The sequence below is a fragment of the Callorhinchus milii genome, unplaced genomic scaffold (assembly GCF_018977255.1).
Source record: "Callorhinchus milii isolate IMCB2004 unplaced genomic scaffold, IMCB_Cmil_1.0 Scaffold3, whole genome shotgun sequence".
In the NCBI taxonomy this organism is placed as follows: Eukaryota; Metazoa; Chordata; class Chondrichthyes; order Chimaeriformes; family Callorhinchidae; genus Callorhinchus; species Callorhinchus milii.
The window spans coordinates 51417163-51489251 of NW_024704744.1; the positions used below are offsets into that span (position 1 = coordinate 51417163).

The 72089-nt window shown below is 40.8% G+C and overlaps 1 protein-coding gene across 3 annotated transcripts; it reads left to right on the forward strand.

Annotated features, from left to right (window-relative positions):
• Positions 1-849: 849 nt before the first annotated feature.
• afg1lb (AFG1 like ATPase b) lies at positions 850-51443 on the forward strand. 3 transcript variants are annotated; one of them, XM_007892891.2, is made up of 13 exons: positions 850-1035; positions 9768-9994; positions 12024-12075; positions 13675-13776; positions 14085-14215; positions 17525-17624; positions 20073-20131; positions 33533-33615; positions 40368-40438; positions 40696-40796; positions 45386-45526; positions 46933-47046; positions 49257-51443. In XM_007892891.2, exons 1-13 carry the CDS (start codon positions 930-932, stop codon positions 49383-49385), a joined length of 1416 nt encoding a protein of 471 aa, XP_007891082.1. In that variant the 5' UTR covers positions 850-929; the 3' UTR covers positions 49386-51443. The 3 variants fall into 3 exon arrangements, with proteins under 3 accessions (XP_007891082.1, XP_007891083.1, XP_007891084.1); XM_007892892.2 differs by lacking the exon at positions 46933-47046; XM_007892893.2 differs by lacking the exons at positions 9768-9994; positions 12024-12075.
• The last annotated feature ends 20646 nt before the right edge of the window (positions 51444-72089 follow it).

A 72089-nucleotide genomic window follows, 5' to 3' on the forward strand; every position in this document is an offset into this window, starting at 1 on the left:
CGGTGTAGTTAGTGTGTGGGAGGGGTGTAGTTAGTGTGTGGGAGCGGGTGTAGTTAGTGTGTGGGAGCGGGCATAGTTAGTGTGTGGGAGCGGGTGTAGTTAGTGTGTGGGAGCGGGTGTAGTTAGTGTGTGGGAGCGGGCGTAGTTAGTGTGTGGGAGCGGGTGTAGTTAGTGTGTGGGAGCGGGCGTAGTTAGTGTGTGGGAGCGGGTGTAGTTAGTGTGTGGGAGCGGGTGTAGTTAGTGTGTGGGAGCGGGCATAGTTAGTGTGTGGGAGCGGGGTAGTTAGTGTGTGGGGGGGCGTAGTTAGTGTGTGGGAGCGGGTGTAGTTAGTGTGTGGGAGCGGGTGTAGTTAGTGTGTGGGAGCGGGTGTAGTTAGTGTGTGGGAGCGGGTGTAGTTAGTGTGTGGGAGCGGGCGTAGTTAGTGTGTGGGAGCGGGTGTAGTTAGTGTGTGGGAGCGGGTGTAGTTAGTGTGTGGGAGCGGGTGTAGTTAGTGTGCGGAGTGTAGTGTGTGGGAACGGGGTGCAGTTAGTGTGTGGGTGAAGTTAGTGTGTGGGAGGGGTGTAGTTAGTGTGTGGGTGTGGGGTGTAGTTAGTGTGTGGGAGTGCGGTGTAGTTAGTGCGTGGATGTAGTTAGTGTGTGGGTGTAGTTAGTGTGTGGGTGTAGTTAGTGTGTAGTTAGTGTGTGGGTGTAGTTAGTGTGTAGTTAGTGTGTGGGTGTAGTTAGTGTGTAGTTAGTGTGTGGGTGTAGTTAGTGTGTAGTTAGTATGTGGGTGTAGTTAGTGTGTAGTTAGTGTGTGGGTGTAGTTAGTGTGTAGTTAGTGTGTGGGTGTAGTTAGTGTGTAGTTAGTGTGTGGGTGTAGTTAGTGTGTAGTTAGTGTGTGAGCGGGGGTGGCAGGTCTGTCAGGCTGTCAATCTCAGGGGTTGGACAAGATGGCGGCTGTCATGTCGCCCCTGGTTACGGTCGGTCGTCTGATTCGGGTTTTAAACATCGAAAACAGCCGGTTATCGCCAGGCCTTTGCCGGGCGCCGTACAGAGGTGAGCGGCAGCGCGGGCAGCGAGGTGTGAGTGTCCCCGGGGCGGGCGGGGGCGGGGGGGGGAGGGGCGGGGGGTGTAATGTTTTAAAGGAGGAGTTTGAAGCCGGCGCCGGGAGCTCCAGGAAGCACAGTGTGTGCTGTTGGTGCGGCCCGGCCCGGCCCGGCCTACTGCATCAGGCTCCAGTGATTTCAGCCCCCGCTGTTTAGACTGAGATTTGCAGCGTGTCTGCGGCTCTTACTGCCCCACAGGGCCTCCCACCTCTCCGGTCTCCAACCACCCCGTCTTCTCCTCGAAGCGACTGGACGTAAACACCTGGAAAGGAGTAACTAACGGGGTGGGGCTGGGGCTGGGCAGGTAACATGGGCTGAGGGAGGGGTCTGCTCTTCAACAGTCACCGTGACTTTCTCCCCCCCCCTACAAACCGTATCACCCCAACTCATTACCTCTCCATCCCTCCATCTCCCCCCCACCTCCATCTCACCCCCCTCCCTCCATCTCACCCCCCCTCCATCTCACCCCCCCTCCATCTCACCCCCCCTCCCCCACCTTTCATCTCAACCCCTCCACCTCGCCCTCCCCTCTCTATCCTCCACCTTGCCCAACACATACCCTCCATCTCGCCCCCTGCCTACCCTCTATCTCGCCACCACCTGCCTACCCTCCATCTCGCCCCCCACTCTCTACACTCCATCTCGGCCCCCCTCTACACTCCATTTTGCCCCACCATCCCTATCCTCATCTCGCACCCCCACCCTACCCTTCATCTCACCCCCGCCCTTCATCTTGCCCCCCCCCCACCCCTGCCCACATCCCTACCCCCACCTTACCCCCGCTCCCTACCCTCCACCTCATCCCCCTCCCTAGGCCTCCATCTCGCCCTCCCCCAAGCCCCCACCTCACCTCCCTCTCTCTGCACTCCTCCACTTCACTCGCCTTCAACTTCTCTCTACCATCCACAAAGCCTTCCGTGCTGTCTTTATATCCCACCTTAAAAGCTTAACTCTTCGGCTGCAAGTATGGTCATCTTCTCCCCGCTCCGCATTCAACACCATCCCTGTGACAATATCCTATGGGTGCTATATAAATGCAAGTTCTTGTTCCTTCACAGCATTAGCAGCTATGGGAAGGCGTAGTGTGCAGTTTTACACCAGGAACATTGTTTGGGTGTTTAAAGTTTGATCTAGTCTCTGTCTGTTAGGTCATTTACTGAGCCTTGAAAATTAACCATCTTGCAGATTTGTGGGAAATTCTTACATTTAGGCTTAATTTGGAAACTGCTTTTCTGCTGTTCTTATTTTTTAAAAAAATGCTTCCAAATTAAGACTCAATATGAAAATTTTCCACAGTTCTACTCGGTCTTAACTTAAAAACAGAATGGTTACTCTTTGGCTCATTAACGTCTAAAATCTCATGGCTCTCACCTCCTCCACCTACCCAACTTCCCCCTAAAACTCTCCGAACCCGTACGCAACCTAAAGCATCAGGTTCGACCCCCACTTATCCTTCCTCCCCCACATCTGGTCCCTCACCAGCACCGCCTTCTACCACCTCTGACGCATCGCCTGCCTCTGCCAATATCTCTCCCCAAAAGCTGCTGAAATCCTGGTCCATGCCTTTGTCACCTCTCGGCTGGACTACTCCAACGCCCTCCTCACCGGTCTCCCATCCACTACCATCCATAAAATCCAAATCGTTCAAAACTCTGCCGCCCGCTTTCTGACCCGCACAAAACTCCTCTCCCCGATCACCCCAGTCCTCGCCAGACTGCACTGACTGCCTATCCCAGAGAGGATCGATTTCAAGATCCTCACCCTTGTATTCAAGTCCCTGCACTCCTCTGCGCCCTTCTACCTCTCTGACCTCTCTCCTCAAAACAGTACCCGTTGCCTTCGTTCCTCTGGGTCTGGCCTCCTCCTCGTCCCCCGCTCTACCCTCGGCGGCCGTGCCTTCAGCCACTATGCCCCGAGGCTCTGGAATTGCCTTCCTCACTCCCTTCGTCTTGCTCCCTCCCTTCCCATTTTCAGGTCTCTGCTGAAGACCTTTCTTTTCGACTGCGCCTTTGGTCATCTTCCTCCCCCTCCCCCCGGCTCGGTCCCAGGATCTGTTACTGTAAAGCGCTCTGAGATGCCGTCCAGCGTGGAGGGTGCTATATAGAACGTCGACGGACCTGGAGTTGGTACTGGAGGACGCAAAGTGGAAGTTTACCCCGTGTCTGTTGATGACATCACCCAGAGGGAGCATGTAGATGAAGAAAAGAAACGGGCGAAGGATGGAGCCCTGGGTGACCGGGTGGGGGCGGGAGGAGAAATCATTGGCTGAGATGAGATGGATGTATTTGATTATGTAGGACTCAAACTATGTGAGTGTGGCCCCCTAAGGTGAATGAGGGAGGAAAGGCGGTGGAGGAGGATGGCGTGGTTGACTGTGTCGAATGCGGCAGGGGGATCCAGGAGGACGAGGAGGCAGAGGGAACCCTGGTCACAGATAGAGAGGACATTGTTTGTGTCTTTGACAAGCGCTGTCTCTGTGCTGTGGGCTGGACGAAAACCAGACTGCAGGGGCTCGAGGAGGGAGTGGAGGGAGAGGTGTGACCGAAGCTGACCTGCAACAATGCGTTCCAGGACTTTGGCAAGTAAGAGAAGGTTGGAAATGGGACTGCAGTGTGAGAAATTAGATTGATCGAGGGTAGATTTTTTAGGCGGGGTGTGATAACAGAGGTCTTGCTCCCCCCTACCTCTCTGACCTCCTAATCCCTACAACCCTGTTCGCTCCCTCCACTTAGCGGGTTCCAGCCTGCTTCACGTCCCCCGCCTTGCTCGCCCCATTAACACCGGGCGGACCTTCCGGCACTCTGCCCCCACCCTCTGGAACTCCATCCCTCAGTCTCGCCCCCTCCCTCGTCACCTTTGAGACCCACCTCAAGACCCTCCTCTTCGACCGTGCTTTCGATTTCCTTGCTTCCCCCCTGCTCTCCCCCCTCCCCCACCCCGACCCTCAGCTCGGGTCCGTAACTCAAATGTAATTTTGTTGTTTTGAGGGGGAGTGGAACAGAGCCTGAGGAGAGAGACTGATTGACTATGTCGGGCAGCTGGGAGAGAGGAGGGGGGGTTGAGTGACCAGCAGCTGGTAGGGGAGGGAGTTGAGGCAGCAGGTGGTGAACTTTTATCCGGGTGATTGTAGTTGAAAGGGAGGAGGGAGGCAAAGGATTGCAAAGAGGGGGGAGTAGCAGGAGCCGTGGTAGAGGGATAAGGCAGTGTGTATAGTCTGGGTGGGGTGGAAGGGGACATGGGGGTGGGGGGGAGGACGATGCAGCCAAACGGATGCTTTCGATCTTTGAGGTGAAGAAGTCTAGGACCTCTTTACAATTGGCGGTAGATGTGAGTATAGAGAGTGCTTAAGGGGTTGCACGGAGGAGTTGATGGACGGTGGAAAACAGTGATTTGGGATTGTTGTTTGCCTCCAGGATAACTTTGGAGTAAAAGTCAGTTTTGGCCTGTGAAAGGGAGAGGCGCTAGGTGCGGAGGTGCTCGAGGCATAGCTGGTGGAGAAATCATGAGGCCGAATTTCTGCCATCTGCACTTGAAGGTCTGGGTTTGTATTTTGAGTCAGCGTAGATGACTGTTGTACTAGGGGGAGCAGGTGGGTTGGGAAACAACCCTGGATTTCGGGGGAGCCAAGGAATTGAAGGTTGTGGAGAGCTGGTCATTCAGCAGCTTGATGGCTGCATCAGGATCGCTGTGGGTGAATCTTGTGTAAGGCACATTGATTTTAAAATCCCATCCAGAACAATTAGCCTGAAGGTGAACAACATCACCTTCCAATTTTTTTTATTGATCCAAGAATTCATGTGGTTGGAAGTTGATGAAGAAGGTTGGAAGTTGGTGAAGAATGTCCTTTCTTAAATATATTTAAAAAACTACCCGTGTTTGTAAAAGTGTAATCAAATACCTGTGGAATGTAGTTGGAAACTATTGTGGGGGTTCTGTGGTTTCATGTGTACTAGAGATTTAAACTGTTTCATCAGATTACAAATGTCTTAAAATATACAATGCTGGTATTCTCCCCCACCTCTTCCCATGTCAAGCCTTCCTAAATCATGTATCTGCCCCGAATAGGCAGAAGGGATGCTCCAAGGCCTCAGCAGCTGCCAGTCATCTTGCAAGAGGATGGGGAAGATATATGAAAACAAACCTGCTTTGGCTATTTCTCTTTATCTTTTTAATTTTTTAAATAAATATGTTCCCCTCTGGCCCTGTGGGGGCTGCTTCTGTCATTGTCCTGCAGTTTAGTGGTTAGAGCACTCGCTCATAAGCGAAAAGTTGGGCATATTTCCTTAGTCCACACGCCTCTGTTTACCTCGCAGTAAGTAAGAACCCGGCTGTTAGTTGATGGGCGGATCCCTTATAAAAAAAAATTATTTGATCACTTAATCCACATTTGGTTGTGGGACATTGCTGAATGCAATTGGCTACCACTTTTCGCCTACAAAACATACGGTCAATTCACTTTACAGTATATTCTGTGTTGAGACATCTAGAAGACGTGATATCAAACGCAAGGATTATTATTGTACATATGTTGCATTGTACCTCAAGTTTAATTTTGCTTTTTAGGGTTATATCAGAGATGTGAAAACTTTGGCCCTAGTGGCTCCTAAATCTTGTATTATGCTTAAGAAAAAAGTACAGTAATTCCCAAGCTTATTAGACTCTGGGTATGGGACGTCTAGAAGACGTAAAAAGCGCTATATCAAATGCAAGGATTATTATTATTATTATCTGGAATTCAGACCTAGCCGGACTGGTCCTGAAAACAAACTCTTAAAAAAAAATCCCTGGGCAAAAAATTTCCACCTTCCCATGTGTAGATTCCTGCCAACCCAACTCTCCCACTGCGCCCACGCCGTGCTGAAAAGCCCACATGATGCCAGTTTCCCACTCACAATCCTTGCTCGCCTACACAATGGTCAGCCTTACACAGTGTCCTCATATAGGCCTGCTTTGGTGAGTGAGCAAAAGATACTAAGTTTAACATACAGTACATTCACGCATTAAAAAAACACAGTGCTGAAAAATTCAGGTATATATATATTATCAATAGTCATTACAGTTAGCTGAAAATTCCGGCTTCCTGGATCCGATCTCCCCCATGAGTCCGCCTACCTGGGTTTTTAGTTTACAGTACCTCACTTTCTATTTCCTTAATGATTTACACACCGATACAGCATCTAATCATGATCTCTGTCATTGAAGACGAAATGTTTAAAGACCCTAGATGGAGATTAAATTAATTAAATTAATTGCAGGATCTTACAAGCAAAATTTCTCTAAAGTTCATATTTTTATGGGATGCATTTACTCACTGAGTCACAAGGAGATATTTAAAGTCACTTCATAACAATTTTAAATATCTTGATATTTATCCTACCAAGGAACAGAAATAGGTTCTTTCAATATTAAGATTTTTCTCAAATGTTTCTGCATCAAAACGAAATGGAATGCTGTTCTCTCCTCTTCACTTTCATTCCAATGCAGAATCAAATGCTGTATCCTAAAGCAACACTTCAGCATAATTATCCATTTAAATTTTTTTGGGTCAGCTGGGTGTCTGACACATGCAGAAACCCGTCATGATACTTAAGAGTATCCAAACCAAGCTGAGATTTATATGCATCCCACCTGCATGTGGAAATCCCAGAGATAGATTGTTGGAATGGAATGCGCACTCTTTTCCTGGAGGGACACATCCTGCTCACCTAATTCCGGAAAGTATTAGGCGCAGGTTGGCAAGAGCCAAGGCTTGGAGACTCCAGAGTGTGCATTGGGGTACTGCAAGAGTCGAACCAGCTAAAACTGCATAGCTTACATTGATATTGCAGTCCAGCAAGCTTTCCCGCTGCTTGTCCAGCTAGGACACCCTAACTGGTAGGGTGTTGGCTTGCATGGTTAACAGGAGCTGATGGGGATGACTCCCTGCCCCCAGTGACAGGGTTGCCCTTGCAGGACCTGTGCTATCATCAGCAGGGCCCTGGAATACATTGAATATGTGTGCTCTTGAAAAAACAGAAATGTACAGTATTTGTGCACGACTAAATAGATATTCACATTTTTCATTTTGCTGTTGATTGCTCACTACAGTAGTTGGAAACATTTACTTTTTCTGAAGACAGACATAGGTTTAGGAATCCTGCATTTCTTCATTTTGCTTCATAGCAATGACCCTTATCCTGTTTCAAGTTATTTAAAATAGTTATGAACCGACTTGAAATATCTCCTGGTGACTCGGTGAATAACTTCATCCCTTAAAGATATGAACTTTAGAGAAATTTTAAGATCCTCAAAAGGCCGAGTAGTAACAATAATGAATTGAGTGGCTTTTCTTGACCTTATTATGCCTTTCAGTGATATGCAGAGTTCAGCCACTGCTTTCAGGTAGCTCACACGTGAAATCCTTGTTGCTGCTCTTTGTTTAGCTTATTCCAATACTTAAGAAATCATAGCTACAAGTTCTACTGAGGTCTTTTCAGTATACTTCTGAATTTATATTGTGCTGTCTGTCTTAGAAAGGAAAGAAAGAGAAAAGAAAGAAAGAGAAAAAAATTGAACCTCCAGTACACAGAGAGGGGGATGGTTGCTGAGTAGTGTGATCTCTTACCCAGCATAGGGAGACCAACTCATTCTGACATATGTTTTACTGAGCTCTCAAGTAAGGCACTTGTTCTCACCACTCTTCATTGCTCACAGAGGGGCCCCTCAAGGATCCTATTTGAATGATTTCTAGGGGAGAGAGAAGCTAGCAGAAGGCACATTATAATAAGAGGCTTCTTAAAATAAATACGAGTAGAAACAACTAAAAAATTGTGTGGAAGTAAACATGTAGACACGTAAATGTACTTTACTGAAATAAATAAAGGAAGAGTGTTGTAGAAATGTTGCAAACTAGGTGAGAAGGGATTAAAGGATTAACGCAAAGGTCAAGACTATTCAGATGCTAATGTATTCATTGGGCTATGGGCTCCAAATAATTTTTGGACTTGATTAACGGTACTGCTGAACCTACTTGAAATCTGATTAGCAGTTGAAGGATTTTGATTAACAATTTTTCAAGGCTGAGGTAGGTTTGGGCCGATTATGTAATCCAGCACATTTATGGGTGACTCTGTTGTCAATTGGCATTATGATGTTGCTTTGCTATACCAGCTACTGCTGCTTTCGTTCCAATGCTTCTTATAGAATCGCAGAATGTTAGTTAAATTTGATACTAAAACCCGTCATACCAAAGGTAGGCGAGAAACTGCTTTGATTGTGCTTTCATAGTTTTTTTATTTAGGTTAGTTGAGGCCAGCTGTATTTTAAAAAAGAAATAAAAAATCTTTAGAAGCAAAGGTGTTTTAATGGTGGAAAAGGCCATTGGGCCCAACAAGCCTTTTTGTTAGTTTTCAACCACGGCTATCTGCCTTCTCACCATATCCCTCAATCCCTTCTTTATCCAGAAACACGTCTAATTGCCTCTTGAATCCATTTATACTATCTGCTTCAATGACTCTCATTGATAACTTGTTCCACATTCTCTTATCCTTTGTGTATTTTAACAAAAATCCGCCTGACTCCCCTCCTTATTCCTCATGTTGTACTTGTGATCCCTGGAATTTGAACCTTTCGCTGCAGTGAACAATTTCTGTGGATCAGCTTTGTTGATTCCCTTCATAATCTTGAAAACTTCAGCTTGCCCACCTCAAAGGCTCCTTGATTATAAGGCGAGCAGGCCCAACATGGGTAACCGTGTGAAGCTGGGCTATTGCAAAATTATGTTTTTTTACACTGTACTGAAAGTAGTTGAGCAAAATTATGTTGTATTTTGCCCCTCTCCTTTCTCCAAATCTTGGCAACCCGACCAAGGCACAGTTTGGACCAGGAAGATACAACAATTTATACTTGCATAGATAGCACCTTTCATGTCAGGAGAACATCTCAGAACACTTTACAAAGGCTTGGAGGGCTCTAGGAGTATTGGTGGGGGTGGTGGCAAAAGCAGTCAAACTGGTAAGTCTTCAATAAGCTAACTGCTGAACAGTGAGTTTAAAAAGAAACATTTGAAATTAGATGCAGAGGAGAAGGTAAGGATACTTTTACCACAAATGTAAGGGTATAGTTCTCAAAAGCTACACAACAGTACGTATTTCATCCTGAATTTTGATGCATTATGGATTCCCTATGTTCTGCAATAACTGTTTTCAGTATTTCAATGTCGATGTTGCAGTATAGATACTCAGTTGATTTTACTGTATTGCAGCAGCTGTGTGTTGATACACACATTAATATGAATTTAATCACTGGCTGAATGATGTAAGTTTAAGCTCAATTGAGCACAGTTAGTTCTGATTGATGATACCCACAGGGGACATTCAAATAACATTGCAGGGTGTCAACGAAACGCCCCTTCATCAGGTTCGTGACAGTGGTGAGGTCTCTGCTGGTGCTTAAACCCAGCAGTGACTTTTGAAAGCTATAAAAGAAGAAAGTCAGAAGAGGTTTAAGCATCAGCAGAAACTGTGATTGAATATTAATAAAGGAAGAGAGCATGTTCTGCTCTAGGCATTAAGATGAACAAGCTAATTTGAAGAGGTGACTTACAGAGGCTATCTATTCATGGTACAGCACATACAGCTCACTATTGTCAGTGTCAAAGCCTTAAAGTTTCAAGTCATTGGTTTTCTTTGTGATTTGTTTCAGCTTACACTCTTTACGCAAAAGATAGCACTGCAACTCAGACTGGGCTTTCTCCACAAGATTCCACTTCTGCACCAAGTACTGGAGGCCCTCTGGGGCATTATGAGACACTGACCGCACAGGGAAAAATAAACAATGATGAGCAACAAAAAAGGGTTCTTCTATGTTTCCAGAAGCTTCACGAAGTAGTTAAAGGATATAACGCCGGTCCGAAAAATTTATTGTCAAAGGTGAGGTTAAAGGCTGAGCTATCAAAAAAACATTTTGATCGACAGTCCTGATAGTGTAGTGGTTAGAATAGAATAGTGGATGTACAATTCTCCTGGAGGGGTGGGGGTAGGTAAGTGAGCTGGCTCCAAGGTGATGTGCATGGCAATGGAATGTTGGAATTGAATCAATACTTTGTAAAGCTGGTAGGGGAGTCTGCAGTACTCCAGGGTACTGCTGATGATAGACCAGCCAGCCTGGCTCTTTGGCAGGACTTGGAGGGGTAGACCAGACAAGACATGGGAGTAGCGATTCTTCCCATTCGGCTCTTGCTCACCCAGCAAGCCAGAGTCCTAATCGGTAAGTGGTCTAACTGGACAAGCAGTGGGAAGTCTGCCAGACAGTACTTTCAATGGTAAGATGGGCAGTTTTAGCTCTAATAGTACCCAAACACACGCTCAGGGTTTGCCGAATCTCAGCTCTTGCCAACCTGCACTGAATACTCTCCAGAATTAGCTAAGCAGGGTATGCCCCTCCAAGGAGAGAATTAGATTCCTTCCAGATACAGAGACATTTCCATGTGTAGTTGCACAGAAATGTGGAACTCTACCTGGTTTGGATACTCAATCATGCTGATGGGTTTCTGTGTGTGTCAGTCACTTGCCAACCCCCCCAAAAATGATAGAGCTGCATAACTCTTGGTCCATGCTGTTTACAGGTCATAGTTGCAATATAGAGGGTAAATGGCACCAGTCCTCCCAGGGTTAGGACGAGGAGCACCAGCTGGGATGCCTGCTCCTGGTCCCTCTACAATACCCACTACCTGTAGTGTGTGAGTGGCTACTGGGCAAGAAGAGCTCGGCTGTGATGTCCACAACACTCACTGGCGAGGCTAACACTCAATGGCAAGGCTAACATTCACTGGAAGACTAACATGAAAAACAGCCACTTGGGCAGGCGATAGGAGGGCAACCAGTGCTTGTGGAACCACATCCCAACATGAAGAGGCTGGGGACTAACAGCAGGGGTATATGCCACTGTAGTGGGGAGAAAATTGAAAAAGTATTGGACATACTATTTGTTTTAAAAAGAGAAAAATTGATCTTGACACACATTATGCTTAGGTACGACCTATATTTTTGTTTTTATTAGCTTTCGTGAGGTTTCTAATCAGTCTCTGGACCATTTTTTTTCTGTTTTCACCCAGCCTGCACCTTATCTGTATTCACACATCTGAAACTCAAAAGGAAACCTGTGGAGATGAAAATTGGTGCCATTCAGTTTTTTTTCTTAAAAAAATGTGATATTCTGAGAATTCTAAATTTGGAAACAGTTAAAATAAAAAAAACCTCTGTGCTGAATTAGCTGACTGTCAGTCAGGGCAGTGGTACAGTGATGGGGCACAGCAGAATGTCTTTAGACAAAGAATGGAAAAGTCCACTGAGTGTTCCCATTCCTTATCACTCCCTTAATCTTGTCTCACTATCTCACCAAGTCTTAAGTGAATTCTTACATCCGTGAACTCCTTACCTCTCTATTTTCCTTACTCCAATCAACGGGTCTTTAAAAGCTAACCTGGGCTTAACATACTTGTACAACTGGATTTCTATCTTCCATTCTTTTGAACCTTAGTGGTGCTTTGCAGAATCTACATTAAGTAGAGTGGAGTCCTGTAGCTCAGTGGTTAGAGCACTCGCTTTGCAAGTGAGATACCTGAGTTCAATCCCCGGCAGGTCAGGGCGAAACCTTGGGCAAGTTTCCTTACTCCACACACCTAATAATATTCCCTCCAAAACCCAAAACAATAATAAATTGGTCATTTTCAATCCCCGACTGTTTGTGGGACATTGCTGTGCGCAATTGGCTGCCGCGTTCGCCCACAAATATACAGTCACTTCACTTTACAGTGTGTTCTGTGAAGCGCTTTGGGACGTCCTCCTGACGTGAAAAGCGCTATATCAAATGCAAGGATTATTATTATTAATAAGTGTAGTATATTTACTGTTGATTTTGCTTATCAACTCTGAAAGCAATATTTGTTTATTTTCGTAGTTATTACCAAGATCACAACCTCCCAAAGGCCTATATGTGTATGGAGGTGTTGGTAAGTTGTTTGAGGTAACTCATTCTATACCTTGGTATATTAAAATGTATCGTTTCACCCACAAAATATAGTCAATTCAATTTACGGTATATTCTGTGAAGCGCTTTGAGACTCTAGAAGACGTGATAAGGCACTATATGAAATGCAAGGATTATCCTTGCATTTGATATTCCCATTGTTACACTCTGTTAACACGGCTGTTAATTATTTTGTTTTCCCATTTCCAAACCGATTTATTATATGCTGTATCCCACCTATTTTTTTTGTGGGGGGTGTGGTGTGAAGGGAGGTAAAGTGCTGATGGCAATCACAAACTGCTAAAACACAATGGAGTGTTTGACATGTGACATAATGGTGATATTATGGATTGAGACTTACCTTTTTAACCACATCCTTCCCCTCTCGGCTCCAACCCCCAGCTCGGGTACACAGCCAAAAGCATCTTGGGACAACTTTATGATACGAAAGGAGCTATATCACTGACAATTTGTGTTTTGTGAGGAACAACAAGAAGTTGAATTTATGTAGCACCCTTCTCGCAGAATAGTATCTCAGAGTGCTTAAGAGTGGTAGACCTTGACATGGAGACAGGGGGAGAAAGGAGGTGACCAAAGTTACGGTCTAAGAGGAAGGTCTTCAGGTGCAATCTGAAGATAGGCAAAGGGGTAAGGCAGAGGGATTGAGGCAGAGAGTTTAGGGGCCGAGTTGTTGAAAGCACACTCGCTGATGGTGGAGCAGAGAGGACAACGGGAGTGCAGAAGCCCAGAGCCAGCTGAGCAAAGGGGATGGGTAGAGGCGTGAGGTGTAAGTCAGAGTGGACTAATCCAGCAATGGTCAACTCATTCCTGAAAGCATTGCTGTGCTACTTACTGCCTGGAAAAGATTGTGAAAAATGACAATGCTTAAAGAAAGCATTATCAACGAGAAAAGGAAATATTTCTTGCTATTTTGCCATATCAACCCATCTGCTCCTTCCGCTCAGCAGGCTCCAGCCTGCCCAACCATCGACAGTCGGGCCTTTAGCACCTCTGCCCCATGCTTTTGGAACTCCATCCCACAGTCCCTTCACCTCGCTCCCTCCCTTGCTTCCTTGAGCTACAGTGGAGACCTGTAGCTCAGTGGTTAGAGCACTCGCTTTGCAAGTGAGAGACCTGAGTTCAATTCCAGGCAGGGCGAAACCTTGGGCAAGTTTCGTTACTCCATACGCCTAATAATAATCCCTCCAAAACCAAAAACAATAATAAATTGGTCATTTTCAATCTACGACTGTTTGTGGGACATTATACAGTCAATTCGCTTTACAGTGTGTTCTGTGAAGCGCTTTGGGACGTCCTCCCAAAGTGAAAAGTGCTATATCAAATGCAAGGATTATTATTGAAGGCACGTCTCAAGACCCTCCTCATCGACTGCACCTTCGGCCATCCTCCTACCCATATCCTCCCTACCCTCCATCCCTCCTGATCCCAAACCCTTGCTCAAGTCCAAATCCCTGACTGTCCAGCGCCTTGGGATGTCTTCCCAGCATGAAAGGTGCTATACAAATATAATTTGTTGTTCTTTTCAATCCATACCAATTCCCTTGTATTTTTGTGATTTTAGGCACAGGAAAGACCATGATGATGGACTTATTTTATTCTCATGCAGAAGTTGAGAGGAAGAGCAGAGTACATTTTCATGGATTTATGCAAGATATACACAAAAGTAAGTTTGTTTTTTAAAGGAATGTTTAATACTTTTTCTCCCCTCCCTCCCCATGTCTTGGAAAGTGCTGCAGTGCAGTTTATAAGCACTCAGTATCTCACTCATGTGGCTATATTTCATTGTGGTGGCAGAGTAAGGGAAACTAATAATTTTATTTCAATGTCGTTTAATTCTCATGGTGAGAAAATAGCTGAAAAGTAAAAAGGAATATATGATATGTTCACCTGTTATCAGATTCCAGGCATCTTTCATAATCATGAGGATAGATTCTCTACATAACATTTTTTTCATAAACTTTCTTTCATTAGGAATTCATCGACTAAAGCAGACCTTACCAAAGAGGAAGCGTGGCCTAATGGCTAAATCCTATGATCCGATAGCCCCTATAGCTGCAGAAATCAGTGAGGAGGTCTGCTTGTTGTGTTTTGATGAGTTTCAGGTAAATAGACTTATTTTAAATTCAATGAACCTGCTTGTTAATCAACTGATATTGACTGATATTTTTGTAAATATTGGTCCTGAGATTATTGTTTCTAAATTTATAATAAAAAAATCCTTGCATTTGATATAGCGTCTTATCACGTCTCCAAGTCGTCTAAAAGAGCTTATCAGAATATACTATAGACTGTATATTTTGTGGGCGAAACATGGCAACCAGTTGCGCACAACAGTGTTCCACAAACAGTTGTGGATTAAAGTAAACGATTTATTATTTTTATTTTTACTGAAGGAATTATTACCTCCGGAAAAGCAATCTGCCAACCGACTAACAACTGGGTTCCTACTTACTGCTCGGTAAACAGAGGCATGTGGAGTAAGGAAACTTGCCCAACGTTTTGCCCTGTCCGGAATCAAATCCAGGTCTCTTGCGAGGCGAGTGCTCCAGCCACTGAGCTACAGGACTCAGCGAGTAAATTTGGTGAAAATTAGTAAAAAATCAGTCGTTGATTTGTGTTTTCTGCCCATATTGAACAATACAGTATAATTTACATTTATATTGGTCTTGGACATTGAGAGGACATCTAAAAGCTCTTAAAACATAATCAGAGAGCACCACAACATTTTCCATAGCAGAACTCCAAACAGATCCTTCATTCTTGCGTCACTAGCAATAAATATGAGCGATTCCGACACCAATAACTTAAGTTCAAAGAATGCATCATGAAACACATCATATTTGTACACTGCTGTGCTGAGGTTATCTGACCACTGTCATGAGGCTCAGAGGTTGCCTGTGACTGCAGGATTTGCACATCAATCAGCGGGATTGCAATGTGCGTATAACTGGAAACTGAAAAAAAAACCTAGAAGATAGAGTTTTTTTTTGTTGAGAAAGTTATATCAAATGCAAGTTCGTTGAAAAATTTTGTTGAAAAATCGATTGGTTAAAAAAAATTCTCAAAGGAAACTTGAGGTGTTCCAGTTTATTCTGTGAAAAGATGTACACTCCTCTTCTATATATTTTTCTCATAATATTGTTGTAACACTGTTGGTTTGGTGCCAGAAATATCTTTGGATGGGAAAGAATAGTTACAGTATGGTGTCGATTTCACAACAACTACAGTCGCTGTAGATAGCGATAATTGGTGTAATAGGTGGGGATCCTCTTAATCCCTGCAACAGTATTTTAGCACCATTTTTAAAAAGGAATTCTTATTTCATTTATTCAAAATCTATGTAAAACAACTATTTAGTTGTCGATTTTTTTACTTTACTTCATAATTAGCATTATATTGGAAAGGCATTCTCATGTATGCCTTTAGCATTATACAGATTATTCACTGTAATTCTGGATGCTGTAGAATGATAACAGTGAATTCAGAAAATACAAAGCAAACACCATTCCTTAATCCAGCTCTGTTTGATGCTTTGAAAGAACATTTACAGTAAACCACACTACTGCAAAGCTTTGCTAATGACTGCATGAGCTTTTGATCTTATTTCACTATCACCAGACCTATTTTTTATATAAAAGAAGGTAATTATTAATTAATGCTTAACAGGCAAAGGTATCTGATATCTGTCAGATAGCAACCAACTTTAAACTCTTTCAAAACTTTCAAGAAGGTTCTTTTTGTAAAGAGTACAGTGCTTTCAAAGTCTCCAGTAAAAGCGAGCCCTTGCTTTCATGCTGATACTAATTACTGAAAACACATGTTCATGTTTAGCATGCATTACAAAGAGCTACACCAATCAAGGATGACTGAGTCTCAAGCACTTACGCATGTAAATTTTAGTATTCGGCTTTTTTCCCCCTCTTTTGCTAAGTGAGTCATAATGGAAGCAACTGTAGGTCATAAAAATCTTTTCTCTTAAATGCTAATGAAATGTCTCTATTCTCCTTATTAGCAGACCAGCATTAACTGTAATTTGTAGTCTTCCTTTTCTGCTTATTTGTAATGAATACTGTGTACTGAAAGAGCTGCAGTTGGGAAAATGCTTCTGGTATTGTCTTTTGCTTGCTTAGACTGTACAATTGCACTTCTCTTCTTGAGCTGTATAAGTAAGGGTACAAGATCAAAGGATTCATAAACTGGCACTCACGTACAATGTGACTCTTGCCTCAGCAATTGGTTGTTATTCAAAAACTGTTTAGTTGTTGATGTTAAACATCAAGACCCACATTCCCAAATGCTGCCAAATAGGCTAGTTTTACAATAAAATGTTAAAGCAATATTTAGTTGTTATAATAATAATAATAATCCTTGCATTTGTTACAGCGCCTTATCCCGGCATTGAGACGTCTAATAAAATGTATGACTAGTCTCTGTTGTGAATTCTGCAGGAAAGTGATAATCAGGGTTTGTTTGCTTGAAAGGCACTTAGTTTTTTTTAATACTTTTTTTCTTAATCAGGCACTTGTGTATTATTAAAAAAAAACAGTCATGACATTAAGATGCATGATCATTGTCAGAAGAAGTAACAACAGACACCATCATTTAGAATTTGTTTAAGCTCTCCGAGAAGCTGGCTGGCGTGAAGGGTGCCTATGTTGCTGTTGGAATTAGAAATCCTGTACAACACAAGTAGATATCAGAAAAGAACTTGCTATGAAGAAACTTTAAAAAAACCTTTCCATAAGGCTTCCTTGTCCAGACAGTGAAATCCTTTAGGAAAGAAGTGCAGTGAATAAGTTATAACAATGGGATTTATTAATCTATACAGTGCTTCCAGGCGATTGATTCTACAGAATTAGTCTTTAGACCAACGTAAATCGTTTGTCTGAGCACTCAGGAGTGGTATAACCCTGTCGTTATTCTTTCACTCTTGTTTTTCATAAATCATTTATGCCCAAATATTTACCCTTCTGTTGTTAAATCACTAAAGTCCAAGTTTGTAAATTTCTAGTATACTGATCACTTTTTTTATTGCGATAACAAGAGTTTTGGTCCATCTTTAGGCACCTGAAAGAATCCCTCCGGTTAAAAAAAAAGGGGTAGAAATGTAAACCTTGTGCTGGTTTCTAGTCTTTCAAATTAATTGCCCCTTCCAAATAGCTATGTACTTTTCCAAACTGAGTCACTTGAGCATCCTTCAGAAAATAACTGGTTCAGTAATGAAGAGGTAGTGTGGATGGAAGACCGTATTGCACTATAATTTGCCCTGATGGGTTATCCCATTTCCTTGTAATGATGATTAGATTGATTTTCTTTGATATCTAGGTTTTTTACTTCAACTACACAAGCTATATTGTTTCTAAATTCAATTTAGGTTGAATTGGGTTTTGATTTTTATTCTGTTTATTAAGGTTACTGATATTGCTGATGCCATGATACTGAAGCAGCTTTTTGAAAATCTATTTCAAAATGGTGTTATAGTCGTGGCTACCTCCAACAGGTCACCTGAAGGTAAGGCGTAACTAATTTTAGAAAAATTGTCATCTTTCACAACACTAACAACTTGGATTCATTTGGCACCCTTGGCATACAAAGTGGATGTTATACTGAAGGCAAACACGGAAAGTAATTTATATCAACGATAGTGTGGTGATACAGTAGGTTGGAGCACTAATGCTCAGTTCAACGACGAAGGGTGTTAGAATTTTAGCAGTCTCCGACAAGCAGAGGACCTCTTCACAGTGAGCAGGGAAAATCAGGAGAGCTGCTCAGGATCAATATTGTTCGGCACCTAAGAATAAAGTACTTGTTTTTCTGCTCAATAAGTATGTGTAGATAAAGGAACTGAACAACAACTGTGTACACAGTATGTGTACTGTGATGAACAAAATTAATTCATGTATTTCTGTTTCACTCACCTCCTCCAACAAAATAATGTTGTCCTGAATCCCAATAAATTGGTGTCTCAGAGAGATTTGTATCTGTTGTCTTGTCCAGCCTGGTTTTAAGACTGAATCAGAGATTTGAGTCAAATTAAGATTTGAATCAGAACTTTTGTTTTTATTGCAATTTACCTAACTGGCTAAATAAGTATAAGATTACTTTTTTCAAGTTTTAAAAAAAACCTTGAGATGGTCCCTTGCTATACCCCATAGCAGCTTCGGGGTCAAAAGAATAAGGGGCTTAAATTCCCCCCCCCCCCCCCAAACCCATGCTAATTTTGCTTTGTACTCCACAAAAAAGGGAACAGGGTTTGGATTTACTCTCCTAATCACAACCTACTTTACTCACCTGGCACCTACCTCTTGGTAGAATGGCTGAGCTAAGGAGCTCTACTTGTAATAACTGCAGGCACAAGCCTGTATTCTTCCACTTTAGGAGACTGCACCAACATGCAACATTACATTTAGCATGACTTTATTGTCCTTGTTGTAAAATGACACTAAATTTATTGCAAAATCATGACATACTTTTCCTATTGTCACTTTTTGTATAGTAATCCTACCAGCGCAATTCGTTGAGTGAGAAACAGTGTCCATATGATATTGTCCAGAATCTAACCTTGATATAGATTTTAGAGATGACAAATGTTCTAAATTGGCAAGCTTGAGCTCTTCAAACAATACCATTAGTTGGGTTCAATTAGATAAACTATTCTATAAAAGACATAAGGAGCAGTTTATTATACTAAGAAACTTCGTTATAAGAACTTATAGACGTCCTTCGGATGAGATGTTAAACTAAGGTCCCGTCTGCCTGTTCAGGTAGACGTTAAAGATCCCATGGCACTATTCAGAAAGAGAAGGGAGTATTCTTCTGGTTTCCAGGTCAACAAACCCCAAAATAAAATTGGTCATTCACTTTATAGCTATCTGTGCCCAAATTGGTTGTTGCATTTGTCCACAAAACACACAGTCACTAAACTTTCTGTATGTATGTCCTGTGAAGTGTTTGGGACGTCCTCCCAGGACGTAATTATAATTCTTACAGCCATTTTATATCATGCTTGTTAGCACAGGTGAAGTCACACAGTTGTTTCATGCCCTGTTCAACAGTTGTTTGGAAATCATATATAATTGAGAATAGAGACAGTTGGATTTAGATTTTACAATCTTGGTCTCTGGTTGTGCAAAGCTTGGCTGTAGTTTCAATGAAAGTTAAATCCTGAGTTCAGTTTGAAGGACTTTTGAATGATGCTGCTCGTTTTCTTAACCTATCCTAAACCTATACTTTGGAGCATCAGATTTATATTGTTGATCATTCAGTCTTAACAACTGGAAAAATTATGATTCATGTCATTAAAATACTAGAAGATTAAATGTTTTAACCAAGTAGGCGGCATTACTATATTCTGAAGTTTTTCCACAAAAATCCACCACGTTTCTGCACCTCTTTGTTTACAGCAGAGTTACCACACTTCATTCAAATAAGATACTGGTCATGTTTGTAGTTGAAAGCCTGGTTGTTAGCAATAAGCTATAAAAGAGATTCTGCACTCAGAAAAGCTGAAGAGGCAGGTGTGCAAACACCATTCATCCATGTTTTGCTTTAGCAGTGCATTAGCTCAAATTGTTTTTTAAAAATATCTTTAATCTGTTTCTTGTTTTTTAAAAAAATATGATTGCATTTAGACCAATGTGTGTATAGTGGCAGTGCTGTTAGTAAAACAATACATTTAAATTTTTATTTTTAAATGATAGTTACATGTTGGCAACCCCCACTGCAGTTCTTTTGCCACAGAAAGTCTCTACAGATCTTTTTTGATGCTGGTCCCAATTTTCCTTCATTAGCATCACCAGCCAATTTAACAAACCCGATGTATTGCAAGAATAGGAATCAATTTTGTGTCTTTGGTGCTTGCTATTATCTGCTATTGTTGGAAGGTGTATTTGCCAGAGGAAAAGAAGAGACACTATTATCAAGCTAAGTAGCAAAGCTGATACCAATTTTCTCTTTCAGACCTCTATAAAAATGGGCTTCAGAGGGCTAACTTTGTGCCATTCATTGCTGTTCTGAAGGTAAGGAAAGTCATGTTTTGATGTTTTCTCACTCTGACTGTAATATTGATAATCTAGGTTTACATAGATTCCTTTGATCTTGCCTTCAAGGAGAATGCTTCTCATAATTACCCCATGGATGCTGCTAATGGAATCGCTGTGTTAGAAAAGGAGAATCTAACAATGGCAGGTCCGTACAATTTCGAGTGGGCACACAGCAAGCAGCTTGGTATTTTTTTCTTACCTCCCAAGCTATGGACAGTTTGTCTTTTCAAAATAGCCAGCAGCGAATATGGTGTCACAGACAAATTGTCGTCTCCAAGTAATATCTCCAAGTGTAGAAATGCATCTGAATGCAATTCTATTTCTGCACTCCTTTTGTGCCAGAGCCAAAGTGCACCAGATCTGTTCTTCCCAAGAGTGTTTGAGGTTTTTTGTCTTTTAAGTGCAAATTGACTGGTGTGATTCATAGAGAAAGGGGGTTAACCCTCACTAGTTCACCGGGTTTATGTAAAAACTGCTCTTACTGCATTTTGTTGTTCAAGTCTCAAATCAATAACTATGAGGAGAAAACGAGTCAGCTAAATTTGTTCTTAGTGTAAAATTTTTTAAAAGGAGGTATAACTCAAGTTTGAAATTTCTTTAAACAAAAACATGGCGACTGGAAGTGTAAAAATACTGATTCTACTTAAAGGAAAAGAGACATTAATTTCAAGCTAAAATAATCTCAAACTAAAAAAATCTTTACCAGAATATAAGAAGTAACTATTCTATGCTTAAATTAATTTATGGGGTAGGTTTCCAGCTAGTGGAATGGTGCTTGGTGTAGAGACATAAATTTGCCATTAAGGAAGGAGACAAAATGTAAGTAGGTATACTGTGCTCTAAATAACACAACACTCTGTAGGTTGAGAGGTCTTATCTTTCTTTGTTACCTGGTTTGAGATTATTTTGTTGAAATAGCCTCTGTAAGGGTTGAGCAATGCAATATTTTGTGTTCTCTGTGCGCACAAAATGCTGATCTAAGTATTGTTAGCTTCATACAGCAACATAATAGCAATATAATATTGGAAGTTAAGGCAATCATTTTACTATATCTATGTCCATAAGATGTAGTCTAATAATAATCCCTCCAAAAATAATAACAAAATTGGTCATTTTCAATCTACGACTGTTTGTGGGACATTGCTGTGCCCAATTGGCTGCCGCGTTCGCCCACAAATATACAGTCAATTCACTTTATAGTGTGTTCTGTGAAGCGCTTTGGGACGCCCTCCCGACGTGAAAAGCGCTATATCAAATTCAAGGATTATTATTATTATTAGTCTAAGGCTGGTTGACACTCCAATCTGACACCTGGTTTTGTAAATTTCAAATTTATTGTGATGTCAACCAGATGGTTAGTGCTGTAAAGCTTTGATAGAACAGCAGGGAAAAAACATGAAATGGATTAACTTGCTACCTTTGACTTCAGTCTTCAGTTTGGCTGATGAGAGAGAGTTGCATTGGTAAAGAAGTCTTGAACAGGGAGGGGGGATAGAAAGCAGCTTCCTCTAGTGGTGGAATACTGCAATTGCATGCTAAAAGATTTTGGGCTTGAATCTGAACCTCGCCTTGTCCTCCTCTTGCCTGAGTTTGAATATACTTAGGTTGAGCACTGAATCGAGGATGTAATAAGCAGAATGTTTTCAATTATAGCAGAAATGGATTAGTGATCATAGGCAGACCTCACAACTGAGGGTGATAGGATGAATACAGAGGTATTAACAATGCAAAATTACATTTGTATAACGCCTTTCATGTCAGGAGACGTCCCAAGGTGCTGGACTGTAATGGATTTGGACCCAAACTGTGGGTTAGGATCAAGGAGGGTGGAGGGCAGAGAGGGTAGGAGGGTGGCCGAAGGCTCGGTTGAAGAGGAAGGTTTTGAGACATGTCTTGAAGGAGTCAAGGGAGGGAGCGAGGAGAAAGGAATGTGGGATGGAGTTCCATAGGGTGGGGGCAGAAAGGCTGAAGGCCCGAATGCCGTTGGTGTGGCGGGCCAGACGGGGGACAAGCCACAGCTTGCTGAGCAGAGGTTGATATGGGGTCAGCAGGTTACAGAGGTAGGGAGGGGCAAGGCTGTGGAGGATCTTGAAGCGAGGATGAGGATTTCAAACTCTATCCTCTGGGGAATGGGGAGCCAGTAGAACCAGGTGAGGATGGGGGTGATGGGGTCATGGAGACTGGTGTGGGAGAGGACCCGAGCTGCAGAGTTCTTGATGATCTGCAGCTTGTGGAGGGAAGAACTGGGAAGGCCGACAAGCAGGGAATTGGCGTAGTTGAGCCTGGATGTGATGAATGCGTGTATGAGGGTTTCGGCGGCCTGAGGGGTGAGGCAGTGGTGGAGCCGGGCGGTGTTGTGGAGGTGGGGGAAGGTAGAGCGCATGTCATGGCAAAATGACTAACCAGTCTTTTGAAGAAGGGAGCCCATAAATCCAACATTGGACAACATTGGTGTGCTTGTTCAGAAGTGAAGTTAAAAGTGAAAGATAGGTTAAACAGTTATATCCTTTACTTAACCATTATTCCATGACTTGTTCACAACGGGATATCTGAATGTGAACAAATAAAAGAAAAGATCACTATTTTAGTGATCAGTACATGATAGAACTCCGAGATGCTCTCCACTGACCACTAGGGTGTGCAAGAGAAGGCTTAGAATGACTTGATATCTAATTTCCTTTCTCTGACCTCCGCTTGACATCTCCTTGCACTAAGATCAGGAACTTGACACATTGAACAGGAATCAAGGTTGGAACAATGTGTGGATTTGTGTATTACTGCTCACTGCACCAATGTTGCGCAATTTTGCATAACTTCATCTATGGTTATGAATATCTCAATATAACAATCTCCTTACAGCTAATTTATTGTTAATTATTTACTTTTTTTAGATTTAGTCTGTTAGTAGTGTCCAACTTCATGCTGTATTTACTTTGAAGAATGTATCCAATACTTTTTTTTGCAAAGTTGTCAGGCCATGGATGAATGCCAACTTTTACTCAACTGCTCTGTCCAATGCCCCGTCTCATCTCTGCTTATCACTGAATGATTTATTTGTATTTATTTGCCCACTGAGAATGTGACTGATCTTAGGTGGTCCCGTGACACACAAATGACCAGGGGTAATGAGGGTATTTTACTCCTGTTTCTCTGTGACTTTTTTGGTCAGTGGGATGTCTGACACATTTGGAAACCTATCACTGTGCTTAAGAGTGTTCAAACCAGACAGAATTCCACATATGCATGCCACTTACACATGGATATTTCAGTATGTCTTAAATGGAATATACAATATTTCCCGAGAGATGCACTCTGCTTACCTAATTCCAAAGAAAGTACGGGTTGATGAGCTTTGGCTTGCGGTCCCCATTGTATTCATTGGGATACTGCTAGAGTTTAATAACCAGTAAAAATGCTCAGCTTGGCATTAAGTCTTATGCTTGTCCAGCTAGGACCCTGCTACCTGTTAGGGCTTTAGCTTGCATGGTTAACAGGAGCCGAGGAGGAAAAATCTGTGTTCTAAGGTAGCGGGTCTGCCCCTCTGAATCCTGTCGATGGCTGGGCTATCAGTACTGTGGTCCTGCCTGACTCAGGAACTGGACTGCCAAGACTGCCAACGAGGATTGACTCAATTGTGACATTCTGTTGCCAAGCACATCACTACCAACTCTACCTTTCCTCCCCAACTCTACCTTTCCTACTCTACCCTCAACTCCACGACCACCGATGTCCTGACAGCCGCCTGTCTGACATCGAGTGCTGGACGAGAGACAACTTTCATCAGCTCAACGTCCGCAAAACTGAGGCCCTCCTGATTGGCTCACGTCAGAGCCTCCGCACCTCAGGCACTGACAGCATCAGCATCCAAGGCTGCACTCTCCACCTCTCAAAGCCGCTCAGGAACCTCGGTGTTTTGTTCGACCCTGAGCTGTCCTTTCTTCCCCACATCTGCGCCACAACTGGCACCGCCTTCCATCACCTCCGGAAGATCGCCAGACTACGCCATTACCTCACCCCTCACGCTGCTGAAACACTGGTCCACGCCTTTATCACCTCAAGGCTGGACGATGGGAACTCTCTCCTCGCCGGCCTTCCCGGCACCTCCCTCCACACGCTGCAGGTCATTCAGAACTCTGCAGCTCGTGTACTGTCCCGCACCAGGCTTCACGACCACATCACTCCCACCCTCGCTCGCCTCCACTGGCTCCCCATCCCCCAGAGGATCGAACTCAAGATCCTCATCCTCACCTACAAGGCCATTCACGGCCTTAGTCCCTCCAACCTACTATCCCCCTACTTACCTGCCGGTACCCTCCGTTCCTTTGGCTCCGGTCTAGAAGGCACTATCCCCCAGTGCCTTCGCCGCCTCCTCCCTTTCCTCCTTCAAGGCGGGTCTCAAGACCTTTCTCTTTGACTGTGCCTTCAGCTCCCCTCTCGACTCTCTACCCCCTCCTCGCTCCCTCCCCTCACCCTGACCATTTCCCCCTTGCTCGGGTCCCGACCCAACTGTCCAGCGCCTTGGGACGTCCTCCCGACGTGAAAGGTGCTCTATAAATGCAATCTTGTTGTTGTATGAAGCCAACTCAGCTCCAAGGAAATCTTGCAAAACTATCCCCAAGGAGGATAATCGGCTGCATTAGGGATATTCTTCAAGCTGGAACACTTTCTCACTTCTCTCACTTAGGTTCAAGCACTACTTTATTTAAATCAAGGTTCTAACCAGTGCCAAATGAAGCTCGGTTTTGTGTTAAGACCTGCATCCAGTAGCAATTGTATCAAGTTGTATTCATTTAACTGGGAGCCAGCATGGAGAAAGATTTTTATGCAACACTCTGAGTTGAATAATAATAATAAAATAATTATTGCATTTGATATAGTGCCTTATCACCTGTTTGAGACTTTTCAAAGCACTTCACAGAATATACTGTAAAGTGAATGACTGTATATTTTGTGGGTGAAACATGGCAGCCAATTGTGCTCAGCAGTGTCCCACAAACATTCGTGGATTGAGTGACCAAATTATTATTTTTAAAAGATTAGTTTTGTTTTGAAGGGATTAACCCAAGCCTGGGTCCTAGAAGGGAAAGGACATTGTTTCAAACATCACCTGAATTTTATGGGATTTTAAATATAACATAAGTTATACATAAAAGAAACACCAACTTAAAAGACCAGAACACCAAGTAAAATCAAAATTATGTAATAAGAGAGGTAACTAACTGAACTATTCACCTTTATTCTTTAAATTGTCAAATTTTGGTGTTTTTAAAAGTATATTTTACCACAGTATAAAATATAATTTCAGAAACTTTAGTCTGGTAGCCTTCTAATAGAAAGAACTCAGAACTATAAAGGTGAGATTTACTATAATGTAATATTGCAAACATAATGGTTTGTATAAAGGGCAGCATTTGGACAGTTCAATTAAAATGTGTAGATAATATTTTAAAATGTTAGTTTTAGATGGACTTGGTCAGGAGTTCAAATCATCTAGTGCTTGATTTCATCACCATATAGATTAGTGCTTTTTTTTTTACTTGGACGTCTCTGTTCTACTAACAAGGATGGTTCTAATAGTGAATAGTAGAGCATCAACAATTAACTATCCTCTTAGAATCATCTGCTAGAAGCTTAAATTGAGTTGTCAGATTGCAGCCTTCTAATACTTTGACACTGCAACAGCCTTTTCTAAGATACAATGACTTAAAGACCAACCTGTGAGGTCAGTTCTGTGACCTCTGTGTGGCTGTCACCTGAGCTGAGTACTGAGGTTAATCTGTTGCTGATGTATTTGCTTATCAATTGACTTTGCATGCATAGTCTGTGCACTGATAGCAAATTAATTCTTAGCAATTCATCATTTTATGACAAACTTCTGAATTACTTTCCATGACAATTTTAGCTCTCTATTTTTAAGATGTACCTTTCCTGTCTTTCTACAAAATGTGGGAGGTTTATTTGGCACTGTGCAATTGGACTCACATAGGTTTATCCATTAGTTTAGATTTTAACAAAAGTCTAATTGTAGCCTCGACCCAACCAACTTCCCGTCTCATTGAAAAGATTAGTGGTTATAATGAAACCAATAAATTTCCTCTTGTTTTTAGCATGCTGATGTAATGCCGAATCAAGTTTTCTGTTTTTAATCCCAGGGCAATTAGTATAGTCATTGGGATTTTTAAGTTCTTTGTGACAGGCCACCTCGGAGGTCTGCAGAGAAGAACCCTAATCCAATAAATGTCTCATTTAGATCATGAAAAGAAAGCATGAGGAGAAGCCCTACAGGAGAGGTCGTTTCCACTGCCTTTAAGCAGCAACACTGTGGGGAACTGTCAAATTAACCAGGGGGTCTCCATATTTAACGTGCATTTCTTGTTGAAACCAATAATAGAATAATAATTTAAACACAGGTAAACCTTTATGAGCAGGTTGAAAAAGAAATAATAATTGTCCTCCAAAGAATTTTCCATTATGTTAGCTGTCTTGCTCAAGGCATGGGGGAGGGTGTGAGAAATGCAACTAATAAATAGCTCTGGCTGAAGTTGGTCACAGAAAAAGGAATTGATAATTAGATGTAATTAGGGTGTATGAATCGTTGTCTTCTGTTTTGGGAATGAATAAATTTGGAAGAAAAAACCCTTGTGGTGAAAATGCTTTGATGTAAGGAGAGTAGTTGTGGCTTGGCAGCATAAAGGCAGTGTTTTATACTTTTTGCATAATAGCTGTAACACAGAAATGGTGAATGGAGTACAACCCCCTATTTGCTTTAGACCAAGTGCTTTGAGGCTGGTTGATTCTTTTCAAACAAAAAGCATCAAAAGTTTTCAGCTGTTGGTAATGAGCAGTAGACCTCAACACGGCTGAAGGAGTTAGTTATCTCTGGTTTCTCCCTCCGGATTGAACAATAAGAGATCAAAAAATTGAACTCCCTTCTTGCAATGTTTCAGATGCAACTTAGTCCATAGGTGGGAAAAGTGTGTTAACTTGACTTTTAGGAGCTCTGCCGCACATGAAGCAAATTGGTCTGGCCTAAATGTGAACTAAATCTGACAAATATCGTGGTAGTCTCCATGAGTACAAAAACCTATTCCTTTTTCTTGGTTCTTGCTGTGTCAATGCTTCTCTTTTTAAAATATGTAAATCAGTTGCTTCGTTGCTGGTTTGGTTTCTTCCTCTGTGTGTATAAATGGAAGGAAAAGAATTAGTATGTAAGGTGGTTTCAGCACATTGATTAGGACTGGTTCAGTAATCCTGTGCAAATCTTGCAACTGGAAACCATTAAATCTAATTTAGCTCTTGTTTTTAATTTAATTTGGAAATAAACATTAACATGCTTTAGTGGCAATGTACCTAAAGGGTGTTTATCGTTTTAAATCCTCCTCCTCCTCCCCCATTTTCTTTAGTGATTCAGGATTAACCTAATCTTCTATGCAAGTTTACTAACCTGTGTTTAACACTATATTTCAAATATCGCAGAGGTTTTATGTCATGGTAAAAAAAANGGAAGCTTGTCCAGAATGCCAAATTAAAGTGACCTATAATTCTGTATTGGATGAACCTGATGGATTGAACACAAAGAAGATGTTTTTATTCTAAAGACAATGATACAATTACTTCTTCGAGTGATCAACATGTGATTAAACCCATATACTTCCCTTAAATTAAAATCTGAAATATTTCCCTTTGTCCCCTTCTAGCATACTGTTCCATGATGTTTTAGTTTTAGCCTCTTTTTACAAAATGGCATTGCCGGAGCTATATCTCAAATGACAACTGACCTGCAGCAAATAGTACCCAACTTGAACTCAAATAGGAAGTCTGAAAGCACCCACAACTTTGCAATGCTGTAAGTACATCACAAAGCAAAGCAGCAAGTTGTTAGAGCTCTACCATGCTGCAATGCCAGTCTTAGTTGTGCCATTCTAGAAATGCACTCAGTGGAGGCCAGATCTTTCACCACAAGGAGGGAGGAACATTTTGACAGTTTATGAGGCAGCAATAAACAACGTACATGAGATGTTGAAGTATATGGTCAAACCAGTGAATTAACAATTGCAGAAGTTAGGTTGAAACTATTCAGTAATTCTCACATAGTATATTTCATGCAGTGCTGGTCATTGTAGCATAAGGAGGATACATGGTTGCAAAACCCTCATGGCCAAATAGCCTGTGTACAAAAATTAAGGTTGAAACGTGTTTTTGTAACCAGAAAACTACAACGTAAATAGCATAAGCATTGGGAAAATCACCTTAGTATGTAATGTGCTTTTTGCGCAGGAATCCCATGATCGTATCCCTGACCAGTAAGAACTCTGCTCTGAAATTATTTTTGGGTCTTAATGATCTCCATGGGGTTCTTTGTACTGATGACATTCAAGGCACTTTTTCCAGTTTGCATCTGCCATTTATGCTGTGGTTTTCCTGTTCAAGCACTTTTCAACCTTAGACTTCTTGCATAAAAAATGGAAACTTTGACATTGTAGCAAAGCGCAATCTTCAACCCTGCAATTGTATCCCAGTAGATTGAGCCCATTCCAAAAGGTTGGGGAGAAAAGGGAGATGGAAAGAAATAATATGCAGCCAGAAGCTATTTGAGATCTTCACTTTAATAAGTGTTACATAGCTGTATTGTGAAGAGACGCCACCCAGAACATTCTTTCTCTATTATAAATTAGTTTAAAAACAGGAGATAAAAAGAAGAAAGCTGCCAAAAATTAGTTTGTTTTAAAAAGAATAGTTCAGCATTTCTCTGTAGATTTTAATATCTTATTTATTAATTGATTTACTTGAGAAACCCTATTACAGTGTGTATCTACCATGTGTATATAATATAATCCCAACAGCCTGCTTTATTAAAGCAATTCACCTCAATGCTCATCATCATATTATAGCTTGCTGAAATGGTGCTTTATGTGTAACCGGGTCAGTGGGGGATTTTCTCATCCCAAAACAAAGAGAAACCTGGGGTGCTGACAAAGCATTGCATTGCCTCAGTTGAATGGGATTATATGTATTCATGTCTCATGCGGGGTTCCAGTAGTTGACTTGGCAATCTTCATTTATTCTGCAGCATTTTAACCACTTCACCTTGCAATTATGAATGATTCAGGAAATCAGTTCTTAGCCTAAATTTTAAAGACTGATTAGGACAAGGGTTGATACTGTTGAAGAATGTAACTTGTTGCATCATTATGTCAGCTAGCATTGCTAATCATTTCTGGTCAGAAGCATTGCTGCTGAATGTCGTTGACTATGATCAGCTGCAAAGTTTAACCCTTAAAGTGTCAGCCATCAGATTTAATGATAAAGTCACATATTGGACACATATCGTCGAGAATGACACTCCAATGCAGTGATGGAGATGTACTACATTATTGGAGATGCCATACTTCAAATGAGATGTTAAACTGAAGTACAGTCTGCCAGTTTGGGTGGACATTAAAGATACAACAATAGCAGTGTGGACATTAACGACACAATGATCAAATAACTTTATTTGAAAAGAAAAGGGAGTTTCTCCTGATGATCTGGCCATCAATTTCCCAGATAAAAATCAGTTATTTACTTCATAGCTGTTTGTGGGCTGTGTGCAAATCGGGTGTCACGTTTGCCTACAAAATAAACAATCACGGCACTTTACAGTATATCCTGTGAAGCACTTGTGAAATGTCTTCCTGACATGAAATGCGCTATTTCAAATGCAAGGATTATTATTATTTGTTGTAGAGCTGGAATTAGCTAAGGACTGAGTGCTACACACAAAATATGGTTGCAAATAAACTTTCAACGTTAGTCAAACGGATTCTTTAGTTGAAGTTGTAATTCCCTGTACTTTTTATACCTTTGTTGCTATACTTTGATATCCTTACCTTTATGCAATCTGTTCACTGTGACAGATCGGATCTTTGTTGAAAACACGGGCATGGCGTTTGAGTAACGGACCCGTATAAGTTGAAGTGAACATGAAATTTCACAGACCTGGTCACCTTTTATGAACTGCTGTGTGTCATACTAGGAAAAAATATTTTTTAGTGTTTTGAAGGAGTACAAGAGTTGCATTTAATAAAAGTACCTGAAAAACTGTAAGTGATTAGCACAGTGCAAAGGTTCCTAGATATGTGCTGGAGGTTTATAGAACCTGCTTTGTATTGCTCATACCATCACCAGAAAGTTCCTCATTCATGTCATGCAAACTTCAGATTAATTCTCTTCATTGCTTTTGCACGTATGCCTAACCTTTTGTCCTTTTCCAGCACAGCGACTTCCATGATCTAAAGTCTCAATAGGTTGCAAAGATACATCGGAGATGAAAGATTGCATCATTGAAAATGACTATAATGCCTGTCAAGAACCCTGACAGGATGAATAAAAGTAATTCAGGACAATTATTTCCAAATTCAGAGAGCGGGAGAGTGAGAGTAAATAAAAGGCAGGCATCAAATCATGGTATCTTTTTATAAGCTGTCATACTGCAGTACACCAAATCCAGATGAGTCCTTAAATATGGTCTGGTCTTGGTCCTTTTGTGTCACTCAAATTTGGGGAATTATTGACCATGTCTGCCCATCCATCATCTATGAACAATTGCTTGTCACATGAATAGCTTTTTAAAGGAAAAAAAATGTAAAATTTAAAATAAGCAATATAAATGACTCTTTTACCAGTCATTGGATTCCTTTTATAAATAGCCATGTTTGGATTTGCATCGTTTACATAGGTTGCCCCATGATCAATGATATACCACCTCAATAATATCAAAAGCATTTTCTAGATGATTTTAAATTAAATTTGGCAAGAAATCTCTCCTTTTTTGAGATGCTATGTTCCTTTTAAAAAATGGACATGGCTTTAGAATATAATTCATATTAACAAAATCATAATCTAATGGAATAGCAAACTTCAAATGCACCCCTTTGAATTTACTATTGGCATTTGATAATGATTATATGACTCCACTTAACAGCAATTCTAATCAAGCTATGTTCTTTATAAGAGTGAATTTGCTTCATGTACTAATTTCCCATCATTCATTTCAATGGCACTAAATTTCTGATTACAGCAAACCATTTCTCTAAGGGTTTCATTTCTCTTCAGTTTCACTGTGATCACAAGTATGGCAGATGAATATAAGTGAAATCTCCAACCTCTCACCACCAAAAGATTTTGCTGAACATTACAAAGTCAGTTTTTTTAAGTTTTCCCATTTTTGCTGAAGATTACAGATTCAGTTTTTTAGGGTTTCAGTGAAAAGCAGATATCACACTGAGAAGTTCGAATGAGGGCTTGGTTTTCTTACCAGATTGAATAAATCCAACAGGAGTCAACTTTGCTTACAATACAGTTTTAGTCACTTGAGCTAATTGTTATGTTTTTGAAAAGTGGGGATAGAAGCTAATACAACTACAAATTTGTTTTATTCATTCCATAATTTTTTTACTTTTTTTAAAAATGAAAACATGAGAGCTTTAATTAAACCCTAGTCCTGTGGTGAGTGCTTACGAAAGCCCCAGAATCCACTTCCCTATCTCACCCCCTCTGCCAACAATCACCTTCACCATTGCAACCTTCAGAAGGCAGTCCAGTACCTTCAGAACATACAAAACTAAACATGCAGTATAGTATATCCCTTGTACTTGAGGATGATAGTGCCAACAGTGAAGGGAGCGTAAGCTCATGGTAGATGGATACGTTGATGATTATGCAGGCCAATATGTGGCATTATCTACCACAAGCTATACATAGCCACATTCCTGGGGGGTTCTCCTGGAGGTTCCTTAGACTTTGTCAATGCTTTCATCTCTCATGTCTTTCCTCCACCCTGATCCTGCGCTGTTCCTCAAAGCCCTTCGCTCTTTTTTTCACTTCAGCATGCTATTGCTGTCTGTCAGGGTTTCCCACAAGTCATCAACCATGTTGCACTGTTTCAGATGTATCTTCAGTGTGTCATTTTAGCGCCTTTTCTGTCTGCCCAGGTTTCTTCTGCCACTCACCAGTTCTCCATAAAGCGCCTGCTTTGGCAACTGGATGTCATCCATCATAACAGGTTGTCCAGCCCAACGGGGTTGAGCATTGATGATCATAGCCTCAATGATGGTTCTGTCAGTATGTTCCAGTAATTTGATGTTAGCGATTTTGTCCTGCTACCTAATAGGAAATAAGATGTGAAGGCGTCTTTGTTTGAACCTTTCCAGCTGTTGAGCGTGCTTTCTATAGAGCATCCAAACTTCATATACATACAGGAGATTGGTAAGGACAACCACCTTAGTCTTCAATTTTGCGGCAACCTTGATACCGTGCTGATTCCAAACATGCTTGAGCAGTCTACTAAAGGCCTCACTTGCTTTCATTAAGGAGCTATCATTTCCTTATCGATCCTTAACTCATCAGATAGTACATTTCCAAGGAAGGTGAACTTCAAATAGCATCAAATCCTGAGAGCATGGCTCTCAGGAGAGCATGGCTCTCAGGAGAGCATGGCTCTCAGGAGAGCATGGCTCTCAGGAGAGCATGGCTCTCAGGAGAGCATGGCTCTCAGGAGAGCATGGCTCTCAGGAGAGCATGGCTCTCAGGAGAGCATGGCTCTCAGGAGAGCATGGCTCTCAGGAGAGCATGGCTCTCAGGAGAGCATGGCTGCAGAGTTCTGGATGATCTGCAGCCCATGGAGGGAGGAGTTGGGGAGGCCGACAAGCGATGAGTTTGCATTGTCGAGCCTCGAAGTTATGAAAACACATATGAGGGTTTCGGCGGCCTGTGGTGTGAGACGGTGGCAGAGCCGGGCGATGTTGTGTAGGTGGAGGAAGGCAGAGCGGGTCATGGTATGGATGTGGGGTAGAAAGGATAGTTGAGGGTCAAACAAGACGCCAAGGTTCTGGACTAACTCAGTGAGGTGCAGTATGGGACTGTGGATGCTGATGCTGTCAGCGCCTGAGGTGTGGAGGCGCTGACTGGAGCCAATCAGGAGAGCCTTGGTCTTGTTGACGTTCAACTGAAGAAAGTTAGCTCTCATCCAGGACATTATGTTTAAAGAGCACAAGGGTTCTTTAAACGACCCTTTGCTCACTCTAGACTAAGTTCTCACAACGTGGCTGACATTCTTGTTCAAGAATATCTGCACTAGCCTAATGCTTTATGGAGTTTTGCTGTGATGCAACACTAACAAGAAATGACTCATACTCCATTTCAAATCTTCATTTTTTTTGTGTTGACTAGTTTACAGGGCTTAAAAACCCCACAAAAGGTCAAAAGTAGAGAATAATATTAAAAATGAGACTTAAACGGAGCACAAAGAGTGAACCTTTTCTCGGGTCATGGATGTCCAGATGCAAATAAATGATTTAAATAACCTTTCACTACTTTGCAATATTTTTTTTTCTGCAGATGTATTGTGACACCGTCAGGCTGGATTCTGGGATTGACTACCGGAAAAGATCCCTTGCTAGAACAGAAAAACTTTATTATCTGTAAGTTTAAAATGTTCAAAAGTTCTTGTTGTGGAAAACTGGCAATCTATATTTTATAATAATATAATAATAATCCTTGCATTTGATATAGCGCTTTTCACGTCTTCTCGACATCTCAAAGCGCTTCACAGAATTTGCTGTAAAGTGAATTGACTGTATATTTGTGGGCGAAACACGGCAGCCAATTGCGCACAGCAGTGTCCCACAAACAGTTGTGGATTGAAAATGAGCAATTTATTATTGTTTTGTCTTGGGAGGGATTATTATTAGGCGTGTGGAGTAAGGAACTTGCCCAAGGTTTCGCCGTGACCTGCCTGGAATTGAACCCAGGTGTCTCGCTTGCCAGGCGAGTGCTGTAACCACTGAGCTATAGAACTCCACATTTTTGATATCAGGTAGTAAAACTATTCATAATTCTCATGGTTGTTATCAGCATAGTAGTGCCAGTTTGCCTCGGTTGGTAGCACTCTAGTCTCTGGGTCAGAAGATTATGTATTCATTGGGGTATCAGCCGAGACAAATGCTTGGAGTATTAAAGAAGTGTTAGAGGTACTGTCCTTTGGATGAGATATTAAATTGAGAGCCTGTCTTCCTGTTCAGGTGGATGTTAAAGTCCCATGACACCATTTCTCTTGGCATCCTGACTAACCATCATCCAATGAATTGGTCATTCACCTTCATAGCTGTTTGAGGTATATTGATGTGCACAAATTGGATTCTATATTCACTTACAAATACACAGCCACTATACAAATTGCTTTGAGACATTTCAGCATTACAGGCACTATATCAAATGCAAGGATTAATAGTATTAGTGACCAAATTTGTAAATCTGCACAAAAACTGACCCATTTTGACACCCACTTCAAAGAGAAATGAGACACAAAGTACTGCATAAAACCAAGTTCCATGACACAAAGATCTTGCTCCAAGAAAATGATCTTAATCCTTAATTGTAATCTGATAACAATCCTTACATTTGATATAAGGTTTCGCCCGCCTGGGAATTGAACCCGGGTGCTCTCACCTGCGAGGCGAGTGCTCTAACCACTGAGCTACAGGACTCTGGGGAAGGGCAGGAAAGGATATAATCCATCACAAATTGATTTTTTTCTCAGCTATTACTTAATCATAAATGAATTGTGATTTTATTACATTTTTTGGATCCCTAGCATCTGATGAACAAAGTGGTTTACAAATCTATGCTCTTCGTTACATTCACCATTATGAGCATTTGTGATGGAAGTAAAATAATTACAAGATCTTTATAACCAGATGAACTCTATTAGACATTTTCTTCTTTTAAGGGTGTAAGACAGACTCTTTCACCTGTTGTGCATGTTTTCTGCATTACAAGGGGAATGCTAAATAATTTTGTCCCCAAATTATTTTACAATTGAAGTTTTTTTCCCCCCCCCCGTCTATCAGTGTAAATGTCCTCTTGTAAGTTACAGTCAATGTGTGACAGAGCCATCTCCATGATCAGAATTGTTAATGATGAATTTGAATTGTTGGTATTGTCTGTTTCTTTAAGAATACTCAGTGGGAGCCCTATAGATCGTCACAGTGATTAAAAAGTAGAAAATGTGAATGATTTTCAAATACAGTAACTGATTTTAAGAGGTTTCTTTATACGTAGCTGATTTCTTTAGTCCTCTGTGTTGGAACCCGCTGTCCAATGGCCAACTCTAAAAGAGGATGGTTGACAAGGTTAAGGCACAACACAGGAGAGCACTGCAGAATGTCGGCACAATGTAGAACAGCACAGCAAACTCCAGCAGCGCAACAATCTTTAAACATAATATATCCAAAGGTGGAAACCGGAAAGTTGGATTTAGTGAATCCAAAAGAACATTTTCTGCATTTAGAGAAATAATCCGAAAGCAAAAATTGCAGCTTTTAACTAAAAATGCTTGTTATTTATATTAAAATTTATATATTAAATAAGCAAAAATTTATTTTGGTACACTGCAGAAAATGGGTATAGTATGTAAGGGTGTACCAAATTTAATAACTCTTCTAATATGTATCAATAGTGTTTCAATTGGAGACATTTTATATCTGACTAAAGTCTATAATTGCTTGGGTTTTGTGAAGATAAAAATTTGATAAAAACCTTCCTACTCAATTGTTATTCTGACTGGCCATAGATTTTTTTAATTTAAAAATTGAAAAGTTGATATCTGCTTTACACTGATTCTTCTTGGATATTTATTACCAATGTCTCCTTGTATGTCCTTCGTACACGATGCAGCTATCAAGATCTTTATAGAATAGAATCATAGAATTTTAGAGAAATAAAGAAGGCCATTTAGTTCAGTGTGTCCCTGTCGGCTATCTGAAAGAGCTATCCATTTAGTTCCACTTCTCTGTCTTTTATATTTTCCTTTTCAATTATTTATCTAATTTGCCTTTAAAAGCTTTTGTGGATTCTACTTCAACCATTGCCTTTGGTAGGGTTTTCCATTTGTGTGTGGTGTATTTGAAAAAAAATCTAACCTCTCCATTTGTATCATTCAATAATGATCTTAAATTTATGTCTTTTTAATTGCCTTACTGACCAGGGAAATAGTGACCATATCAAGAATCCTCACATTTTCAACACCTCTATTAGGTTTCCACTGAACCTTCTGTGTTCTAGTGAAAACAGCCCCAGTTTCTCTAGTTCCTCAATAAAAATAAAGTATTTTATCCCTGGTGTATCTATTGAATCTCTTCCTAGTCCTGTTTGCTTAAGGAAACCTGAGCTAAATTCAGGACCATTACCCGTAACTAAGCATCACAATTTATTTTTCTGGTAAGGCTGGGAATGATCATGCTATAAAAAGATAACGCAGGAGTGTTTAGCATTAGTATGTGTGTTCTTTTTTATTCTGAGACTATTATGTGACATTGAGGTTAATTTTGCATTGTCGTCAGACATGAATTAAATGAATAAACTCTTGTCAAAACAAGAATATATCAGCGCTCAATCTTTTGGACTCTTTGGATGCAAATTCTAATAGTAACTTCTAAATATAATTGATCAGTGCATTCCCAGTTGTATTTAACCATGTTTTTGCAAGATTTTTTTTAGAAAATCATATCACAAACAACTGTAAACTTCTATACCAGAAATCAGGCATGCTTTCTACTGGACACTTTTGCACATCTCCAAGTGGCTGAATGAAGAACAGAATCAGGGAGGGCTAAGAGGGGGGAAGTGACCTACTTGCACCATGACTGTGGAAGGGCACTGAGAGACATTGCTATTGGAGAAGAGAAATGAGTGTAAAAACAGAGGTAGAAGAAGGTGGCACAATGGTGCAACACCTTGTAATAGAATATAGATTTCTGCCAATGATATTCCATACACTAAATTTTGTTTTATTGTCCATGCTGTGTTGGAGAGGGACAAAGAGCAGGCAAAGCACTTTTCATGGGGAAGAAAGAAGCACCAAAGGGATTTAAGATAGGCCTATTCTCATGCATGTCCTATTTGACAATAGATTATTATGATATTTTTAAAAAATAAATTTCATTCTCAACAATAAAATAAATAATACTTGGATTTAGTATGGTGTCTCAAACTGCTTCACATAACGAAGTTATACAGCCACATAAGCCTCAATCTATTATCAAAAGTAATTGGCTCTTTATTCATTAGTAAATCAAAGAATGTTAATAAAGAAAAGTACTGCAGGTACTGGAAATCTGGTATAAACAAAGAAGTCGCTGGAAATACGCAGCAGGTCAGGCAGCATCCATGGAGAGAGAAGCATCCGTTAACGTTTCAGGTCTATGACCTTTTGTTCTGCCAAAAAGTGATAGATCTGAAACGTTAACTAATTTTTCTCTCTCCATGGATGCTGCTTAACCTGCTGGTGTTCCCAGCAACTTCTGTGTTTATACCAAAGATTGTTAATGTTGGAGCAACATCAAAATGTCTGTAACTTTGGTAAGTGCTTAATTTTTACGTAGTAAGCCTGGTTATTTGCCTACAAATACAGTCAATACACTTTACAGTTCATCCTGTGAAGTGCTTTGAGATGTCTTCCCGACATGGATGGCACTTTATCAAGTTCAAAAAATGTTTATTATACTTCTCTAGCCCTGATTCTCCTTCCTCCAGGCATGATGGTATAAGCACTTGCAACTTTGAAGCTTGGAAGCTGAAACAAACTGGATTCATTACAATCCTAAGTTAAATCTGTGTCTGAACCCAACAGCAGCAGAGTTCAACAAGGCAGGTTTGCTTCACAAAGCTGCAAGTGTGCTTTTGTGTCTGGATGACATTGATGATGGGTTGAAAGTAATATTTGTGAAGTGTTTTTTATCTGGACACTGTGCTGGCTGGGAACTCTTGGTTCAAAAGAAAAAAAATCCCTTGTTTTGTTCTGCTGTTACAACTCAAGTTGCACTATTGTTCCCTACTTTTCCTTTTCAAATCCAGGCATGAAATACATGTATTGTGAAAAACCTATTATCTATATTATATATAAAATGTATAGAAAAATACTTGTTTTAAAATGATTTTTTACAGTTACTACTTGCATTATATGGCACTCCTCATTTAGGATAATGTCTTTGAGTACTTTACAATAATGGTATCAGACAGACAGCGCCTTGGGATGTCCTCCCGACATGAAAGGCACTGTATAAATACAATCTGTTGTTGTTTTAGTGGTATATTTACAATAAAGAAAAGCTATCGAGGGTTCTACAAATCCAAAATATGATGCAAAGGTGTACAGTATTCCAGCATATAAACCGTTTGTCATTGTACTGCTGTAGTATATTAAATGGAGTGAAGAGCAATCTCCTCTCATGCAATTCTACTGTCCAATCACTTCCTACTCATCGGTTGACTACTATGCTATTGTGACCTAACCTTATGTATTTTGCATGTCCTATACAACAACAATTACTACTTGCATTATATGGCACTCTTCATGCAGGATAATGTCTTTGAGTGCCCAGCAAAGGAAGGAACAGGGTGCGGTCAAGCTGGGACATGAAGACGGATAGAGAGGAAGGGAGTTTGAGAGGTTAGGGACATAGAATCTGAAAGCTCTCGCTCATGAGAGGGTGGGGACATGCAACAAGCTTGAGTTAACTGTGCGGAGGGGATGACGGGAGTGGATAGAAGGAGATCAGCGAGATGGTGCTAGGGTGTCCAGGGAGTTATAAATGAGGATAAGGACCTTGAAATTGGTCCATGGGGAGTTGGGGAGACAGAGGAGTTTGGCAAGGACTGGGGTGATGGTTGTGTGGAATTTGGTGTGGGTGAGGATAAGTTGGATGTTATCCCTGGTGGAGCTAGCTAGACCAGCGAGAAATGCATTTAGAAGGTCTGGCTGGGAGGTAATGAAGGAGTGGATAAGAGTATCAGCGACATTTGGTGCGGAATTGGGCCAAGGCAGGTTAAGTGGCAGAGGTGAAGAAAAATGAAACTGTTTCAAGATTGTAGTGTATCAAGAATAAATGACTTAAATGATTGAAGTAACAAGTGAGCAGATAATGAATTTGTAACCTCTATGTATTGCTACCTATAGCACATCTCAATATTTGTTGTATACAGGAGAGAATTCCTAATCTTAAAGAGTGCGAAGTGTGAGAACAGTAGCACCTGAAAGAGTTAAATATTCCACCCAGCAGCCCATTTCCCATCATTTGGTTCCAGCATTGTCCTGTTTAAGTTATCTCAAGTGCAGGTTCCCCCCCACCCCACCCACCCTCATCTGCGTATAAACAACACTGAAGCATTCAAGATAATGTGGAGTTGAACTTTGAGAAGGAATTTTGTTCCACAATTGATTTCCTGAGAGTAGACTATTGTTGTCCAATGAATATGAAGAGTAATGATTCATTACAGAAAAAAAATCCCCTCTGTATCTTTTTTTAATAATGTAGCTTGTTGGAGGTTCTCACTTCTGTTTTGGCAATGTATTCTCGAGACTTCCTCTTGTGCTATAAAACTGAGACATTAGCCAAGTTGTAATGTGCTGTGGAGGGAATTGAAAGATGACAAAATGTATCAATTAAAAAAAAGAACTTTTGTCCACTTAAAATTCTTTGTTTCTGTTTTGTTCATTTTACATGATCTAATCAAATTTGCACTCACTGAGAATGAAGTACTGCATGTTCAGTTCAAGAAATGTTTCAGCATTAATTTTTGAAAATTATTTTGTTTTGCACTGTTTTGTAAATACAGTAATGTGACTCTGGAGAACTCTCGTATTCGTACTTGATTTCTTATCTGAAATTCTGTATGCATCAACTCATAATAATATTTTATAAGCTTAATAGTATCATGCTCTCTCAACACACTGCTTTAATTTGACTTTTATAACAAGCTACTTAGCCATATTTAGTTTGAATAATGTACTATTGCAGTATGTTTTTCAAAAGATGTTTCTTCAGAAGAGCGACTGATCTGTTCTCTTGCTCTTGTTTTGCATTCAAGGGAAAGCCATAGTCCTTTCTTCTCATTGTATACACATAGCATTAATGGATTTGGTTCGCCTGTATTGCCTCATTACTGGCTTAGGTTTCAATCACAGAAGTCTTTCAGTGTATGCAAATAAGGTAGAATCATCTACCTGAGAGTTAATATTCTCTGCTTTAAAGTGTACTATAAATGTAATGTTTGTATTTAGAGCATAACATCCTGTTCTTTTTTGATGGGCAAAAAGCTAAGCGAGCCTGGGCAGCTGTTTGATGTTGGCTTCAAGTGTTATTAATTTTATATTCCATTATTCTTTTCACTGTAGCACAAGTGAAGCTGATGTGGAGGCTGTCCTGGATAAGCTATTTGATGAGCTGGCTCAGAAACAAAATGATAGTACGTAAGTTAATTTCTCTTGAAAGAGAATACATTTAGAACACAATGGCCAATCTCCACTGACCAATTAGTAAGTTCCATTGCTGTATATGGATTGATGCCACACACAAGTGGTTGTCATTGTATCAGTATTTTGTCTAATTTTCTATGTTGAATCATGTGCTATTATTCATCAAGCCATGCATTTCCCAGCTATAAGAGATGAATTTTATAGTAATTATCCAGACAAGACTGAGTCTTTGTTCATGTTTCCATAGTAACAAGACCAAGGATTTTGAAAGTGCATGGCAGAGAGCTGAGACTGAGTAAAGCCTGTGGAACCATAGCAGACTGCACATTTGAAGAGCTGTTTGAAAAAGTGAGTACAGTCAAGTCTTGAACATCGACAGGATATGCTAGCCTTGCTTTCCTACATGTTTATCATATGTCTCACTTCCCATCCATAAGGTAAAATAATCCCAGCATCTCAAGTGGAAACTACTTAGTTGTCATAACTCTTTCATTGTTTCTATTTTAAAGCAGCAGGGTGAGAGAAAGAGAGTTGTACCATATTTACTAAGGATGAAAAGAAATAGAACTGACTCTGTATAAATGGACTAACACATGGTGAAGACTATGAAATTTAGCAACAATGGAAAATTAAATAAATGTTAAATATTTTTCCTTTCATCCCTATGCAGCCTTTAGTTCGAGACAACCAGTAACACGGTCTACGCTATTTTCATAATTTGCCTTTGCTGATTTGTTCATCAGGCGAGTTTCTTCCACCATCAATTTACAATCTACTCTATCCTGGACTCTCTGCTTGCTGGACTACCCGCCTCTTCCCTTCACAGGTTATAGACTATTTAGAACTCTGCAGCTTGTGTCCTTTCCCATACTAGGCTCTGCAAGCCTATCACTCCTATCCTTGCCTAATTCCACTGGCTCCTTAACCCCCTCATCTTCACCTTGAAATCCCTCCATGGTCTTGTTTAACAGTACCCCTGTGGCCTTCTCAAATCATACAAACCAACCGCTCTCTCTGCTCTGCGGGCACCAGCCTCCTTCACGTACTTCGCACCCCCCAACCCACCATTAGCAGTTTGGAGTTTCAGCGTATCTGCTTCGATCCTCTGAAACACCATCCCAGAGTCCCTTTGACTCACTTGCCCCTCACTTCCTTCAAGATCTGCTTTAAGACCTTCCTCTTTCACCACAATTTGGGCATTCTCCTCCCCTCCCAGTTCCATTCCCCACCTCCCCCCCACCCCAGTTCCAATCCCCAGCTCAGATGCAAACCTCCCTATGCAAAAAACGCAATATAAATGTAAATTTGTATTGTAACTACTAATTTTGTATGGAAAGATTCTGCAAAGTATCTCTTTGCTGCAACCTATTTTCTCACAGTTTTTCCATGCTCTGCAGTTACTAAGGATATTTGGATAGTTAGTGACAATCTGCTAAATGATACCAAACTTTTAGATCTAGATTACAGTTGTAGTTTGTCTCTCAGACACAGAGACCCAAGTTTTAAATTAATCCAATGTTCACACTCATCATGGCAAGCTGGATGATGGCTTAATTAAACTTTACAGGCATTGGTGGCAAGGGGTGATGATGCTCCAATAATGTTAAACTTGGCTCAGTTACTAATATTCTTGCCTCTTAATCAGAAGGTTGACGTTTCAAATCGGGATTTAAGCTTGTGGTCTCGGCTGACACTCCGCTGCAGTTCTGGAGGAGCACTTGCATTATCGGAGTACCATCATTCAGATGAGATGGTAAACTGAGGTCCCATTTGTCTTCTTCAAGTGGACCTTAAAGATCACATGGCCCAATTGAAAGAGAGGAGTTTCTCCTAATATCTTGGCCAACAAACTTCCAGATTAATTGGTAATGTGTCTCATAGCTGTTCCCTTACTCCAGAATGTACTTCTTTCTGATGTATACATGATAAGTTGCTATAAAAAAGTTCCAGAGTAACTGATTGCATCAAGCTCTTTGAAGTGATGAGACTCTCTTAACTGCAAATCTAATACTATTTAATAATTTTAGTCTTAATGCACACACTGCAGAGTAGTCATGCACATGTGTGCCCATGTGCACACATGTGCATGACTACTACTTTGCCTTAGGGCAAATTTCTAGTATCAACAATGGTATACTTCCTTACAGAAGATGAACAAAAATCAGAAGGCTCATCAACCCTGACCTGTTCTCAAGCACTTCCCGTCAGTGCATTTCAGATCATCATTAAGAGCCTCGAACACGACGGACTGAATGGCCTCTTTGTTTGCTGAAAATTCTATGATTCTAAAAGCCTCTGCAGATGGGAAATGGTAAAAGGCTTCAGGGAGCTCAAAGAAGGGACTGAATTATTTTATTATTAATTAGCTGTTTTCAAAAAATCTCAGTACATTTATTCTTTTGGAAATTGCTTGCTTACATGCATTCTGCTATAACTAAATTGTGAATTAAAAAGGCCCTTGTAACCATTAGACTTATTTTAGAAAGTGAAAACCATCAGAGGCATTTCTGTTTTTTTGGCACTGTGACCCTGTCACTATTATTGTTTTTGAAGATATCCATCCGAGCTAGTGCATTTTGTCAAAATAATGAATAAGAATTCTCAGAGATAATGTCATTGATCTAAATGCACCTACAAAGTCACAGTGTTGTATATTCCTCTTCCTTAAGAGCCTCCAGGAGCTGTGTACCGAGAATATCTAATGCAGGCAGACAAAGACCCAGATTCATCTTGAATATGGCGGAATCTGTTTAGGGTAATAAAATAATACTTCAGATCGTGATGATGGAGCATGCATTAATTCCTTCCATTTTTAGACCATTTCTGCAAGAAAGCAGCCAAGGTAGAAGCATAAAAATGATGTAAACAACTCTGACATACAAACTGAAGTGGTCTGATGATGAGCTGGAGCTATTGCACTCCATTTTTCTGCTTTGACATCTTGTAAAGAAAGTGAGCTTTTAGTCAGAGTGAGAACAGTACTTCTGACTTTGTCTTTTTTTTCTCCATGTTCATTATTTTGTAAACATGTGTTGGCTCCTTTTCTGGAATGGTTCAAGCTGAACTCAAAGTTTAAAGATATTAACATTTTTTAAAAATAAAAATCAATCTTAGTTAGCCACATTTCACATACGATGTACATTTCATCTTGTGTTAGAATGGGTCTTGGTGACATAGTCGTACAGATAAAGTAATTGTATAGATAGTATATTAAAGATGCATGTGAGGAAACAGAAATTTATATCACATGGTAGTTTGTATCACATAAAACAGTTTTCCTGTTTAGTTAATTTGGTATTGAGGCAAATAATTTACTTTGGTAAAAGAGAAAAGATTTAGTGGTGATCAAAGAACAATGGGGTTCAGAAATAACAGAATTTTCACAAAAAAAAATTGTTTAATAATCCCAAATTGAGTCTAATCAACTCAGGAATCTGTAATGTATGTAGAAGGTGCATTATATGCAATTGAGGATGGAAGCATTCCGCCATCTCCCATAAATTGTATCAGAATAGGCTGACATTCCAGTTCTGTTCTGGGGAATGCTGCGTTGTTAGAGGTGTCGTCCTTCAGATGAGACATTAAACTGAGATCTCATCTGTCTTTTCAGGTGGACGTTAAAGATCCCATGGCACTATTCAAAAAGAGAAGGGAGTTTTACCTGGCCAACAATTTCCCAAATAAAATTGTTCATTCGTTTGTGGGACATTGCTGTGCCATATTTGCCTATGAATTGCTGTTACCATATTTGCCTATGAATACACAGTCACTTTGCATGTGTTGTGAAGTGTTTTGAGACATTCTCCTATTGTGAAAGGCATTGTGCCAAATGCAAGGATTATTCTAGGGATGTTATTATTGTTGTCAATTAAAGTCAGTGAGGGCAATTAATCCACAGCATATGCCATGCTTTTCTTATTATCAGTACTTTTCTGAATTTCTATTGAGAAAACATTGAAATGAAAAAGTCATAGAAAACCCATGGCGCAGTATAAATTCTTATAATTGTCTCAACCTTAAATAAGTTTGGTATCACCTTCAACATTTTGGATACGTTTATTTTAATGGCTTCAAGCGTTATATCGGGATTTTGAACTCATAGACTAGTTTGATATTCCAATGCAGTTCTGGGGTAATGCTGCATTGTCACAGGTACTCAACTGATAAATCGATGTCCTGTCTGCCTGTTCAGGTGAATGTTAAAAATCACAAGGCACTTTTTAAAAAGAGAAGGGAGTTTGTCATGGGGTCCTGGCCAACAATCCCCAGATAAAATTGGTCATTCATTTCATCGCTTTTTGTGGGACATTGTTATGCATATATTGGTTGCAGGAATTACCTACAAATACAAAAGAGCGGTACTTTACGGTTAATCCTGTGAATCCTTTGATATATCTTGATGACATAAGGCGCTATTTCAAATGCAAGTATTATTAATAGTAATAGTATGATATTTCTGTTCTGTATAACTTCTCACCTAGTTTATCCTAATGCTTTTTTTCCCCAGCAAGAATAAGAGCTTTAAAGTATGAAACGAGGATAGACCATTCTCCTTCTACAGATGCACAGTCTTCCAAATCCTGAGCTACATCTTAACAACTTCAATTTCCTGAGGGAAAGTTCTGCCTGTTGTCCAAAACACCAAAATAGTCAACCATCCCTATTTCTTCACAATTCCATCCTGGCCGACTGCACACATACAACCCCCCCCCAACCACCAAACCCCAAACAGTAGAAGAAAGGCAGAATATTAAGCTCAATCTGTAAAACGAAGCAAATAAATGAAATCCATTCAATGTGTTAATATTTTGGAAACTAGGTTCCACTGATTCAGTTACTGCAGGATAGTTTAGCTTGTTGATAGAGAATGCCTTTGTAACATATTCCCTGTACAGACCTTGATTGTATCATAAAATAAATTTACTTTCTTATTTCAGCCTCTTGGAGCAAGTGACTATCTGGAGATGGCTAAACATTTTGATACAGTTTTTATCCGTAACATACCGATGCTGAATTTGGCAAAGAAGACACAAGCTCGACGGTTTATCACCCTTATCGACACCTACTATGATCACAAGGTTTGATTTATTTTAAATGCCCCTTTTAATATTATAGTTCAAAAGATATTTGTTGCAGAAATCATGTATAACATTTATTTACAGTAAAATATTTCCTTAAACAGTTGTCTTTTTCTCCATTTTTAAAATGTTTTTTCTCTTCCATGTTCTACCGATACAAAAAAAAGCATTCATGCTATGCATTATGCATCGCCCCTCCCTACTTTCAAAGCCTGCCTCAAGACTTACCTTTTTGACCTCAATTTAGCTCATCTTTCCCTTCCTCACCCTCTTTAGCACTTACCCCTTCCCCTCCCCCGGCTCGAGTGCCCAGCACTAATGTAAAGAGGTTTGAGGCATCCTCCTGTTGTGAAACTGCTATATAAATGTAAATTGCTTGTATTATATCTTATTCCTCAACCTACTCCCGATCCTGTCCTTCTTAAGTGATCACTTCCGGGGAAGAAATTCCATCAGGGACTAGCTTTTCTATATTTTCTATGTTTTAGTGTATCCAGATTTTTGGCAAATTGTTGGGTTCTGTGCTAACTAAGCTATTTTCTGTAGAAAATGGAGTGAAAACTAGATCCAAGTGGAATTTCTACCCAGCACTGTACTAAGGTAGCCCAGTTATTTACTTGCTGATTCTTCTCCTTCGGTCCTATGAGTATGTATGAAGGAGTAGAGGTTCCGGTGGAGAAATGGTGATGTGGTAAAGATATCTGGCAGTTTTTCTATATAATATTTTTTGCCGAAGTGCTAATGATGTGATATTCTTCTTTCTGGCATATTTTTACATAGTTGTTATACATTGCGAACTATTTGATTATCAAATGTATGCAATTTGATCAGCCAGAGAGGAGGGCTTCTTAATGAACTTTTCAGTATCATTGATCCAAATTCCTCATATTTGTGATGCCCCAAAAAGCATTACTTTTACATCACCTACCTATAAGTGCTTGCCTATAAAATACACAATCATTACACTTTACAACATATACTGTAAAGCGCTTTGGGACTTCCTTCCAATGTGGAAGGAGCTGTATCACATATAGGATTATAGCCCCATGGTCACAAAGTCAGTACAGTACTTGGTGTCCAGTCTCATCCATGAATGATCACTTGTGTGAGGGATTGGAAGGCCGGTGGTGCCTGTGAATCTCTACACAAGTAGTATATATACCTATATACAAGTAGTAGAAGAGAAGAAAGTATTTAAAGAAATTTCCAATAAAAAAATTGTTTTACTAACATTTCACTGCGAATTCTTGATTAGTGCAAACACTAATTATGGCAAGTGATACTCGATGTAATGCAATGCTTATCAAATTTCTTTCAAACCTCTTAAAATCCTAATGGAAACGGGACAAACATTTGTTGGTTATTTGAATTGTAAAATAAACCAATTTTTTTCTTTTCGCTTAAAGGTACGGATTATTTGCTCAGCTGAGGTGAAGTTGGAAAATCTGTTTGTTCAGAGTACTGATGACAGTCATGGGGAAGAAGCTAGAATATTTATAGATGACCTAAATTTGGGTAGTGTGAGTATTGTAAATTTTCCCTAATTTTTGTAGATTGTGTTATTTCTCCCTTCCCCCATTTCAGATCTTCACATACTAATCCTTAAGTGATTGGGTGGGTAGGAGTGTTGACCTCCCCTAGCTGCCTTTTGCTTGTATCACTAGTGATGCCAAGCCTGTACAATGTGGTGAACTGAGGATTTCAAACAGTTTTGTTTTATCACTCAGTGGAACACGGCATTATTCTACTGCTTCATTGAGTTTCATAGAGCTACAGAATCTCCTTGTTAATGCTCCTTGGGCTACACAGTAAATGGATAGTTTAGTCACAAATAGACTTTGAACATTGATTTATGAATTTTTTGATTTGAACAAAATATCTTGAGATTAAAACTTAACGTACAAGAGGACACCATCACCAGTTTGATTTCCAGGCATATCATGATTTAAAGATTGCTGCCTGGGTAAATTGGAACAATAAATAAATTGTTTAGTGTTGTGATTCTGCTTCTTGATCTCTTTGATGCTTTAACAATGTCAATCATACTATCCTTCTCCACCGCCTTTCCACTCAGCTCTACCTTTACAGTTCTATTGTCACCTGGTTCGCTGTTACCTATCCTAACATCTCTACTTTTTTTCTTCAAATGGCTCCTTCTCCTGCTCTCACATTGTCACTTGCAATGTTCCTCATGGCTCTATTCTTGTTCCTCTCCTTTTTAATACAGTGCCTACATGATCCCCCTCGGAAATGTTATCTACAAACATGGGGTTAACTACGACATGTATTTGGAATGTGACCAACGCTATCTCTCTGCCTCCACCCTTAACACTGGGTGGAGGTAGCACTGCTGTCCTGACCGATTGGTTGTTGGACATTAAGTCCTGGATGAGTTCTAACTTTCTACATTTAAACATTAACAGGAAAGAGGCTCTCCTGCTTGGCTTCTATCAGCGCCTTCTTACCATATGTGCTGACAGCATCAAACTACTCGGATGCGCACTCCAACTGTGCGGAACCTTGCCATTTTGTTTAACTCTCAAGTGTCCTTTAAACTGCACATTTGTGCTCTGATCCGCTCAGTGTTCTCCAACTCCATAACATAACCAGTCTCTGCACTACCTCTCCCCTTGGGTTGTTGAAACCCTTATCCATGCTTTTATCATGTCCAGACAAAATTGTGCCAATCTTCTGCCAGTTGGACTACCACCTCCTTGCTTCACAAGCTGCAGATTATACAGAACTCTGCAGCTCGTATCATTTCCTGCACAAGACTTCATGTGCATATCACCCCCATCCATGTCCAGCTCCACTGGCTCCTCATCCTCGAGCAAATGCAAGTTCAAGATCCTTGTCATAATCTTTAAATCTCTCCATGATCTTGTTCAACCCTACCTCTGACACCTCAAACTATACAAACTCGACACTCCCTCAGCTCAACAGGCACCAACCTGCTTTGTGGAGTCCTGTAGCTCAGTGGTTAGAGCACTCGCTTTGCAAGCGAGAGATCCGAGTTCAATTCCAGGCAGAGGGCGAAACCTTGGGCAAGTTTCCTTACTCCACACACCTAATAATAATCCCTCCAAAAAAACAATAATAAATTGGTCATTTTCAATCTACGACTGTTTGTGGGACATTGCTGTGCGCAATTGGCTGCCGCGTTCGCCCACAAATATACAGTCAATTCACTTTACAGTGTGTTCTGTGAAGCGCTTTGGGACGTCCTCCCGACGTGAAAAGCGCTATATCAAATGCAAGGATTATTATTATTATTATTCATGCCCCACATGTCCCTCACCCCATCTTCACCATCGGAAGTCAGGTTTTCAGCCAATCTGCTCCCACTTTCTGGAATGCCATCCTGGAGTCCCTTTGGCTCATTTCCTTCAAGGTCCGCCTCAAGACCTTCCTCTATGACTGCAGTTTTGCCCATCTTCTTCCCGACTTCATCCCCCCCTTGGCCCCCACCCCCAGCTCGGGTGTAAACTCTGGACCGTTCAGGGCCTTGGGACATCCTTCCAATATGAAAGGCGCTATATAAATGTAAATTTGTATTGTATTGATTAAGCCAGTAGTGTTACAATTCTAACTCTGCTGTTAAATGTGAATGGTGACTCCATCGCTTGACTGCATGATGAAACATATAAAAGTGTCATCACATGGTAGTAAGTGGATTTTAAATTTATTTCCAGGCAAGATTTTCACCGCTTGTGTGTTTTTTTTACCACAGACCAAACCAGAAGACCTCTCAATTTTTTCTGGAGCAGAAGAAATCTTTGCATTTCATCGCACAGTCTCAAGACTCACAGAAATGCAATCGGAAGAGTACTGGAATGCAGGAGATAGGAGAAAGAAATAGCTGTTCAGAATTTTTGCACATTGAATTGTAAATCCATAAAACATTTTCCAAACCACTTCAATTTTACGGGTAAGAACTGAAGTACACAGATTATTTGTACTTGTTCATCAGCACTTTAGGCTAAAGTCAATTTAGCATCTTTCATAAACTGTATTCAGAGATGTAGAGGTGCCATGCTGATGTGCATGGTCTTTGACTTTCAAGGCCAGTTTCTGATGGCACTATTGTACCATCAAGCTAACTCTATCATAAAAGTAAGACAGGTAGAATGAGAAAAGGCCTTTCCAGCCACCAGGCTCACTCCTTCCCCAACCATGTGCACTTTACTCAGTTTACTCAGTGATTGTTTCTGCGGTTTTAATTTAATCATCTAAGGGGAAGTTTTACCTGAATATTGATACTGTATTTAATCTTTCAAAATAAAATTTCTCCTTGTATCCTTTGACAACTCAAGTAACCATTATTCTCTTTGGGTGGGATTAATTTAAAGAAGTAACGCAACCCCAGAGGGTTATAACCTTGAGTGCCAATTTGAACTGATTTTCAAGATCAACTTCTTAATTGTGAATTCATTATAATTAATAATGAAGTGCCAGCAATTCCCAAATAGAGATTTATGCGACAAGAGAATACTGCATCTTAATAGAAAAGATGAGAGGACCAACCAAACCTAACAGAATCAGTCCTAATCACATAGTGCCAACCTTTATGGGTGGTGTTGACATTGGCAAGTCTTAAGCTTAGATATGTCTACCATCTATCTACCTGAGGCAGCAAGTATTGGAAGTTAAACATGTGCAGATCATATAAAAGAGAATTGGGAAGATTTCAGGGCCTTGTTGGAAAGTTGCAAATATAAGGATTTCATCTTTAATCACTGGATATTTATACTTGGATCCAATATGTCCTGCAATTTATCATACAGTTGTTCATTATTAAACTATATTGTATTATAAATGTCAGCTTTAATATTTGAGGTGGGCTGAGATATGGAGTGGGTTTAGAAGCTGGTTGGAACCTAGCCCAGAATGATGGAATGAAACTATTCCCTACCTATAAGAAGAAACAACCCTACAGTTTGAACAATCCACCTCCAATTCATAGTGAGTTCTAGTCCATGGCTCAAAACTGCCTATTGTTTGACAGAATTGTCAGTAAATTGTTGATCTCATGCAGAGAGGTTGAATGTGTAGAAAATCGTATGGATTCTGTGTAGTGCTCTTCTGAGGCTGTGAGTTACGACGCATTGTTGGGATTAGAATAGAGGAGATTTTACTTTACATCTTGCCATGTTGTACATGATGTTGTCATGGTTGACATCACGTCATGTAGAACATGGCTAGAGGTAAAGTAAACTTTGACATTGGGGGCCCAAAAGTATAAATGTCCATTCCTCAGCGTTGATATCACTCATCTTATGTAAGACAAAAACAAATAAACTTAATATTTTAATTTCTGAAGTAGAAAACTCAGTACGTTTCAGTGATACTTATTGAAACTAAAAACCTTACAATGAATTATGGATTTATGAATGGCAAATAGTAAACCATTAGGTAGCTTGGGTTCCCATTTTGAACTATTATAAAATAAGAAGCTATATTGGAAAACAAATGTATTTTCCTGTGTCTGGTACTGTAATATGTACTGGTTATTTATTGCAATATCTAATAATCTATGTATTAAAGTTATTGAATTTAAATATCCTGAAGGAATCAATCTGGACGACACTGACGTTGAGAAGAATACTAAATCCTGTATGTAATATCCAGTAAAAGTTTTATTATGTGATTACTGTAAGTATTGCTGTATCAGGAGCTGGATATTTGCCTGCACTTCACACTACAGCTCATACATTAAATTCAAGGGAGAAGGTAGATCAGATTAATTTTGGAATCGATTGTGGATAAATAACTTTTTTAAAAAAAGCACGGTTTTAAAGTTTTTTGTTAAATTTCTTCATTTATTTGAGTACTTTGAATAACCTTGTGATTTACAACAATGTGCATTTATAAAGCGCCCTTCACGCAGGGAAGCGGCCTGAAGAGCTTTAAAACATTAGTAAAGAGTACTGTGTTCTATGTCCACCAACCGGCTCCTCCGCCCTCCCCGACACGGCTCGCAGATTCTTTCCTCCGACCCCCACTGCGAGAAAATGCTGGACTTCTTCAAGTCTACAATCGAGGGAATCCACTCAGCTGCCACTGCCCTCCCAACTTCCACCCCCTCCTTACCCCCACCCCACACTCCGACAACCATCCATCCCTCCTTCCACCCTTTGAAGCTGTCACCCTCTTTATCATCACCACCATGTTCTCCATGAAGCCCACCACCTGCTCCCTGGTCCCCATCCCTACCCCTCTCCTTAAATCCCAGCTACACCTCCTTGCCCCACTACTCGCTGACATCAACCTCTCCCTGTCATCTGGCACTGTTCCTACTCCCCCTCAAAACAGCCACTATCACCCCCACCTTGAAGAAACCTTCCCTTGACCCATCGCAGCTATTCAGCTACCATCTCAAACCTCCCTTTCCTGTCCAAAGGTCCTTGAGAGAGCTGTTTCCTCCCAGCTCCGCTCTTTCCTTTCCTCCCACTCCCTCCATGAGCCCCTCCATTCGGGTTTCCGTGCAGCCCACAGCACGGAATTTGCTCTGATCAAGGATACAAACGACATTCTGACCATGTGTGACCAGGGCTCCCTCTGTCTCCTCGTACTCCTCGATCTCTCCGCCGCCTTTGACACTGCGGACCATTCAATCCTCCTCCACCACCTCTCCTCCCACCTCAACCTTCAAGATTCTGTCCTTGACTGGTTCAGGTCCTATCTTTCACACCGTCTCCACTTAGTTGCAGCAAATGGCTTCTCCTCCAACCCCCGTACCGTCTTGTGCAGTGTTTCTCAGGACTCTGTCCTTGGTCCCCTCCTGTTCACTCTCTACATGCTCCCCCTTGGTGATATCATGTGCAGACATGGGGTAAATTTCCACATGTATGCGGATGACACCCAACTCTACAACAACAACTTGGATTTATATAGCGCCCTCCATGCCGGACGGTGTCTCAGAGCGCTTCACAGTAAAGGATCCCAGGGCCGGGCCAGGGGGAGGAAGGTGACCAAAGGCGCGGTCAAAAAGAAAGATCTTCAGCCGAGACCTGAAAATCGGAAGAGAGGGGGCGAGGGGAAGAGAGTGAGGAAGGGAGTTCCAGAGTCTCGGGGCGTAGTGGCTGAAGGCACGACCACCGAGGGTGGAGCAGAGGATTCGGGGACAAAGAGGAGGCCAGATCTAGTGGAGCGAAGGCAACGGGCACTGTTGTGCAGTTAGAGGAGGTCAGAGAGGTAGGGGGGGTGCAGAGGAGTGGAGGATTTGAAGACAAGAGGATCTTGAAGTCGATCCTCTCTGGGACAGGCAGCCAGTGCAATCTGGCAAGGATTGGAGTAATCGGGGAGCGGAGTTTGGTGCGGGTAAGAATGAGAGGTGGCAGAGTTTTGGATGACCTGGATTTTATGAATGGTAGTGGAGGGGAGACAGGCGAGGAGAGCATTTGAATAGTCCATCCTAGAGGTGACAAAGACGTAGACCAGGGTTTCAGCGGATTTCTATCTCTCTGCCTCCACCCTCAACTCCAGGACTACTGGCGTCCTGACCGACTGCCTGTCTGACATCACGTCCTGGACGAGGGACAACTTTCTCCAATTCAATGTCAGCAAGACCGAGGCCCTCCTGATTAGCTCGCGCCAGTGCCTCCGCACCTTGGGCTCCGGCAGCATCAGCCTCCACGGCTGCACACTCAACCCCACTAAGCCAGTCAGGAACTTGGGTGTCTTGTTTGACCCAGAACTGTCCTTTCTCCCCCACATCCGCGCCCATGACCAGCACTGCCTACCACCACCTCCGCAACATTGCCAGACTCCGACACTGCCTCACCCCTCAAGCTGCCGAAACCCTCACCCACACATTCGTCACATCAAGGCTGATTATGGGAACTCCCTCCTCATCGGCCTTCCCAACTCTTCCCTTCACAACCTGCAGATCATCCAAAATTCTGCAGCTTGTGTACTCTCACACACCAGGCTCCGTGACCCCATCACTCCCACCCTCGCCCAACTCCACTAGCTCCCCATCCCCCAGAGGATCGAGTTCAAGATCCTCGTCCTCACATTCAAGGCTTTCCATGTCCTTGCCCCCTCCTACCTCTCTGACCCACTGACTCCCTACCAACCTGCCTACTCACTCCGTCCAGTGGGTTCCGGTCTGCTCCATGTCTCCCACCCAACCCCCACTTTCAGCCTCTCTGCCCCCACCCTCTAGAAGTCCATCCCATAGTCTGTTCACCTCACTTCCTCCCTTGCCTCCTTCAAGATTTTTCTCTTCGATCCTGCCTTCGGTTGCCCTCCCACCTCTCTGCCTTCCCTCATCCCCACCCCACCCCTCCCTCATGCTTGGGTCTCAACCCGACTGTTCAGCGATTTGGGACGTCTTCCCGATGTGAAAGGAGCTCTATAAATGTAATTTTGTTGTTGTTGTACTGCCTTTGCTTTCACTGTTCAAGCAAAAAGATAATTGTTGCAGACCATTGTTTAATACTCTGTAATTGATGTGTGTTGTGGGCAAGGTCACCAATTTAAGACAGACTATCCATTCTTCACTAAATAAATTGTAACCTTTTCGACAAGTAAAAGTAAATGTGGAAAAAAATACTTACCTTAAAAAAAAGTGATGATTTTTTGACATTTCATCTGTGTTTTGGACAGGCAAGGTTGAGCATGCATTGAACATTTGCTTTTCAATCAAAAGATTGGCTGTATTAGCAACACATTTTAGACTGAGTCTCTGTTATTGAGAGTTCCTGAATGGGAAATGTAAATTATCTGGCAGCTGCAGGATGCCTACATCATATGTAGCTTCAGTCATTCCAATATTTTCACAAAAGTAGTGTCAATATCAGTATTCTCTTCACTCGTGTATAATTTTAAAACGTGCATGTATGCAAAACACAGTCTCTACTTTTTGGGAGAAGATTTAAGGTATTGTGATTTACCTCAGTAATATGGTTTTTACGTCAAGATGCCAAAGACAAATTTCTCACTGCAAATGGTTTTGATCATTTTCACTTTTGATTGCACAAAAAAATGTTGTCACTCAAAAAAGATAACTGGACCTGCTTACTGGCAATACATTCTTATTAGCAATCTGGGAAAGTATAGCACTGTAAGACCATTGCGGCCCATCTGGCTGCTATTCATCTCTTATGCCCATCAATCGATTTGCCAACCAGCTAATTTCCTCTTGAATTTACCACAATCTGTCTCCACTGCTTCCCTGTCTAGTCCATTCTCAGTGTTCACCAGTCTGTGTAAAGTAGTAGTTCTGAGTTATCTATTCACTTTCCCTCTTCTGAGCTCAACTTTATGGTTCATTGTAGAATTGTGACTCTGTTAGACATTCTAATGTACTGTTTCTCTATGTGCTTTAGATTCTCGAATGCTAAAATAAGATCACTTTTGATCCTTCTTATCCAGTGTAAGCATTCCCAGTCGCCTCTTCTTGTACCTCACTTGCCTAATTCCAGCTATCAATCTAGTTGTTTTTTGCTCTACCTTCTCCAATGTAGCAATGTCTTACATCTTACAGTAATGTGGCAAACCATAATTGTATACAGTACTTAGGTGGGGGAGGACCAGTGCTTGGGAAAGTTCAGTATTACTTCTATCTTTTGCTCTATCCCTTTCACTATAATACCCAGTCTGAGATATTTGCTCTCTTTACTGCTGATGCGCACAGCGATAATGATTTTAGCAATCTGTCCACCAATCACTTAAATCCGTCTTCTGTTTCGTGTCATGCACATTAATACCATGTATATTACATCTGTCAGGAATTCAGTGAGAGTCTGATGGACCTTAAAACGCATCACATGTGCATTGGTGAATATAACTTGTCAAATCTGCTTCTGGGAGTTAATATTTACTCATATAATACCCATTATTCTGTGAAAGACCAGAGGCAGAACTGCAACTTCAACTGTTTAAGAAATATTAATTCTCCCCATAGAAGGTGTTGTCTGTATAGGCCTTTTTTTTTTCTTTTCAGCATATTTTTCCCTCTAATTTCTTCCCCAATATTCTCTTTCTGTTGGTTTGGGCCACACACCTTCTGTAGTAGGGTAGGAGTGGGGGCGGGATGGGGGGGGTTACAATCCAATCCAAATTTACTTTTATAGAGTGCCTTTCACTTGTGGAGGATATCCCAAGGCACTTGTATACAATGAGAAAGGGTGGACCTTCTTTCAGGACTTACCCAAAATATTATTTTTTTACCCAATTTAGCCCAATGAAACTGACATTGATTACACATGCATTGGTACCACCTGCACAGCCTCATTTTTTAATGTAATTTTACATTCTCCTAAAATCCAAGGTCTGATGAATGTTTCAAATCCTGGTGTATAGAATCTATTGGCGGTTTGTACATTACAATCATTTTGTGCAGTATCTTTTTTGTAACTATTTTGCAAAAAGTGTACTGTACAATTCTCATTGTAAATATTTTACAATAAAATGAATAAGAACTACAATACACTCTGAACATGGCACGTTCCACGACCATTTTATTGTGTTCTGATTTCCTTTTCTTTTAATCTTGCAAATCCTACTTTTAAATGTGGACAGTGCTTTCTCACCTCAAACACTGGTGGCATCAACCTGCATGGATACTCACTCCACCTTGTGGAGCCTGTGCACCTCCATGTCTTGTTTGATTCCTAATTGTCCTTTAAACTACATATCCGCTTATCTTTCCCCACCTACAAAACATTGCCAGCCGCTGCCCCTAACTTTCCCTCAGGCTGTCGAGATCCTCATCCCTGCATTTATCACCTCTCTTGGTTCCCACCATCGCCAGCCAGCTAAGGTGCCGTTAAGCGGTTTGAGATATCCTCCCAACATGAAAGATGCTACATAAAATTCGTATTATTGTATTGAACTTTAAACCTTAACCTCTGGAACTCCCTTCCTCTATACCTCCTTCTCGTCCTCCCCACCATCAGTTTTTAAATCCCAACTTAAAACCTACCTTTTTAACTGTGCTTATGGCCACCTCTCCCTCTCACTTTCCCTTCCATGTCGCTTGACCTAGGTTTTAATTTAATTTAACTCCACCCTTCTGCTTGCTCCCCATGTTGTTTAGATTTTTTTATTTCGTATTTTTTATTTTTATATCATATTTCCGCCCACAATATACAGTCGATCCTCTTTACGATATATTCTGCAATGTGTTTTGAGATGTCTCAATGACGTAATAAGGTGCTATATGCAAGGATTATTATTAATATTCTTCCTTTTCAATTTAATTCTCTTAAAATAATTTACAGACTCTGCTTACAATCACTCACTGTGCAGAGAAAGTTTTTCTAATCACCTGTTGGGTCCACAGAGTTGCTGTAAAATCAACAACACCACCAACAACAAAATTACATTTATAGAGCGCCTTTCACATCTGGAGAACGTCCCAAAGTGCTGAACAGTCAGATGTCGGGGCCTGAGCATGGGGGAGGGGTGGTGTAGGGGTGAGGGAAGGCAGAGAGGTGGGAGGGTGATTGAAGGCACGGTCGAAGAGAAGGGTCTTGAGACCGGCCTTGAAGGAGGCAAGGGAGGAAGCGAGGCGAAGGGACTGTGGGGTGGAGTTCCAGAGTCTGGGGGCAGAGAGGCTGAAAGCCCGGCCACCGATGGTAGGGCGGGTCTGCGGGAGACATGCAGCAGGCCAAAGCTTGATGAGCGGAGGGAGTGGGCAGGTTGGTAGGGAGTCAGCAGGTCAGAGAGGTAGGAGGGGCAAGGCCATGGATGGCCTTAAAGGTGAGGTCGAGGATCTTGAACTCGATCCTCTGGGGGATGGGGAGCTAGTGGAGTTGGGCGAGGGTGGGAGTGATGGGGTCACGGAGCCTGGTGCGTGAGAGTACACGAGCTGCAGAGTTTTGGATGATCTGCAGGTTGTGAAGGGAAGAGTTGGAAAGGCCGATGAGGAGGGAGTTCCCGTAATCGAGCCTTGATGTGACGAATGTGTGGGTGAGGGTTTTGGCAGCCTGAGGGGTGAGACAGTGTCGGAGTCTGGCAATGTTGCGGAGGTGGTGGTAGGCAGTGCCGGTCATGGCGCAGATGTGGAGGAGAAAGGACAGTTCAGGGTCAAACAAGACACCCAGGTTCCTGACTGGCTTAGTGAGGTTGAGTGTGCAGCCGTGGAGGCGCTGGTGCGAGCCAATCAGGAGGGCCTCGGTCTTGTTGATGTTGAGTTGGAGAAAGTTGTCCCTCGTCCAGGACTTGATGTCGGACAGGCACTCGGTCAGGACCTCAGTAGTCCTGGAGTTCAGGGTGGAGGCAGAGAGGTAGAGTTGGGTGTCATCTGCACACATGTGGAAATTTACCTAAGTAAACATGTGGAAATCTTGCCTAAGTTACACTTTCATAAATATATTAGAATTTTAAATCTAAGAAGTGTCACTTGAGGCATACTTATGTAAAATGGTCTTAATATAACTGTGGTTTGTGCATTCTTATTTCACTCTTATTTGAATGGACTACATTTTGTTGCATTATCTGCAGTTCAGAATAGGGTCCCAGCCTTTTAATCAAACTTATTTCAAAGGCCAGTTAACGTTTGCCATTTTTTCTCAGATAAACTTCCCAAATATCTAACGCATTTTTTAAAAAAATGTGATGTTTCTAAAATGTTTAGTGCTAATATTTAATTCCAATTTTGCACACTGTACATTCAAAACAAGAAAAAACATGTATGGAGTTGAAACCCCAAATCATTCAGATTCATTACTTAAAAATAAAATGTAACTTAAAATACAATCTATCAGATCAGCTGTTTATTTTTAATATGATTTGTATGTACCAGTTAAGAGCCTTGCAGGTCTTATAACTATCAATAGTGCACGATAATCCTTAAACAATGACCGCAATTAAATGTATGAAAAACCTCTGCATACAAGTGTCAGACTGTGATCTCTGAAGTGACAAGAAAATAAGTATGTACGTGAAAATGTTGTGTTAAAAAGATGACAATAGCCTTGATTTGATGACAAATAGGAGACATTATCAAATCGGAGATAAATAGAGCTCCATTGAAAGTAGGTCTTTCAGCAAAATTGCTTTTAGCAGTTTTGACACAGACAAGGCTCCAATAAAAAGAAATACAGTCTCTTGCGTTTTACAAATTTATACATAAGTTTTTTCACTTCAAAAAATATTTATTTTATCACTGGTGAAATGGATATAGTATATATAATATACAACTAATATGTATAAAACTAATGGTATTTCCTTGTATTATTCAGTTCAATAAATCTCATTGGTAATTGTGAAACGTTATTCAATCCCAAGAACCTCAATCAACGATACTTAATTTCTATGTAATATGAAGAATATAACTCTTGGGAGTATTTCTAAAATATATATACGAATACTAATGGACATGATGTTTACGTTGAGTTGGGAGAAATGTTGATACAATTCTGCCGGGTTATTGAAAAATCGTGATTACGCTCCCGAGGGCTGAAATCCTTATTGTCTTCGCTTAAAGTAAGTTTCTTTACTTTAGAAACTTTTATTCCAGTTTTAAAAAGGATTCAGAGGTGAAAAGGCAATGGTTAATTCCATCACATATTCCAGTATGCCAATCCTACAATAACTTGTATCAAATGCACATCTTAGCAATATGTTTCTTTTGAACATTGAAAGGGAACTACTGTACATAATTTTTTTTGTTAGATTTGTTATTCAGGGAATCATAAAATTTTGGGCATTAGTCACGAAACAGTTGGTCTGAATGAATCTGCAGTATCTGAACTGCTGTACCTTTCCATTGACACTGATGAGAAGTGTACTTTTATATATGCAATTTAACTGTGCAGTTACTTCCAGGACATTGTGTGTGCAGTTGTGCAGTTAAGGTTGTTTTGTTGAATGAAAGGACAATGGCATCCCCTAGAGGCAATAAAATGAAAGACAGTTATAACACTCAGGGGCTTGGTGGCAAATACTGTACACATTGACACTAAAATCTCATGAACCTGACAGACAGAAAATGCCAAATAGCACAATAATGCAAATGTTTAAATCTTGTTTTTCACCAAAATATATTTAAATCATTCTAAGTTTATTTTACTATATGTTGTGAATTGTCTTGTGATTCTCAGCCATATTCTGGTCTGTTTGGTAGAATACAGTTTTTCTCAGTTTTAGCTTATTTCCAGAAGCTATTTTGTGCCAACCTTATATATTTTAAGGTTGTCCTATACGGTATTCTGTATATTAATGCTTACACTTGATACCACAAAACAGGTGTTTTTACTTATGACCAAGCCAAACATACATTTGTTTATAGGGAAGAAAATGAAACTTCATTTTTTNCTCAAAGGATGGTCGGAATGTTTTTCTATTATTAAAAAAGGCACGAATAGCTCACATGGTAAACTCACTGTTTGGTTTAAAACTGAGGCACATAGGATCAGAAGATCGAAGTTCAATCACTGCTCTGTACTGAGAAGCAGCAATAGGACATACACCAATTCTTCCCACAGGTCAGCAGGAAACACAGCAGATTATATTTTCAAATCGTGTTAAATCCCAAGTTGTTCAGTTGAAACAACTTTATTCCCTTTTTCCATCACAGCATCAAGCTTTTTTTGTTTTAATGAGGCCTGTTTCCTGGTACCAAACTTGTGCCGTCTTGTTCTACTGTTTTGGTGCATCCAAAGCTAAATACAGCACCTGTAAAATCTCAATGTTTCAAAATAGTGACGGCATTTTGTAGGTAGATTCTCCACAGAACAATGTACCGCAAATAGCCATGATGTGAATGATCAATTTTATTTGGAGGGATTATTGACCCAGGATAACTCCTTCCTCTTTGAATAATGACCTGGGATCTTAATATCCACCTAAATAATGAATGATAAAGCACTGAACCTTTAAACTTCTGACTCGGAGGTGACAGTGGTACCACCTGAGCCAGGCTGACACCTGGTTATGCACTATTATGAATAAATTGGGCACTTACTGTTTCTGGGACATTGTTGTATGCAAATTGGCTGCCAGGTTCACCTATAAATTCAATCATTACATTTAACAATAATTAATATAAACACTTTGAGAAGTTTCAACATTCCAACCACTATATCAAATGTAAATGTTAGAGTATTGGAATGGAGGAGAGTTAACTGGGACAGTTGTACAGAGAATATTAGAAAAAAATGAACTTTGAGAGCCGCAAAGTTTTTGTTTCCCAGTTTTGATATTAAGAAAAAAACATTAGTGGAAGTGAAATACTCGAAAGTCTGTCAGCAGACTTTGTTATGTTTGTGCTCATGTTTCACAGAAAGTCTAGAAGTTAAATGAATCCGTTTATTTACCACTCTTCCTTGCCAACAATGTAAGGGCAGTGAGCATTAGATTAACACATTAAATATCTTCACTACTTGGGACCACTCAAACCTCACTCATTTAGAGGGAGACCTATTGTGGTTTAAACCGTAATCTGCTTTCATGTACACTGTTACTCAGTTCCACATGTATAAAAAGATTTGCAATTTGTCTCTCCATTTTTGGTTATACAGCGACCTATAGATACTTTAGTTTTGCATTAGGTTTTATTGTACTGTTTGAAAACGGATCATTTTTTATATAACCTCGAAACCTGCTCTTAATGAGATTTTTGTTCAATTCCTGACTATGGAGTTATATACATTGCATTAACTACTTTTGATGGAGCTGCTCTGAATTACCTCGTGGGCAAATACTACTACTAATAATAATATTCATGTTTAGTGGAGCACCAAACCATACAATCAACAATTGGAAGTTTGAGCGGCTGTCTGTTGAGATAGCTGATCTCAGACAGATGTTAAAATTGGCCTGAATGCCCTTTGAATGAGGGTATGGCAAAATAATAGTAATAATCCTTGCATTTGATATAGCATTTATAACGTCAAGAATGTCTCAAAACACTTCACAAAGTTTATGTGAAGTCTCGTGACGGTGTATTTGTAGGCTTTTACAGCTGCCAATTTGCACAAGCAATGTACCACAAAAAGCCATGAAATGAATGAACCAACTTTATCTGGAAAATCATCCAGTGTTCCAACTAATTGCTACCAACTGATTTTTGTTGGACAGTGAGTGTCTGTTAAATGAAACGATGATTGGATTCGGTTTTGATGTTCCCCCAAGGGCAGCCTAGTATAGTGGAGTCCTGCAGCCTCTGACTCCACATGCATCTGTTTACCTAGCAGTTAATAGGAACCCAGTTGTCAATTGGCGGATCGCTTTTCCGGGGAAAATAATTCCTTAAAAAAAAATTAGTCACTTCAATCCATGATTGTTTGTGGGACACTGCTGTGCGCAATTGGCTGCCGCATTTTGCCCATAAAATATACAGTCAATTCACTTTACAGTATATTCTGTGAAGCGCTTTGAGACGTCGCAAAGACATGATATCAAATGCAAGGATTATTATTATTATCTAGGTTTACACAAGAAGCAAGGCATGCTTTGGCATGCCTTAGAATTATTCAGCTTTTTTGGGAAAGGAGGAAAGATAACGGCAAAAAGGGGGAGCAAATGACAAAATGAATGCCTACTTTAAATGGACACATTATCTATATCTCTTGCTTGAAGGCTTGCTAATGTTTTATTGATGTCCTCTTGGTCTGCAATTATTTTAAGTCAAATTATCTACAACAACACAGCAACAAGATTACATTTGTATAGCGCCTTTCACGTCGGGAGGACATCCCAAGGCGCTGGACAAAGCACAGCATTTCAGGCCCGAGCTGGGGTTGCGGGGGGAAGGGAGGGGAGGGGAAGGGGGGTGGCCGAAGGCATGGTCGAAGAGAAGATTCTTGAGGCGGGACTTGAAGGAGGCTAAGGAGGAGGCGAGGCAGAGTGACTGGGGGATAAAATTCCAGAGGTTGGGGGAAGAGTGGCTGAAGGCTCTCCCGCCAATGGTGGGGTGAGTGGGTTGGAGGACGTGGAGCAGGCCAGAGCCGGCTGAGCGGAGGGAACGGGCGGGTTGGTAAGGGGTTAGGAGGTTGCAGAGGTAGGGTGGGACGAGGCCACGGAGGGCTTTGTATGTGAGGACCAGGATCTTGAACTGGATCCTCTGAAGGATAGAGAGCCAATGGAGTCGGGCGAGAGTGGGGGAGGTGGGGTCACGGAGTTTGGTGCGGGAGAGGACACGGGCTGCAGAGTTCTGGATTATCTGCAGCCTGTGGAGGGAGGAGTTGGGAAGGCCGACAAGCAGGGCTTTTGCATAGTCGAGCCTGGAGGTGATGAAGGCATGAACAAGAGTTTCAGTGGCCTGAGGGTTGAGGTAGTGACGGAGTCGAGCGATGTTACGAGGATGAGGGAAGGAAGAGCAGATCATGGCTTGAATGTGGGGGAGAAAAGACAGTTGAGGGTGGAACAAGACACCAAGGTTCCTGACTGGTTTGGTGAGTTGTAGTGTGCAACCATGGAGGTTGATGCTGCCAAAGCCTGAGGTGCTGAGGCGTTGGCGTGAGCCAATCAGGAGGGCCTCAGTCTTGTTCACATTCAACTGTAGGTAATTTGCCCTCATCCAGGACTTGATGTCCGACAGGCAGTCTGTCAGGACAGCGGTGGTCCTGGAGTTGAGGGTGGAGGCAGAAAGATAGAGTTGGGTGTCATCCCCATACATATGGAAGTTGACCCCATGTCTGCGGATGATGTCACCAAGGGGGAGCATGTAGATATTAAAGAGGAGAGGACCAAGGACAGAGCCCTGGGGAATGCCAGACGGGGCTGGAGGAGAAACCGTTAGAGGCAACGTAGTGGAGACAGTGAGAGAGATAGGAATCGAACCAGGCAAGGGCAGATCTGTGAAGATTGAGTAAAGCAGAAAGGCGGTGTATGAGGATGAAATGGTCGACAGTGTCGAAGGCGGCAGAGAGGTTGTGGAAGACGAGGCAGAGGGAGCCCTGATCACAGATGTTCAGAATGTCATTAGTGACTTTGACCAGGGCTGTTTCCCTGCTGTGGGCAGTACAGAAGCCGGATTAGAAGGGTTCAAAGAGGGAATGGTGAAGAGAGAAAGGAGCGGAGCTGGAACGCGACTAAATGAAAGAATCTAGTTTCCTTCATATAGTCAATACTATATCTGGAGGCTTTGGGGAGTAGAACATTGTGAGAAGCACACCAGAAATCAGATTCCAGCAATTGGTAAGAGACTAGAAGATACCATGAGAGAAAGAAATCGCTTGTACGGGGACCTTGGGTTCTTCCTATAATAATGTAACATAGTGCTTTATCGCATTGAAACATCTCTAAGGGCCTCACAGAGTTTTCTATATGGTAATGACCATGTATTTGTAGGTGAACGCTGCAATCAATTTGCACACTGCAACATCCCACAAACAACCACAAAGTAAATGACCAATTTTTTACTCTGAAAGATTATTGGCCAGTTAACTAGATAATGGGAAATATTTCACTATTGATCTTACCAACGATTGGAATCAAGTTCATCTCCCAGGAGGAGATTGAATTGAAACAACTGAGCCGGGCTGTAACAAAGCTTATGTTGTGCACATCAGAGTTTAAAATGAAGAATTATTAAATAAAGGTCATCTTGCTGATATTTTAAAAGTAGAGAGAATTTTTTTGGCAATAGCTGTAGCTGCCAATCATCCAATGAGGCTGGATGTGTACTTCTTGAACGAAATGAATGTAAGAAGTTAAGGTTTAGTCACACACACACACGCTCAAATTGTGCTCACATTTCAATAATGAAATACTGCAAAGTTTAGTTGAACCATGTTTTCAAGTTTTCGTATAGTTTTCATATACTTAATCACAACTTTTGATATTAAATATCTTGACCCAAATTAATATATTATTTTTAGTTATTTTTCAGTGTGAGAGAGAGAAGTCCCACGGGATGTAGAAGAGAGGAACAGTCAATTTGTTCACAGCAGATTGGTGTATGTTTCACTAACAGCAAACAACAGCAACTTGCATTTTTTATATAGCTCCCTTCACGTAGGGTGGCGTCCCAGAGCCCTTACCTTATCAACCAATACGTGGCAAATCCTCCCTACTACAGATAATTAATCTGCAGTGAAATTTGTGGGCTATCTGACTTGTTTAGACAAAAGGGCAGGTCAAATGTAAGCAGCTCCCAGTTGTTTACAAATATGTCATCCCCAGTCTTGCATCACTAGTGAAAACTGCTGTAAGAGCACATCTGCAGCAACAATTGAGGTAGTCTCAATGCCTGATTTATCATCCTGATGCTGCATCCTTTCCTTATTTAGCACCTGTGTTTCCACAAAACACAGCTCAGGTTCTTTGCACCTGGTTTAACAGTAAATGTATTTTGTAAATTACATGGAGCAACTTATTGTCTTGTTCCACCTCAGTAACATTGCAGTTCTCATGGCTTTTCAAGAGGTTAATACAGTTGTGGATCAGTCTCACTAGGAATTATGCACATCATTAAAACACTACTTTATTAACTCCACAACGCCCCAGTTATTTAGTACATTTTTTCCTTTTTCTTTTTAGTGACATCCCAATACTGTGCACTAAAATGTCTGGACACTGCCTCCAAGCAGTCTTTCAATCCTTCCCTCTTTCACTGTAGCCTGGAGGAACTCTGCTCAGCCTCACCTGATGGTGCAGTTGAGATCCAATTCTAATTCCTAACTATCTTCAGTATCTCCCCCAAATCTTTCAAAATCAAATTTCCACTATTGCTTCCTAGGTACTGAATTTCAAATAGAGTGATACATTGCAGGTAAAGGCCATTTTGGCCAACTAGTCTGTACTGGTGTTTATACTACCAGCTAGGGTGCAAATCCTTGACTCTCCAGTACCTTGGGACATGCTCCCGATGTAAAACAACAACTTGGATTTTTATGCGCCCTCCATGCCGGGCGGCATCTCAGAACACTTCATAGTAATGGATCCCGGGGCCGAGCCAGGGGGAGGTGGAAGAAGGTGACCAAAGGTGCAGTCGAAAAGAAAGGTCTTCAGCCAAGACCTGAAAATAGGAAGAGAGGGGGCGAGGTAAAGGGAGTGAGGAAGGCAGTTCCAGAGCCTCGGGGCATAGTGGCTGAAGGCACTACAAGGAGGAGGCCAAACCTGGTGGAACAAAGGCAATGGGCACTGTTGTGAGGAGAGAGGAGATCAGAGCGATAGGGGGGTGGAGAGGAGTGCAGGGATTTGAAGACAAGAGTGAGGATCTTGAAGTCGATCCTATAGGTACTATACAAATATAATTTGTTGTTGTTACTCCACCCAAACCTCCACACTTCCTATTCCCCTCTAATCCCTTCTCCTTCATATGTTTTCTCTTAAATACAATGCCAGTTTTTTAATTGTGTACAAATTATTCTCACAAGATTCACTTCAGTTAAAAAAGGAGTTCAGTAAAAAAAAGCACTGGTGAGAAAAGAGTTATCTGAGCTCCTAGAAATAACACACAGAAAACCTGGTTATAGTGATAAATAACACTAAATACTAAATATTGGAGTAAGTGAATGTAATAGTTTGCAGCCAAAGTGAAGTGTGCATTTAATCAAAAAATAAATAGTAAAGCAGCAAATAAAGATATTAAACTTTGACGATGTTTGCACTGAACAGATCGGGGAAGGTAGCCTGGGGCAAAATAACTAAATTATCTGTAGATCATGAGTTTGGTTCAGATGAAAAACATCAAAAGAAACATTACAAATCGGTTACATAGTAAAATATTGTAGGAGGATTGTGTTCATTGCTTCTGGATATCCCATAGTTAGTTGGAAATCAGTTCCAGAGCTTATATTGTAATATAGTTAAGCTTTTTTAGACTTTAGTTTAAAATACAAGTTTTATACACCAATGCGGAAGAAAAAGAGAGCGCAGATCGTGGGTTACAAATGCCAACTTCATAATAGACACCCGGAAATATTTATTGATACAGAGAATAAATAATTACTGGAATAAGTTAACCAGACAGGTGGTTTAGGCTAAGATGCTGGACTCATTTAAATATCAATTTGATGGTGTAATGGGAGGGTGGCTTGTGAGTATTTGTGAAGGATGAAATCAAATGAGGCCAAGGGCTTTGCTTTCTTTATCCAAATCATTGTGATCATTTTTAGCAGTGGAACCTTTCTTTATGCAAAAAATTCTGAAGATCACAGAAAAACCTAGGACTGGTTCAAGCTGAGAGACAACTTGGTCAAAACAAAAAACAATTCCAGTTCGGCGCAGCCATATCAGTCAGCACAAACACATCTCTAAAGCCTAAGAGGCTTTTTTTTAGAGTAAGGAGAGCCAGCTGTTTGAACCTTCAGTCAGCAATTAACTTGAAAGAAAAGGAACTGAAATATGTAACTCTGTTTTAACCTTCTCAGGAGGAAGCGATCCAGAGGTTGCAAATAAGGTTGCAAAATATTAGAAAAGACAAAGAAAGGGGGAAAGATAGACATGTTGAGGATCCTGTCATTCTATTTCAAACCATTCCATGATTTCCTAGTGGTAATCAAAGCTAATTCCTTATTTTTGACCAATTCATTTACTGGGAGCACTCACAAACAGCAACAGAGGTGGAACTTCGACCAACTAATGGGTGGCTGTGCAGGTTGAAGGAAAAGTACCCCATTATCTTTCCGAGGATTTGTGGTTTGGACTGACATGGATCGTGGACCAGCTGAGCTCTGACAGCACACTATTTTAGCTGCAATTTAAAAAAAAAGCTTGAAGATATTTACAATTGTATCAACACTGCAATAGCAATGGAGTGCTGAGCCCAAATGGATATGTGTGTTTTTGTACTGAAATTGTACCATCTGCTCTCTTTGCAGAATAAGTAGAGCTCAGTGAGCCATCTGGTACACCATGGGAGCTCCCAACACTCAGGCATCAACAATCACCGCCCCCACTTATAGCAACCACCAGCTCACAGATTGACTGCCAGAGAGTTAGATGAATTCTGGAAGCACAGGGTGAGCCATAATCACTGGTGAGATAGGGGCAGCATGGGGGGAAGTGAAGATAGGCATGCTGGCACAGGGTGTTTCCCAACTGAGATGCTTGAGGATAGAGACAGATGGAGAACATGAGAGCAGTACTGAGAAGCCATGTGCCACCATTCATTCTACAGAAGATGTCCGGTACTCAGATACATTGGGCCATCTCCCAAATGGGTAATGTCACATATAGATTCCGTCTGTTATGAGGTACATGAGGCAGTGAATTACAGAGATCATAGATGGTGTAGTAGCCTCTCTTATGAATGTTCACATTTGCTGCCACAGAAGTGTTGGTGTCCCAAATTCAGGATTGAATTATGACCGTTTTGAATCTCTTGAAGAAAGGTTACAAGCAGTCAGTGTTGGAGGATTCAGAAATCACATCGGAGCTGAGTGTTTCATATTCACAAAGATCATTGGGCATTACTGGGGGTGGCTCAATTAGTGACATGACCATTCATCTTCTGAATCTATTCTGTGCTATCATGTTACCCCAGACATGTAGGCGTTGCTTATAAAAAACACTAAGACCCTTGGCACTGATCCAGGGCCATCAGAAGTCGTCTTAGATCCAGGTCTGTATCTTCTGCTGGCTCTGCCATCCTAAGAAGTTGTTTCTTCAACTAGCGGAGCTCCTAGTAGGACGGGAACATATCCACAAACAATAATATTTTGCCCACAAAATATACAATCATTTCACTTTACAGTATATTCTGTGAAACGCTTTGAGGCATCTCAAAGATATGATAAAGTGCTATATCAAATGCAAGGATTATTATATCACTATTTTTAAATAACTCAAAATCATTACTCAGACAAATCTAGTTTTAAAATAAATTTGTATGTTTTCCTGAGGAAGATGGATATACAATAATAATATTTTTCTATTTAGTTACAATTCACAGAGTCTTTCTTCATTCACAAGAGCATCAATCCATGACTGTTTCACCCACAAAATATACACTCAATTCACTTTGGAGTCCTGTAATTTAGTGGTTAGAGCACTTATCTTGCAAGCGAGAGGACCTGGGATCAATTCCCGGCCATTATTAGATAAGAGGAATGCAAGGAATGAAAAAAAAGTCCATTGTATCAAACCAGACTGAGAGTTTTACATATGCAAGCTACTTACGCATGGAAATTTTCTTATTCTGGAATGGTATTTCAAGACGAAATATAGATGAGGAGGCATCTTTTTTAATGTATTTAATCCCATGTGTAGCCTCCCACTCACATGCGGGAGGCTACACATGGGATTAAATACATGTAAAAGGATTGCACACAGGAACCCAGCTAAGGAACCAGCTAATAGCGAATGTCCCCATTCCCTTCTCAAAAGATTCCCAAGAGACACTTAATAATAACAATAATCCTTGCATTTAATATAGCGCCTTATCACATCTTCTCAAAGCGCTTCACAGAACATACTGTAAAGTAAATTTATTGTATATTTTGTGGGAGAAACGCAGCAGCCTATTGCGTCCAGCAGTGTCCCACAAACAGTCGCGGATTGAGTGACCAATGTAGCTTCTCCTGGGAATTGATAGCGATACTGAGGTGCATAAATCCTGTGTGTGCTCAGCCATCCTACCCATCACCATTGAATATCGTGTTGACACTCATTGACGTAATAACATAAGAAAGCTATCAGCACGTACAGGTGCCCTTGGAACCTTGAGTAGGATTCACTGTCTTCATTAGTGGAGGGGAGAAAAAAGGAAACCAGCTTCCTTAAGTGTAGACACTGCCTTCACAAACCTGTCACCAGGGCTTCAATTCCCAGGACAGGCTAATATTTGAATCTTTCAGCCACAGGTGAAGAGCTTATGTCAACTGGGGACAATGTTACCACAGAAGAGCATCTCGTCTCTGGAGAGGAAAGGCTGTGCATGCAGCCTGTCTCTGTCTGAAACAAACATACCTGTTAGCTGAGTAATGGTACAGTCTTGGCAGTCAAACTATGGGAAAGTTTGCTGCTCACTCATCTGCTCTGCTGACTGAAGGCAAAAGCCTAAGAAAAAAAACAGGGATGGGAATAATGATAATAATAATCCTTGCATTTGATATAGCGCTTTTCACGTCGGGAGGACGTCCCAAAGCGCTTCACAGAACACACTGTAAAGTGAATTGACTATATATGAAACAGGCTGATCCACTATTCATTGCGGGAGGATCATACATTTATATTTTGTGGGCGAAATGCCAATTGCACACAGCAGCGTCCCATAAACAGTCTATTACAATAATAATATTGTCATAGGAGCAGTCACATTACATTTTGGCCTTCCAGAAATTAGAATTCCCTGCAATTCCAATAGGACTTGGTTACATTGCTCTAATATTTGACTAAATGTTGTGTGATAGTAGTTATGGCAATTGTCTAAATTACAGATTCAATTATATCATTGTTTTACTTTTGAGGGAGGGGAGTGTAAAAATCAGTTCAGCACTGCCTGAATACTCACAAAAGGTCAGTTCTTAGAGAGATGCCTGACTCTGGCACTATGAACAGGCAGGTGGCCAGAGGCGTACTGACACTGTGTTCTTTCATAAGCTAAAATCTCTTATCGTGGTGGTATATCCAGACCTCTGGTATATTATGCATGGCTTATGGTCCCTTTATTAATAAACATACAAAGCGCTCTCTCACCCCCTCACTGGAACATGCTTTTTGTATGGAACAACAAAAAAGCACATTAGAAGCAAAGAAAAAGTCTACTGTATGTAAAACAAAGGGATCTTTATTTACAGTTTTGTCTCTGCAGAAGGCATATTTTATTCACATCAAACCATTTAGTAGCCGGTCAAGCAAAAAAAATTGTATTCTCAAAGACCATCAGAGTACATATAATAGCAACATCAATATTTGGTGAAATATAATTCAAGTCATATTATTTAACTCTTGAACCACTTCGACTTGAGAGTTACATCATCATATAATATTGGCATATATATCCTGATATGAAACCTTCAAGTAAACCAAATCGATGCATATTGCAGATTAACGTTTTTCAAATAATAATAATCCTTGCATTTGATATATCACCTTATCATGTCACTGAGATGTCTTAAAGCGCTTCAGAGAATATATTGTAAAGTGTATTTTGACTGTATTTTGTGGATGAAATGCAGCAACTAATTTCACACAGGAGTGTCCCATATATGTATATTATATATATATATCATACTATATACCGTAAGGTCATGCAGGCAATTACTTACCCTTTTCAAGATACCATCTATAGCAATCAATAACTTTAGATGTTCAATAGGTGGCGCAGGTGAGCCATAGTTGAAAATATATGCTATCTTGCTGATCAGGCTGATGAAGGTATGTATCTGTGCAGATTCTGGGGCCATTCTGTTTTTTAAACTGCTGCGTTGTAATCTGTGTCACTTCACGGTCATTGCCTGATATATGTTTCACTCTTGACATGACCAGACTTTTAAAATCCTGTTGAAGAATATGATACAGCTACCAGAAATATTGCTTGATAAGGAAAAGTATTCTCTCAATAATGTGATTGTACCAAGAATTTCAAAATCCATGTTAGAAAATATGAGACATTTAAAATATTTGAAATAATACCTGTAAATTGAACTGAAATTGCTGCTGCAGAAACCTTATCCGTAGTTAAATGATAAACTAGATAGTGGAAGATTCTTTTCTTTGGTAAATTCTTTGGGATCCAAAACAAGGGAACATAAATTTAAAATTAGAACTAAGTCAATTAGTGGAAAACATTTCTTCACACACAGGGTTGTAAAAATGTGGAATGCGCATTTGTCACATTTATATGACTTCCCAACCATTTCCAACAGCATGCTATTAATTTTGCTATGAAGAATACTTTGGAAATGGCATAATAGAGTGGTACTATATTATATTGCCAGTATTATTTATGACAGAGCCACAATAGATCCAGGATAAGATCACAAGAAAGATTTGTATGAAGAAGGCCCTTAAGTCTATTTCTTCTTATCTTTACAATATATAATACCACCCCTACACTCTTTCTATTCCAGCATTAACTTTTTTCTTAAATGAGTCTGGGCTCACCCATATTTCTTAGTAATTTATTTCAACTGTTGATTAACTCTGTATAATATTGTACTTCTTGAAGCCTTTTCTAATAGTGCCGTTCACATGATTTCACCTTTCACCTGTGCTTTACCATTTCACCTATTATGCTTTTCATTGGTTATTTATTATATAATTAATGGCAACTACTTCTGTACACATGTTTACAAATGGTTAATACACCTGCAAATTAGGCCCCAATGTATCCATTCAGTTCCTTCTTCTTAAAAACAACAAATTACATTTGTAAAGTGCCTTTCATGTCAGGAGGACATCCCAAGGCACTGGACAGTGAGGGATCCGCACTCGAGCTGGTGGTTGGGATCAGGAGAGTTGGAGGGTAGGGGTAAGCGGATGACCGGAGGTACAGTCAAAGAGGAGGGTCTTGAGACAGGTCTTGAAGGAGACAAGGGAAGCAGCAAGGAAGAGGGACTGTGGCATGGACACAATAGTAGTCGATATGCATTCTTCAACCTTACTAATATCTTTCATTCATATGCAACCATGTGTTTCTACACGTTGGCTATAGGTTGCATATACATTTATGTATTTCATCTGCTTTTCATTATGAAAATACAACTTGAACCACAGA

What these genes read in the sequence shown, in the direction of transcription:
- afg1lb (XM_007892891.2), top strand. Translation starts at nt 930, where the DNA reads ATGGCGGCTGTCATGTCGCCCCTGGTTACGGTCGGTCGTCTGATTCGG. An exon ending in ATATGTGTATGGAGGTGTTG is followed by an intron (nt 12,076 to 13,674) that starts GTAAGTTGTTTG and finishes TTGTGATTTTAG; the next exon opens with GCACAGGAAAGACCATGATG. An exon ending in ACACCTACTATGATCACAAG is followed by an intron (nt 45,527 to 46,932) that starts GTTTGATTTATT and finishes TTTCGCTTAAAG; the next exon opens with GTACGGATTATTTGCTCAGC.